A 62,476-nucleotide genomic window follows, 5' to 3' on the forward strand; every position below is an offset into this window, starting at 1 on the left:
TATAAATCATGGCTGGCCGGTTTTTACAAAGTGTCCGTGAATTGTTCACGTAGACTTCAAATTTTAAGAAACCCTATAAAAAGAAATCGTAAAGAGACAAGTCTGGTGATTGTGGTAGTCAATTTATATTGCCAAAACAAGGAACTGTTCTAGACTATGTAATCTAGAACAGCTCCTTTAAAGTGTCCATGGAATGTCTTGCGGTATGGAAATCATTATGTCAAAAAACACCTCACACTAAACGTAACTTTTTGGCTTGAAGGTGAAGTGGATTTTCGGCTGTCCAGAATCTAAAATTTTGTTTATTAACACGCATTCAAATGAAAGTGGACCTCATCACTCATGATTAAACTATTCATTAAGTTTGAATCATCATTTACATTCTGTAGAAACAGCCGGCAAAAAGTGTGTCCAAATCACGAAGTAATTGTCGAACCCTTTTCATTTTATGCAAATGGGACTTTAAATCGATATACAACTACGTTGAAACATTGCCTTGATTCTTTCAATGTTTTTTGGAGTACGCGTCGTACCCATCAGACATGGAGGTTTCACATCTCTTACAGACGCCATTGTTCTAAATTTGTAAATCCAATGTGTTATGGGCCCTCGTGGATAGCACAGTTAGTACAATCGCCTTCCTCTCCCACACTAGATGGAAAAGACTTGAGTTCGAATCCTCTCAATGACGCGAAGAATTTTAAGGGCCTTTTTCACAACGGGATAAGTTAGCCCGTCTCGGGCGATGATAGCTTAGTTTTTACTCCCGGAAACCTTTAAAGCTGGATCTATACTAGGTTTTGGTCCACAGTTCTTTCATCAATTTTCTATGAAGGTCGCAAGTTGGGCCAGTATCGGGTTAAATGGCAATTATTCTGTTAAATACCTGGTATTTAACCCAATAATTACCATTATTGGGTAAATTGAAGAGTGTAGAGCTTAATTTGGGATTGCACCTCGTAATGTACAGCATACAATTTTAAAAAGAACATGTTAAGTCCCACCAGAACAATACAAACGAACCAATATTTCTCTTCTCAAGAAACTGATCCCAACATTTAAGAATTCTTAATGTTGGGATTAGTTTGGAGAATAAAGTCTTCCATAATAATCACATGCGGTGTTCTGCTGTTCTCTTGGCATTAAGACGAGCCTATCAGCTGCTGACCAGATACACCCAGCATAATAATGGGTTGGAGCAAAGCAGGGAAACTCTAAAAAGTGTAGAATAAAGATGGAATTATCGATTTTAGATTTTTTTTATTATGCAGCATGATTTTCTCCTTGAATTTTATGTTTCGTTGCCTCTCAAGTAGGACAATATCAGATAATTTCGCATAATCATGCACTTCGGTGCACGTGATAGAGCCCAAGCAAGTCAATCGCTTCTATGCAAAATAAGATGGATTTAAATGCTTTAATCGCGTACAGCTAAGACGATCTCAAAGATAATCACAGAATTCCAAACCGAAGATGTGCATAACGTTAAGGTGAGCAGATTTAGAAGCTGTATACTCTTTTAGGGTTACACGAAAGGATAAATTTCGTTTTTCTTAACTACGCTACGCTTTCCCTTGCAATAAATTCCTCTCAGTTATTACTGGTATAAAAAACTGCAAAGTACAGAAGAGCATCGCCAATTTCTGGGTTAAGTCCATGAGGATATTCGTGATCGGCAAGATTAAACATCTATGGGTAGAAATACAGGTTATCTAGTTGTAGAATTCGCTTCTATATTCCTTAGGTTAGATTTGTTAAACATGAAGCGACAAAGGCTGTGAGGCGTCAGTAGATAAAGCGATGTTTTGAAACGCAACGGTGCAGCCTTTACAAAGAGACGAGTCTGAGATGGTATAATGTCAGAGGGGGGGGGGGGTAACATTATCTTTTGCATTTATTTGAAGGTGTGCATGCTTGTACTGCTCTTTGGAAATGACCCATTACCAATTCTCCTTGTTCTTAGGATAAAAATTCAAAATGTCATATTCATGGGCGATAAAAATTGTAATATTATCTGGTAAGAAAATCACTTAAAATACCAGCTGTAGACTTGATCGCTATGTTAATTTTGGTATTTCGAGCATGCGTGATGCAAATAATGAAACAATCATTGTTTTATAAAGCTTTCAAACCACGCAGTCTGTCGATTATTTAGTAAACTACACTGCTGGACAAAATTAACTGAACACAGTGTAACTCGTGAAGCTTACAATCAAACAGGACAAAATTTGGTATGGTGGTGGAACATAGAATAATGAAGAGACTTCGGACATTTATAGGGGTTGTATGAGAATTACCAAAGAGATCACATTACAGAAATCAATACAAGATGCTCGAAAATGTGGTCACATGACATCAGTAAGACGTGACGTATGATCCCTCCAATGACTAAACAGACCTGACAGTGGTGAGCCATGCTCGATACAAAGGTGTTTATAAGATTCAGTGACAACAAATCCCGTTCTTCTACCAGCGTAAACCTTAGCTAACCAAGTGACCAAGGAGTTGGCTGTCGGCATGAAATGCGACACCCAAGGGCGTCCCACGCATGTTCGATCGAATTTAAGTGTGCTGATCGTGCTGGCCAAGGCAGTCTTTGGATATCTTCAGTTTCAAGATATTCCTCCACCACCTCTGTGTGCAGTGGCGTTGTCGTACATGAAAAGAAAATCTGGGCCAACCGCACCCCTAAAAAGGCGTGCATGAGTTCGAGAGCCTGTTCTCGCTACCTCTGATCAGTTGCTGCTTTTTTTTTGTTAGTTGTTAGCACATCGGCTTCTGTGGCCATAATCACCTTCCAAAGTTTTTGCATTTACTCTGATCCAAGCCCGAGGTGGGATTCGAACCCGCGACCTTTGGGTTGCCAGGCAGGCACTTTACCCACCCGGGTAGCCCGGTCGGCTGATCAGTTGCAGTACCATCTCTATCAAAAACATGAAGAAGGGTGCGGCCGTTGATCACTATTCCCCCTCACATGAGAATAGCTTATCAACCGTAAGTGTCCCTTCTCTGATGTTGGAAGAATTGTACCGCATTCCTCATGGTTTGGGGTTAATGGGATCCAAACCACTGGCTTCCTTGAATAGAGCACTTGAATTGAACCTTCTTAACACAATCCGGTTGGAAATGTTTTCATCTGTGGCCGCACAACCCCAATAGAGAGCTTATGACAGGACATCGTAGGGTTCCGGTTGACGCAGTCCTAGGGCGACCTTGGTCAGTTTTACTTGTAATGATTCCTGTCTCGTGAAACTGTTTCAACCCGTGTTTTTATAGCATGAATAATTTTCATAATTGTCGGCTCTGTAAAGTGGCAGATCGATTTCTATTGGATAATCGTCATTTGCATCCCAGGATGCCTTTTATATCAAACATTCGCCTTCGGCGACCCTGTTCACAATGAAATATTCATGAAAAACATTTTCTTCTTTTAATTTGTCGAGCAGTGTATATCAAATCCTGGTATCTTAGCAATATTACTAGGGCACATCGAAATTGGTGAATAAAATCGTAATTATAAATGTGTTTGGAGATTAAACGAACCAGAAACAAATCGATTTTACTTTCAAAGTGTTGTCAGACATTAAACGAAAAGTCCCTTCCTTCTAAATATCCAGATGCATATCTTTAAAAAATTCACAGAAAACGCTACGTATTTTACTTATACATTTATAAGTAAAATAGCACGAAGCACGTAACGTACCAAACTTTCCTTTTATGTTAATAAAATGAAATGCTAAACTACTAACACTATCAAGAAGATAACGATAAAAGGTCAGATAATCCTCCGGTATGTATTAATTACTTTCTGGTGAATAAAGAGCGCATCACTCATTGCGCAGAAAATTTTCCACGTCACAGCAATTGGTCAGAGTATTCTTGGAAGCGATGACAGTGGACACACGAAATCCGGTATACAGACAAGACTGATGGGTACTCAATTTCCTTAGATTAACAGAAGGAAGCGGGGTTCGCGTTACACCCACTTCATTTCCTCGCTGACCGGAGACGGGGCGTTTAATATTGAAACCTCTTGCTGCACCTGGCATTGACTTTCAACAAGTACAGTACCGATCCATGTTGGCAGATTCAGTAGTAGAGGGAGAAACGGCTGAAATGAGGAGGGGAAGATGGATATCCCTTAATTCTTTCTCGGCATGAATACGCCTCACGGCAGTAACCTAAAAAATGACACAACAGTCACACTGCATTTTTCTTAATCTTAAAGGTACACACGAGTTTCTTAATGAATGTTGTTTCCAATCAAAATTTCCTTAAGATTGTAACGGAAGAGGCACCAGTGTGGTTATAATTGCTGTCTTTTGCACCCTTGTCAACTTTTTTGGAAGAGGTTTGTATGGGCTTTTCCCTCTCATAAATTCGTGCGTTTCATCCTGCAAACAAGCAAGCCGAATGTACACTGTCTGGCCCCGTTATTAGGACCATGGAGGTTTGCCCTATATACAATAAACTGTGCAGAAATATGTACGTATAAGAGGTCGCATAGTGTGTGACGTGTGCACTATAAATCTGTGTGACCCAACCGGTGCCCAAATAAACTTCGCCTTACAGAATTAGAGAAAAAAGTATCTCAGTTTTCCAAAGAAGTATGATTATCGGCACGCGTTTTACGTATTCTGCAACGAGAGGACGGCTACACTTGTCGAATGCTCAAAGACCAGCGTCATTCAGGTCTTCAATGAATGCAAACACACAGTGATTTCAAACCCAAACTGGAAAACACCACTGTGATGACACTAGGAGTGCAAAGGATGGACTGAAAACTACTGTATGTGAGTCATGGGATCCAATGAGTTCCAATTAACTTTGCTCGACAGATAGATTGCATTTCAGTAATTATAAGAAGCACTAAATCGATACTGTTCCATAGACTGAAAAGAAGGATGATATGCTTATAAATAAATTAGTTCGAGCACCGAACTTATTTGCAAAATCACCTGGTTAAATTGGCATGTAAGTCTTGAGTAACCAGATGATTATGAACGGGTCATTACTCCTATAAAAGAGAACAGTTTCAAAGACAATAGCTCAGTGGCATGAAACTGGTCCAGGGAATCACTGGTCACACTATATAGGAGAAAGAATTTCCATAAGCGGGTCAAGGTCATTCACTGGCTGTTCCGGGATGCTACATTTCCATTCCTTTTCATGAACAAATTGGTCAAAGAAACGTACTGCTCACGTAAGCAGGCGGTACCACGAATTATGTGGGTGAGGGGTAAACAGAATGAGACAGAGAGAGAGAGAGAGAGAGAGAAGAAAACAGCTAGCGAATCTCCTTCAACCGTCTCTAGTATCTCTGCACTATAATTCTGAGAGGTTATTTGTCAGACGCGTTTTTTTGATAGATCGTTGTTCGTCAGATTAATATCGCAAGCCATGAACTTGTTTAAACATGAGACAACCTTCCACTATCCTTCTCGTCCAAAAAAAAGGATTAATTCAGTTTACTGAAAACTTGTAGGATATGCTGAAATGCTCCTCCCCCCCTTAGAATTTCAAATATAATTCTTTCTGAGAGTAGGGAAGGAACACCGGATCATAAACCTTCCAAAACACTAAATACATTTCACACTTGTGTTTGGGTTCATTAATGATGAAAGACAAGCCATCTTAAATTTGCAAATCCAAGAGGTCATTATTAATATTTTATAAAGACGTCATTAACAGTTTGAAGAATTATCTATTATCATCTTAATAATACAGTAAGATGAATATGTTGTGAATTACAAGTAAAGGATGTCAAAGGAGATAAAATAATCCTCTTATTATTAGAAATATTTTTATAATCCACAGTGCAGAAGAAATGCGTAGTTTGAAAAGGCTATTTATACTTTGCGCAGAAAATTATGTGCATTAATAAGCTCGAAGACTTTGTTGAACGCTATAGACGGAAATGCTAGCTTGATAAACAGCAATCTGATATTCGTCACTTCCTGAACAGCTGAAATTTGTTTGGATTATGTTCCATTTCTCAAACTATTTAAAAAATACATCTCTTTAATATGGTCGCCATTTTGGCTATTAAAAATTTGTAGTTTTTTGGACACAGAGCGACACACACGGCAAGGCATAATTGCTCACAAATTATCTATTGATTACTGAAGCTCCAGCAGAGTCCATTGCTTAATACTAAATACTTTATCATTTAAGAATCCCCTCGAAACGATTGCACGATTTTTCCTCCCGGAAAATATGTTATGCTACGTAAACGTTCAAATGAAGGAAATCGATTTATTGAAAATTATAAATTAAAAAATATTATCAATGACATCTTACATATATTTTGTCCAATTTTTGTGGTTAAACTTTTGGGGCACCTTCATCGCTAAACAATTGTGCTTGTTCATTGAATTTATTATGATTTCCTATTATATTTTCACTCCTTTTAGGTCTTATCTGACTGTGAATTTTTGAATTAGATGTTAAAATTGAACTAATTAATACTGTTTAGATTTTACGATTTTTGAAATTTTAATTCTGCTTAAACTTTTTTTTTTTTTTGCAGTGGAAAAGTTGTTCCCTGTTCTCGGTTTATTATAGAGACGTCATCGGTGTACTGAAACAAATGTAAACCGATTTGATTTGAAGGGACAAAAAACAACAAATTGAATAAACGTTTATAGACCAATCTGGTGCATAATTAATAGCTAATACACTGCTCTACAAAATTAAAGCAACACGTATAAAACGTGGTGTAACTCGTGCAGTGTGCGATGAAGCGGGACAACCTTTCGCATGGTGGTGTACCATGCGAAAGGTTGTCCCGCATGGTACACCGCCATGCGAAATGAATAACGATGATATGACGAGACAGCGGGAAATGTTGGACATTTATAGGGGTTGTATAAGAATTACCAAAAAGGTCACATTATAGAAGTCGATACAAGGTGCTCGAAAATATGGTCACATGACATCAGTATGGCGTATGATCCCATCCAACGCGTACACAGGCCTGCCAGCAGTGAACCATGCTCGATATAAGGGTGTCTATAAGATTCTGTGGTAACAAATCCCGTTCCATCATCACCACAGACAGTTCACCAAGTGACCAAGGAGTTCGCTGTCCGCTTGCAAAGCCAGGCCCATGGGCATCCCACACATGTTCAATCTAATTTAAGTCTGTGATCGTGCTGGCCACGGCAGTTGCCAGCACGTCGTCACCGTCCTCCCCACACCGGGTGGAAAAGGCCCGGGTTCGAATCCCGTCGATGACGCGAGGAGGAGCATTTTTTACTTAGTGGCTGAGATAGTCAGTCTCAGGCGTAGGCAGCAAGGTTTTTCGTTCAGCAAAGCAGGCAAGTCGACCAGAGAACACTCAATTTACAAACAAAATACAAATGGGTAGATGAAATAACTTTGTGGGTGACCCTAATAAATAGTTTTTTTTTTTTTCTCATCCACCTATGATGACGTGTTGTATAATTTCATCTTCTGCTGCCGCCAAATCTAATAGTGCGCCCTCTGAAGAGAATGTTCTAATACTCTAGGCTGGTGAGAATTGCTGTCTTGCTACTAGCCAAGGTGTCAAATCCTAGGTCACCAAAGTCTTCAAACAAAATTTGAAAGATGTGAAGATTAAAGCTATGCGACTGACAAGTAACAAGTGTGTTGTCATCGAAACTCATTCTGCTGTAGCCATTACTAAATATTTATTCTGCTCTGTCTAACAAGTGTGATTCGGCAATCCTCGTCTACGATCTTGATAAAAATCTCACCGAAGAGAACTTTTTGGAGGATATTTTATAAGAATCTTCAAACTTCGTGTTTCACCATGGACAGTCTTTCTAAAGAATTAAATTTTCGCTTCACTATCAAATCAACCTCTAACAATAATGTCAGAATAATTAGTGTTTCACCTAGAATTTATAATTAAATCTTCAAACTGCCTTGCCTTTACCTAGGCTGGCCCCCAAATTCTGCTCTTTTTCAATGATTACAAAATGTTACCTATGTTTTGGCTATGCCTATACGGCAGCTAAGTGCCAACAAGGATCGCCTATACATGGCCCCTGTGCAAAACGAGGCCATGTCTATAGTGAGTGCCCCTCGAAGTCAGAGTCACCTTTTTCTGAAAACAGTCGATCCAGGAGGGAAAAAAAAGACTCCAAGCATTCTGTTCTAGATCAGAATTATCCTCAATTTATCAGAGCTAAAGAACTTGTACATATAAGAACCAATTAGGGATAACATATCTAATACTCAGACTACCCTTACAGGTTACTTTATTTGGGGATTTGCATATTCTGCAAATCCCCAAATTAAGTGTATAAATCACGTCGTGTTGTTGAAGTGGTGCTCAATCTTTAGACGCCTTCAATTTTGATGCCATTGCTCTCCAGGAACCATATTATCATTTTGGGAAAGTTTCCGGATACCCAATTTCCTTGTAGGTAGGTTGTGCAGCCTCACCATTGGGATCCTCGATGTGCCTTTATTATAATCAGTTCTCTTCTTAATGTAGTAAAAATCAATAGCCTGACGTCAGAGCAGTCGCTGTGTATTCATGTCTCTACAGCTCATTTTTCTTACTTTCTTGTAAATCTTTACTGTCCTACAATGGACATTGCTTACTATCTACATTACCTTGATAAAGTCATATCGCCGGTTCGCTCTGCATACCTCATTATTACACTAGTGTGCAGAATTTAAGGACCAGTCAGGTTTTCACCTGTAGCTTCTCATAGGAGTGGCTTGGATATGGAAAAAGCATACCAAAGGAACCTCGTGAGGTACAGAAATGATGAAGGAAACAACACCGACAAAACAACGGAAACAAACGGTACAGAGGGACTTTATTCAAAAATGGCAACATAGTACTGGCTGCCATGATACAGATACATCACTGCCAAAGATGGAACAAAGGGAAGAGATGGTCCTCAGTATGAGATATGGCCACCCCTAATATCGATGCAGGCCTTACACCGCCTGTCCATACTTAGAACAATGTTGTTGGTAAGTTTTTGCTGGAACATCGTCCATTCCTCTGTCAGCGCCATCTTCAGCTGGTGAACATTTTCTGGTGTGTGTGAGCGTGCCGCTAGGCATCTCCTCAGAGCGTCACATATGTGTTCGATGGGATTTAGATCAAAGGAAACGGGCAGGCCAATCCATACGAACAATGTCCTCACTTTCCAAAAGCGTTATCATCCATAAACACAAACTCGGGACCAATCGCACCTCGGAACAGACACACGTGGGGAAGGATTACCTCAGTACAGTAGCGTGCGCGGGTTACAGTACCGCCTTCCAGTATCTGGAGTTGTGTACGTCCATCCAAGATAACATCCCCCAGACGAGAACACCTCGACCGCCATATCAATCGCTTTCAGTGATGTTTGCGGGGTGATACCGTGTGCCAACCTCTCGCCAGATTAGCTGACGTGCAGAATCGCTGCTGAGACTGAATCTACTCTCATCCGTAAAGAGTACCTTAAGTAAAGATTTTGTGGTTGAAACCTTTAGAAATAGTGTTGGTCCTTAAGTTTTGCACACCCATATATGTCAGATGTCAACGCTAAGTCTAATCTTTATTTTAGCTCCTTCACTCATGAAAAAGACAGATTAATTGGAGAATTTCTCCTCACTTCAGTTAGTTGTTTGCGATCAAACTAACGTGCCATTCACCTACTGCTCAACCAACGGTAAAAGAAATATACACATTACAGTAACATTGCCTCCGCCATATCCGATTGGTCTGTCTTCCCAAAATGCTGTTCTAGTGATCACAGATCCATAATTTTATTAAATATTCATCTCCTGTATCAGCTCTTCTCCAAGACCTTCCCCACTTCTCTCTTCGCATTATTCATTAGGATAGATTTGACAATACCATTAAGTCCTCTTTTTCTGACTCTAGGCTTAGTAACCTTTTCTAAATTATCTGCTGAAGATTATGCAACTTACGTTACTGATGTTATGTTCAATGCCAGTTCTCGTTCAGCTAGACTTAAAGTTACACCAAAAAAAACCCAACACCTTGGAGGATGATCTCACCGTCTTACGTCGTCGAGTTTTCTGAGACATCACTGCTTTCAGCATCATCGAAGAAGCTGGCCACACGAGAATATGCAGTTACTCAGGGATGAATACCTGAGTATTCATCCCTGAGTAACTCCAGTAATATCCTGAGTAATATTGTGACTGATGGCCTTCACGTACTCAGGGAGAGAGTACGTGAAGGCCATCAGTCACAATAAAAAGACTACCCGGCGCTCATATTCCCTCTCCACTAGTAATTCTACTCCCAGAGGTTTAATTCATCAGCTCAGAAGAAGTAAAATTCATCTTCCTGAAATCTATCAGTCAATACAAAATAATAATGGAGCAACTGTCTTTAACTGTTAACTCCATCTCCATCACCCACGGATGACCCCAGCTGTGATCTTCCTGAGCACCAGCAGCTCAGGAATCAATGATTCGTATATCTCATCGGTCACCACTACAGTTTTCACACAACCCTAAATGGATACTGCAGTTTCCAAAATCAGGACTGAAAGTTCTCCTAGTTTAGATAGCTTAGAAGGCACTATTATTCAAAGAATGTACAACTATTTCCTTCCGTCTTAGTAGTTCTATTCAATTGTAAAACATCTTTATTGAAACTTGTCTCTAAACCACGCCACGTTTATTCTCTACCACAAAAGCTTATCGTTCAATTTGTTTACTGTCAAATCTAGGTAAAACTTTAGAACATCTTATTGCTGTTCGCCTGGACTCTCTTATTACAGACCTCTCATTAAAATCACCAGATCAGTTTGGATTCGATGCCGGTCGCGGTACTGAAGAACCTCTAGTCAAACTCCTTTCCCGTGTTCCCAGATGCACTTTCAATTACGTAATGGCTATATTTGATAATTTCGCTTGGGCATAATCCCTGTGGTGGGACAGCTTATTTACTCGCCTTAGGGTCTTAACTGTTCGTCACAACATTACAATCTTACTGTAGTTACTTTTGCCATCGCGCAGTTCAAATTATTTCTGGTACTCAAAAAAATTCGCCATCTGTTTCATGAGGATGCCCTCAAGTTCTGTTATTGACCAACTTGTCTGAGATTTTGTTCTGGAAGAGTGGCTGCTTCGCTCTGCTCCTAATACTTCAAGAGTCGCGTACATTGACAATCTTACACTTTGGTTTATAGGAACTCACGTTCTTCACTAGAAATATCTGATAACAAAATTGTGTTCTTAGGCTACCTCTAATAAATTATATCATTTCCTTAGAAAAACAAAGCTTCTATATCTTAACGGTACTCTGTCTACATCTAGACCTCCTGTTGAACGGTTTTATGAATGTTCCCTCAACATGGTTGAGTCTCATAATTTTTTTGGCTTTATATTAGACTGTAAACTTAGTTTCCAAAAACATATTTCTCATCTGCATGATAAAATTATAAAATACACATCTACGATTGCCTGCCTCTCTAACCAATCCTGGGGTCTTAATCATCGTACGCTCCACCTTATATAAAGTGGTGTTTCTCCCTCTCTGTACTGGTGCTGTGGTGCCCAGTTCTGGTAGGTTAAGAAGATTCATCTTCAGAAAAAAATTATCATGCATGATAAGAAAGAAGGCAGAAGCCTTTGAAAGCTTCAGTTATTTTAGCGCTTTTAATCTAGTATATTTTATTGCATTTTAATTCAGTATTTTATTATCATTTTATTTGTACATTCACTGTAAACTACATTTGTTTTATTCTATCTTAATTCAGTATTTTATTATCAGTAACATTTTATTTGTATAATCACATTTATTTTTTTGATCTACTGTAAATTTATTGTAAATTTTAAATATAAAGCTTTTTAAGATTTTGGTTTTCGTTTTTACTTCAATGGTTGGTGAGAAACGCTAAAAATCATAGTATTATCATGCATGCATGCACTTAGTGATGAACAGTTTTAACAGCTGTACTTCAAGTCATAAATGGCTGTCTTCCACTAGAATCAAAGTCGATGGAAAATTCCACTGGAATCTTCCATGGACTTTGCTCCATCTTTGCCACTCAAGAACAATTATGTTTCTTGGACACACTTACCTACACTGCAATCTGCTGCGGTACAACTCTATCTGCTGAATTTTTCTTTCTGGACCTTCCCTCCACAATCACTGCTGGCACAGGCTTGCTTGTGCAGGATTACTCGTCTTTTTCCTTTTCTAACCTTGTCTTTTCATTTTCGCTATCCTATTAGGTGGTCTGTGCAGTACCACAGTGGTATCCTCATCGTCCTCCCCACTCCGAGTGGAAAACGCCCGGATTCAAATCCCGTCAATGAAGTGAGTAACGTTCATGGGCTTTTTCCCATTCTGTGGCTGAGTTCAGTCGTAGATAGCAAGGTTTTTTTAATGGTCCCAAGCTGGCTTTGGTCATTTGGTACGAGATTATAAATGTGGGCTAAGGTACATACATAGTTGTATCCCACCTCCCTGCGGTGTAGACAACACTGGATAGGCTTTACGGATGATTGCCTTACTGGTGAAAAAGTGGCCAGAAACAACTGAAAAACAACATTGCACACTTCTGGACGTTTATGACATTCTGTATCATCACAGTGTTCCATAGTGGAGTTTAATTAAAGTTCTAGATCTGCCGTATATAAGATACATGTCTACACGTGCCTTCCATCATTAAAGTACCACTTCAAACACCTAACGAAATTCAAAATAGAAAATAAAACATTGACTTCCATCAGTGCGCTGGAGAAGTCTCGGAATTCTATTTTAATCAACCACGTGAAATTTTTAGAGTGCCCTCAACTGAAAATTTTGTTAGACTATTTCAGGAGAGATTATTTTCTACCTCTTCAGTTATTCCTGGTTTTTAAGTCCACACAACTTGCAATCACAAAATGACTAGAAAATAAGTACAGTTGGTTCCATGCATCTGTAGTTGGACAGTAAAAGGATGTTAACTGATTGCGGAACATGTTTGGATGGTTTGGAAGGGGAAGATATAGGAGTTAATTCAGAAGAGCAGTACCAATGGAAGTATCTATCCAAAATGCATGCAACAGAAATAGAACTATAAGACAGAGTGAAGAGACAAGTTATTAAACCTGACCTCCTTTGAAAGGAGCCTAAAAGCTTAGGATAGGTTATGGGGCCACAGCCCTAGATGTGATAACACTGTTCCATAGCAGGGCAGATTTGAGATTGGTATAGTGAGTAGCTCTTTAGAATAAAATAACTTTGAGGGCAAAATAAAAATACCTAGATTTTTAGATGCACAGAAAGCCAATATCTGTGATGTGCTTATGGCAAAATAGATTAGAAGTCACGGTAATCCCTAATATCCCTCATATGGAGTAATTCCACATTTATCTATTTGATCTTGTATACAAATCAAATCTGAGTTCTCTGAAAATAAGTTAGGAGCAAAAGAATTCCTTTTGCGAAATGACAGGATTGAGTTTTAGATGGATTGAAATTAACTAAGATAACTAGCCCCAACAGAAAAACACTTGAAGATAGCATTTAAGGAATTGGAGGTGGATATTCGAGAAGCTGAAGCCATTTGTGCAAGACAGGTGTCTCAAACTGGGATGTGGAATACAAGTATTACACTGATGAGCCAAAACATTATGACCACCTACCTAATATGATGGTCCTCCACGTGCAGCCAACAGCTCGTACCCAGCGAGGCATGGACGCTACAAGGTTTCTAAATGTCTTGTGGTATCTGGTACCAACATGTAACCAGCAGATCCTTTAACTCCTGTAAGGTCCGCAGATGAGAGGGCACAGATCGGAGTTGCTGTTCCAACACAAACCACAGATGCTTGATGGGATTGATGTTTGGGGAATTTGGAGGCCAGGGCAATACCTGGAAGTCCATGTTCTGCAAACCAGTCTCGAACAATCCAGGCAGTGTGCATTTTCCTGCTGAAAAACAGCACCACCAAAGGGGAAGACCGTTGCCATGAAAGGGTGTACCTGGTTAGCAATGATGTTTAGGTTAAAAAAAATTCAAATTATTATATTAGGGCCACCCGTAATCTCTTACATATACCCATATATGTATTATAAGTGTAAATTGAGTGTGTTCTCTGGTCGATTTTCATATTTTGCTGGATGAAAAAACCTGTTTCTGGGGGGAAAAAATCTTGCTATCTACACCTGAGACCAACTCAACCACAGTGAAAAAAGCCCACTAAAGTGCCTCACATCATTGACAGAGGTGGTAGACGTCAATGCCTGGAACATGGATGACTGGCCCCAGGGTATCCCAGCAGACCATCGCCACCACTGGCTTGTTTTCGTCCCATGGTGTATCCAGGCACCATCACTTCCCCAGGTAAACAACACACACATACTCGGCCATCCACATGGTGCAACAGGAAACATGACCAGATGACCTTCCAATCACTCAAGGTCCAGTTTTGATGCTCATATGCCCATTGTAGGCAGTCACCAGTGAACCAGGGGCACTCAGAGCAGCCTGCAGCAACACAGCCTCATTTTCAGCCAGGTTTGATGTACTTTGTGACACTACTCCCGTCACCAGCATTCCAATTACTCGTTAGTTGCACCACAGTTACCTTTCTGTTGCCACATACCATCCGGGAGAGCCTTCACTCAACTCGAGCCGTGGTCTTCCAACACCTCGCCAGGGGTTTGTGGGTTTTCCCTCCTCTAGACTAACTTGTCATACCATACCTGAGGGAATGCCTGTGACAAGCCCAAAGCCTTTTTCTGCCTGTCAGCTTTATTGAAAAAAAAAGTCTTTCACATGTCCCTACCAGGTCTGCAAGATCCTACTAGCTGTTTCCAATCAAAATTATATTCAGTGTAGCTTCCGTAACTGCCTGATTATAGATTCTTCTGCCAGCTCTTTCCACGTATCATCACTTGTAGCAGCCTTCTCATTTGAAATAGCTTTACCTTGCCAACAATGTCATGCAGATGCTCCTGGCCCCTTCCAGGATCCCCCACTGCTGATGGAGTTCCTCCATTACTTTGGATTTTCTTCTACTCACCTATCCCATGACTCCATTCTTGCACAATTTTCATAATAACCTGCAAGATTGTGTTGCTTCCAGGACTTCAAGTGCTCACTACTGTCATGCTTCCACAAGAGCATCTGCTACACGTTGAAACCTGTTTTGGCAATCTTACATGCATTTGCACATTTTCCTTTCCTCAACACCCTCCTTTAGGGACCCCTTAAGGTTTAATAGCTCTGCTTCACCTGGGTATACCCTTGGGCACTTCCAACAAATTCTTCTTATGGGCTTGTCTCTACTCCTTCCATGGCCAAAGTTGGGAAGCTCAGTATGATCTGAGGCTCTTCCATCTGGCTTTGCAAGATAGTATTTTTACAATACAAATTAATAAAATGACAAAAGAGCCTTGTACAATCTTTTTCAACAATTAGTTCTAGGCAGTTTATTTAAAGAAATCCAACATTCTCTTCAAATTGTTCCGAAGATGCCAATGCTGTACTCCTGTAGTCTCTTTCCAGTGCTGGCACTGGGAGCAAGCTGCTTTTGCTTTGCTGATTATTTTTTTATTATAAAAAGTCATCACAAAGGGAAATAGTCTGGGATCACTGATTACTGTCACCTGTAGCAATCGAAAATGCCCATTTTTCAGAGCCATCGCCGTCTCTTTTCTTTATAATTTCACTAACAAGGGCTGGTTTTGTTCTTTCCCAACAGTTTTTGCTGTTTCACTATTGGAAACATTCCTGAACATGCTGAAAGTTCAGAACAACTCAGAAAGATTACATTCTACAACAAAAGATGCAAATAAACATTCAAAATGTATGACATCAAAGGAATGGAACTGAAATGCTACATCTATTTCTGCATTTCTTTTTATGCACATGTCCTTATGCTTATTTGTTTGCAAATGTCTGATTACATCACCTACCCAGTATCTGAAATTAAAAAAAAATTTTTTTTTTTTTGCAAAAAATACAGAGAAAGTTTATCACCAACTATATTACAATAGTGAGATAGAGAAAGGGCCGAACTGAATAAAAAGGTGGATTCTCTGTTGTAAATCCAAAGCGTTGGCAGCAATGTGGCATACAAGTTACACATCCAAATTCATGTCACCACAAATACTGAATAGGTAACTGAGCACTACACATTATCTGCTCTAACAATTAACTTATATAAACTTCTCTTGCTTGATCAATCTCCTAGAACATAGAAGTATTCAAATGGGAAAAACAAGGCAGGAGATCTAGTTATTATTCTACCTCACTTTTTGTTTTTAAATATATTGTTGATGTTCTATATATATATATAAAAAAAGAAATTTTTATATAGAATAAAAATTTATTTATAAACAGGAAATGAATTTACTTGAGAAAAATGCTGTTTTATAAAAATACAAAGTACTATTTATTTTTCACATCAGGACTTATTTCCATAAAACACAAGTGCAGGCTTTTTAATAAAATTTTTAAATAATATTCTAAGAGAAAAATTAAGAAAATGTATATACAAAAAGTATATTTTATTTAAACTTTTAAAACTATACAAAAAAATTATTTTGAACAATTTTTTTTCTGAAATAAGTAATGGATACAAAGTGATTAACCAAATACACTAAATTTGTAAAGGCAACTTATTCAAAATTTGTCATACATACACATTAAGGCTGATTAAGACGTATCATGATAATCTGTGAAGGCACAGATATGGAACATAAATGCCCTTAAAGTTCAGCATATATACTTTTACTTTGCCATTCCTGTCAGTGTTAAAAGTAACTCTTGAACTCATTTTTGAAAATGCCAAAAGGTGTCACTCATTTTATGTTTCCACCTCTTCAAATATTTAGCTTTTTTTTTTTTCTTTTTTTTTTTTTAGTTTAAGGAAATGAAAAACATCACAGAAGTTAGCATGCCATCTCTGATGAAAATGGTATCTGCTCACTTGTGGAATTTTTTTTTTTTTTTAACTAAAAACTGCTACACAAGCTAGGAGAACAGATAAGTGCACCGTTGTGGTGAATTTCACTGAAGTGATTCTCAGCTTTGAACTATTTATGATGAAGCGTATCACCAACATTTCAACCCTTGTAAACAGAAATGCTGTTTGATAATCTGATCTGGTGGAGCATACTCGTGGTGCACAAAACCTTCATAATCAAACAATCGGCAACACTGATTTTTCCATACCTGTAAATGTTTTTTTTTTTTCCTGTCAAGATAGGGAAGATTTCCATTGTGACAACTACTGATCAATTTCAGATTTGAACTGTAGACTCATGTTTCATCACACATTTGATTTTTTTTTTTTTTTTTTTTACTTTAAATTTTCATTGGTGTGCACATTCAAGCAAGACTGCTCAGAGACAAAGGGTTTGCTTCTGTTTCTCTAACTGTATTTACAGAATGAACTTGCCTCATTCCCAAATCTTCAGTTAAAATTGTGTGACATGCGAAGAGAAATGGCTATCTCTTGCTGTTTGTTTGGTTTTTAGGAGCATTAGCAACTAAGGCCATATTGCTCTGGGAATATGCGGTGGTCATTCCCTGACCTTTCCGCATCCTCCGAATTTGGTGGTGACGGGCTCGAACCCTGGTCTAATCAAGAAGCGTGTGCTACGCACTGCTGCTCCTTCCTACCTGGCTACGGAGGCACCTGCTATCTCTTGCAATGGCTTTATATGGTCTCTTGATTCTTTAAGCCAGTAAATGATGTCCACATTTATGTATTTCAGGAATTCAGTCATATCTTGTGATTATTCCAAAACATGGGTATTGAATTTAAAACTGTTTATCTTCTTTTTAAATTTTCAGTCACATTCAGGTGGAAAAATAAGTGTTTAACATTATCTTTTTGGAGATTTAAAGGATGTGCTGGGACATTATCAGTTAACAGAGCTGGGAGTGGGGAAGCGATTTTGGTTTTTAAGGAATTGCTTCACTTTAGGAACAAATTGGCTTTGGAACTATTGTTTGGAATAAGTGAGAGCCCATTCAAGAGTTATTTTGATGACAGTAGTACACTGTAAGACAATTGATATTACTAAAATTTTTAAACCCTTGGCATTGCACATTTTCCTACAACCATTAATGGGAGCTTAAATGTTCCCAAAGTGTTGCCTGTAGCTAGAGCAATTAAGAATTATTTATTGTTTTTATATCCTAGAGCTACTGCTACTGCTTCAGCTTAAGCTGTGAAGGTTTCATCTGGTGCCATTTTATAACAGAGCCTGGTTTCATTGCAATTAAAAGTTTGATGAATGAAATCACCTTTAATTTTAAAAATTCTTCCATAAATTTTAGTATGGCAGAGACATTCCCTGAAAGTTTTTCCCCAGTAATTCCTTATTTGTCAAAATTCATGCCTCTTCTTCCATCTATTTAGTTAGCCCTCACTAGCAAAAAATATCTTGTCACTACAAACTCTGATTGAATTTTAAAGCTTTCTTTTAAAATTGGTGCAGATACAGGATAACCCTTTTCTCTTTATACAATTTTTTTATTTTTTTTCCCCTCCAAATTGCATTCTGGAACGGACAATTGAAACTTTGCTCAAAACACACCAATTTTCAATTTCAGAACAGTTGCACTCCCAATCTCCCACTATTACATGTGGGAGACAGGAGAGCAAATTTAACTCCTCAGCAATTAAGTACAAACTTTTAAATCTAATGAAATTTTGGTCAGTGATTCATCTTTTATTCAAACCTTTTCAGCACTTCAACTACATTTCTAAATATATTCATTTTCTTTTCCTTTTTGGTTCACTTGCCATTCTAATATTCACTGTTTAAACATCAAAGGCTAAACAAAATAGTACTTTGTCAAAACAAAACAGAAAAAGAACTAAAAATTCAAGACTGAAGAATTAAGAGTTCAATTGTAATATTAACATTGTTTTAACATGGTTTTACTATCTTTTATCTTACTATATTGTTTTAAAAGATCACTCTTAATTATAAAAAAAAATTTTAAAAAAAGATTCTCTATATGCAAATTATTTTCTACTGATACATACTCTAAAATAACATAATAACTAAGTTTCAATTTGTAAATTTTAGTTATAACTATTCTCCTTATTTTTGATAACTTCTTATATGACTTTTTTTTAACGCACACACATCTATCTATCTATTATTATTGTCCCTTTGAGAAATTTTATTATGATCTCAGTTACCCATTGGATAAATTGCAGTGTCAGATAAATAGGGATGCACTGTAATTACATAAGGCTAACTTTATACTTAATTGCTGAAGGTTTAAAATTTAGCTACAGTGGCAACTGCACAATTTGAAGAAATGCTCGAGTGTGAAGGAAATTTTTGCCAAAACGAACAATGCACCAGTTCACAATGCAAGAAAGAGGAATTGTAAAGCTTGATCGTTTAACACATCAGATCTAACACTCTTACAACTTTTTTCTCTTTGCTAACTTGGAAAACCTAGTACAACAAAATGAAAAACATTTTCTAGTACTATGATACTTCAGAATATTTCAAAAAAGGTAACAAAAATAATTTCAATACTCGCAATACTGTTTAGCTTCAAAAGGAGAGCACTTTTAAATGCAGGAATTTGTGGACCAATGGAAACTATAAAATATACATCAACCTCAGTGAAACTAAAGTTTCATACTATAAAAATATATGTGGCTTTTTTTTTTTTTTTTAACTTCTTTATTCTGATAATTAGTTTGTGATAACACATGCATAAATACCAGACAAAGTTAAGCAATAAAAACCACCATTTAGGACACTTAAAAAAAAAAAGAATAATTATTACAAACCCTAAGTGAAAAATAAATACAATATTATTATACTAACCTGCATTAATGTTTATTATCACGAGTTAAATGACACTGAACAGAGTATCTGAAGGTGCAAGGAGTTGAAAGTTCTGAGATGGAGGGATAAGCTTGGAACATTTTTACCAATCTGGCCAAGCTCTCCCATTTGACTAGTCAAAATTCTCTACCAGAATCTCATTTTCTATCAAATATTCCAGAAATTTATTCACAAAATTATCTTCCATTAATATCTAATCAGGACATTTATTGATGACATTGATATTGATGATGTTCAATCTCTCATTCAAATGCCATTCTTTCCTTCAACCTATATTTGGAGTCTCCCTCCCCACAATTTTCATAGGAGTAATGCACACACATTTGAGTGAACTACGGTTCGAGCCCACATTACTGCTAAATACAGTTAACAATCTTATTCTTTTTCATAATAATTAACTGTGAACTCTTAACATAATGAACAATGCTGGAGTATAAACAAAAATAAGTATTTCATCATTGTCTTAACAGCAAACATCCTAATATTTCTTTTAAATTGAAGAGATATGAAAAAAATCAGTTGTTCAATGTATAAAAACCTACAGCTATTGGAAAGGTCCCATATTTCGCTAATAACCACCCAATTAGCATAAAAAGCTGCATAGGGTAATCAATCTTTTTTGCAGGGTCCTCACAATCTGCAAGGGACAAGACTGGATACATTCCTGAACAATGACTGCCAAGGACTGTTTAAGAAAATCAGGCAACAATAAGAATGAAGGAATCCCTCAATAACAATAATAATTCTAGCAATTCCACTCCCCAAGCTGTTGCATCAGCTCATTATGTCATATCAATAATACTGCAGGCCCAAGTGGTACACATTTTAAATATAGCTAAATCCATTGGACATAAAAGCACTTTTACATTACTTCCAAAAAAGCTGGAGCAGATAATTATACACACTATGTCTACTCTTCTACTGACATGATCGCAGCTTCCATATATAACTTAGCATCAATGCAACAGAATTTAAGTAAACTATAATTTCAGAAGGCTTTTCCACAAGGAAAGTCAATATAACATTCAGTGGTAAACTGTCAGGTCTGTTGCTACCTTGGAGTAGGGGACGAGAAGGTTGGTTCAGTGTACTTGTTAAAGGGCAGGGAAAGGCCCATTTGAGTATCTGTTGTGGGGGGAGCAGAATTCTTGTAATTTTGCCCCTTATAACATGCTACACTTATAAATCCAAACCATTCAGACATATCTGTGAATTCAACCACAACCTTCTTGACTGTTTCTGCTAAAGAATTCAATGAGCAAAGAGATTATGACAAGATTTCATTATAACTGCCTTAAATAGTCATACAGATCAATAAAACTATTGTTTTATTGTGGTAGGGTTTCAGGAGCATCATTAACAGGCTATATTGCTCTGTATATATTGTCTGTAAATTGAGTGTTCTGTGGCAGATTTTCTGTTTGCTGGACAAAAAAAAAAAATTCCAGGAGAAAGACCTTGCTACCCCTTGCCTGAGACCAACTAACTCAGCCACATTGTGAAAAAGGACCATAAAAATCCTCACATCACATCATTGACGGGACTTGAACTCAAGTCTTTTCCACCCCATAGAAATATAAAAGTGACTGTGGATAATTTTACTAACATAAAATACCAACCATGACTTGCTATGAAATAACTAGCTGGCATAGTGTCCACATAGCATCTCCAGCCAGAGAGTCAAAATAATGTATCCATTACCTGAGGCCAGTGTACCAAATGCTCAGCATCCTTCTCCAGCAATACATCCATGGTTAAATGTACCTATAACAACAACACTGAACACAACAATGGCTGCCAGACTCCCAAAATTTTCAATCTATGACAAACACAGGGTTGCAACATTTCCCAAACTTGCACCCATTCTCGCAGGCTTAAAAGTTCCCTCTATCTTCACAGATGACAGTAGTAAACAATTACCAATGACTATTTCTGTTCTCTTTGTTTCTCTGTCTTGTTTGTATTTGTCCATATTTACTAATGAAATGAAAGTAAAGATATCTAAGTAAATCCTCTCAACTTATCTTTCACACTTATGTTTCTACTTAGCACAATTTAGTACTATCAGCTCTTAACACCACCAGATCGAGTCAGCCTCATTTTACCGCTCACTGTTTGAGTGGTAATCCTTTAAATTTCTCATTTAAATTCAGCATTAAGATGGAAGAACAGTATTAATGTCAAGCAGTAAGATTAGTTAATTATATATTATCCATGCAAATGCATATGTCTTATTGCTCTATTATTTGTAAAAAGTAATTCTGATGAACCAGCAATAAAATATTAATCTTCCTCTGACAGAATTTGTTTAAATATACTTCACACAGAATATAGCATAAAAATGTAACAATAAGAATGTCATTCTGCAAATCAGAAATCTAAAACATTAAAACTTTCATTACATACACTGAAAACCTCACAAGCTGTTTAAAACAGTTCTTAATTCAACTTTAACAAACTGCAGTCATTCTACGAATGGCTGACCGATACCTGATTATGGTATGAGTGAGACCTGACTATTACTAAAGGATTTATAACAGAAACAAAAGTTAAATTTTAACCTAAGTTTAAACATCAACTTGGTTTTTCCAGTTGGCTACATTCATCTTTCATTAACTCTTTCCATACTTCATAATGATGATTTAATGGCTGTAAGACATGAATCTTGTTTTGGCTACCTAAGGCTCCCCATGGGGTACTTGTTCCATAAAACACACATTTAATACGTGAGTGAACCAATGCCATTGCACACCTATGAAAAGGAACAAAGATAAGAGTTCTGCAACCATAAACAAGAAAAAGGAAAACAAAATCCGAATTTTATATATAAACCATGTCTGTATTGACATGTTTTACATATAGAATTAGGTTCGTTTTCTACAGATAAACTTTACATTAATATTTTAAAACCATTCCAGTTAATTGAATATTTCTTCATAAATTTTTTTGTTTGTTTGTTTTGTATTTTCTGTTTGGATGGCTCCTAGAACATAGGTTCATCTCTGCCTTTTTGTCCTGTCCTTGTTTACAGACTCTGTTAATATTAGGCCATATGCTACACGCATATGGCTTAACCTTAACCGTAAAAAAAAAAAAAAAATTTCATCCCACACAAGAAAATCCCATGTTGGATAAAGATGCAGGAAAAGAAAGTGAGGGGCAAAAAGTTTTTCATCCCACACAGGAGCTTTTCATGCCATGCGGGAGAATGACAGGAAAGGGAAAAAAAAAATAAAAGAAAAAACTATGTAAGCTTTAGCGTGTTTTCTGTGGTGTAGTGTTGGGTTTTGGCGACCTAGAAGCAGCAATCACCTAGAAGACCACTCCCAGATACTCGTCCCAAGCCGCAGGAAGGTAATACCTTCCCTACTACTTCGCTCTCCTCCCTGACGAAAGAATTTCTCAGGGAGAAATTAAATTCCAGGTAATGAGGAAGAGAGGAGGGGACTTCCCAGCCCAGAGAAGTCCCAATCCAGGGCTGACTGTGAGAGAAGAGGGGAAAACACTCCTTAGAACAAGAGAGGAAGAGTCCCTGGTTTGGGGAGTCCCGGGACAGAGCAGTAGATGAAAAAAAAAAAAAAATAATAATAATAATAATAAATTAAATTAAATTAAATAAAAAATGTGAGACTCCAGGAGAAGTGTCACAACAAGTGTAGAACATGAGGGAGAAAAAAAAGTGAGATCCCACATCTGACTGCAGAAAGGAAAAGAGCAACAGCCAGGGCGCCAACTAAAGAGGAAATGTGTGTGCATGTGTGTGTGAGAGAGAGAGAGAAATTAATAATTTAAATATTCAAGATGCTGTTAAAAATGCAAGTTGTTTTTGTAACACATTACTGCATCCTTCAATTCTGAAAAGAATTGGGAAGTGCCAACAGAATTCTTGTCAAACTTGAAGAATGCAGTATTCTGTTAAACCCTGTATTAATCATCTTCTGATTCCATATTTCAATTAAGTTTTGCAAATTACAGTGTCTGAAGACTAGGCACCTGCAAGGTGATCTGATTGAGGTGTATAAAGCTTTGAATGGTTTGAGCATGCTCAATGCTGATGGGATTCTTCCTCCTGCTCCGAATAATCGCCTGAGAGGGCATAAATTCAAATTGTAGGATAGATGTGCGGAAGTTTGCCTTTAGCCAGCGGGTGGTTGAGTGCTAGAACAAACTTCCATCTGTCGTTGTAGAAGTTGATAGCTTAAATAGATTCAAGGCAGAACTTGACAAACATTTGGAGAGAGTGGATGGGTGAAATAAGGGTTTTTTTTTTTTTTTTTTTTTTTTGGCTGATGTTATATAAGCTTGCTTTCCTGCATCATGTGCCTTTGCTAATGCTAAGTTGTAGTTAATTATTAACCTTGCTCTACCTATAAAAACATTAAATCAAATTTGTATGCATTGTACAAGTGAGTGCTCCAAGCAAAAAATGAAACTTCTAAGAGCCTATTAACTTATGTCAGGGAAATGGGAAATATTTTTTGTAATAAGGATAGGTGGACCAAAACCAGGGCATGTCTGCCAGGAGCAACAATTATTGATGTCACATGTTAAAATTGTCAGATTTTAAGGGGGATAAAGAGAATATTATTATTCATGTGCAGATTAATGATATTAAGAATACACATTCTGACAATCTGTTAGACAAATATCGGACCATGCAAAAGAAATGCCATGAGTTAGATCACAATGTCTATGTGTCTGCAATAAGACCAGACACGATAGGAGGGATCACATGCTGAAAGTCTTGTGGATTAACTCATTATTAATCCACAAGGAAAGCTTTTGGCTGGGAATTTTTTTTTATCAGCTTGGCCCACACTTGTAGGAAGAAGGAATCTTTTTTGTAGAGAAGGGATACATTTAAACAAAGGTGGTGCAAGAGTTTTTGCCAGTATTATTGAGGATACCTTAAAGGTTCAGGGAATCTGATAGTTTGGGAGCGAGGACAAGGGCTATATAGATATGCATTTATCTGATAATATTGGTCAACGTAACACTTGCATTTGGCACGATGTAGAAATTTGCAGATGATGTAAAGATTGGTAGAGTAGTTAACGATCACTGACAAACAGAGCTTCTTCAGAGTGACCTAGTTAGACTTCAAGGATGGTCAGAGAAATGTCAGCTAAGCTTTAAACCGGCAAAGTGTAAGAGATTATACCTGGGGAACAGTAACTCCAAAATAACTTATACACTTGGTGGGGTTGAACCAAAGCCAGTAGTGGAGGAAATGGACTTTGGTGTTATTATACAGTCACACATGAAGATCTCCAAGCATTGTAGACAGGTTGCAAGAAAGGCCCACGGTGTCGATGATTTATTGAACATTTGCTAGCAGAGATAAGGACATATAATCCCATTATATAAGGCTATTGTTAGACCCGCATGGAATACTGTGTTCAAGCATGGAGACCAGACCTAAAGAAAGACATTGGGCTTCTTGAAAGGGTCCAATGACAGGTGACTTGCCTGGTGAGATCGACAAAGAGGCAACCATATGAGGAAAGACCTCATATGTGTGGGTTGCAGAGCTTGGAGACTAGATTGAGATGTCTCGTCTAATGAATGAGGACGAAATTTTCAGTTATGATTATCGAAGTAGGGACCATAAATTCAAGTTACGGGGGAGATGTTTAGACTGGATTTCAAGAAGTTCTATTTTAGCCAGGGAGTTATAAATTACTGGAATAAGTTACCTACATGGGTGGTAGAGGCTGACAGTTTGGGGAAATTCAATGGTCAGCTGGATAGTTACCTACGGGACAAGAGAAACGCATAGGTTGTCTATTTCCTTTTATTTTATTTATTATTTTTTTTTTCTTATTATTATTATTTTTTGGCTGATTCAGAATAAGCCATAGGCTTCCATTGCTAATACTGTGTGATCATCAGCTTGCTTTAATTTTTTTTTTGAATTTTTGAAATTAATGTAGAAGACATTTAACTATTAAATGGTTGCTCATATTCATCACTGTCATTAAAGCTAAGTGGATTTCAACATAAGTACATTCTTAAGAATTAAAACCAAACCTAGTCAGTTTAAGGTATGCCTGAATACATAATCCTATGGGCCACTTGCTTTTTCTTCAGGACACATTAGGGGCAATACAAGCTAAATATACTGCACTTCTTGAACTATGAACATCCATACATGCTGTACAAACAAACATTTAAGACATAATTTCATAACCTTGCAATAATACACAACTGATTCCACCCCACTGCCAAGTAAAATCAAATAGACGAAAGTTGATATGTTGATGATGGATAGCTTTTTTCTGCTTTCATAAAGGTGACTATGGTTGTCTGAGACAGTTTTTAAATTCTATACAGTGGGACCAGCTGATGCTACCAACAGCAAATTCTAAGCGGGAAGCATTCAAAAAATTAATCTTGGAATGCTACTAGGCTTTTCATACCAACTAAGAAATATTGTTCAAGGTTTAGGCTTAAATGAATATCAGATGAACTAATAAGAGTCATGGCAGAGAAGAAAAATGTATGGGATGCATATAAATTATCAGTGACACAGAAGCCTATGGTAGATATAAACTAGTCTGTAATGAAGTCACAAAGGAGGTTAGGCAGGCAAAGGCAGATTAGAAGAAATCAGCCAAGGAAAAATAGCAAAGCAAGGAGTTCTTTACTTATGTAAACTCTAGAAGGGGATGAATCAGGCTGGTCCACTTGATATTGATGGTTCGGATGTTGATGACCCTGCTGAGATAGCTGAAAAACTGAATGACTATTTTGCATCTATGTTCACTCGAGGAGTTATTCAGGGAGGAAAATGCCTGAAGTTTATCAAACTCTGACAGGGAGCTAAATTATTTTGTAATAACTGAAATAAAGCTGGACAAGAAATTGTTGAAGTTAAACATAAGAAAGGTACATGGGGTGGATGTATATATCCAGTTATATTAAAGGAGGCAGCAAAGGAAGTAAGTAAACCCTTAGGCATAATTATGACAGCTTCCTTGGAACCAGTTGAGGTAAACATGGATTGGAGATGTACAAATGTGACCTGACCCCAATTCACAAAGGAGGATCAAAGGGTGATACAAGTAATTACAGACCTGTTAATTTAACTTCTGTTAAAGGGAAATTAATGGAGGCACAAATTAAAGAAGCACTTCAGGATCATCTGAATAAGACTGCAGTTATAGTTCGGACACAGCATGGGTTTGTTAAGGGGAAGTCTTGTCTGACCAATTAGGATACTATGATGTGGTCACAAAGGAACTGGATGCAAAGAATAATTTTGATATCATATACTTGGATTTTAAGAAGGCTTTTGATACTGTTGCACATGGAAGACCATTGTACAAATTGGAGAAGTGTGGCATTGGGGGCAAATTTCTGCTATGGATAAAGGAATGGTTGAGTGGGAGAAGACAAAGTGGTAATCAATGGACACTGCTCTCCGTGGACTAATGTTATTAGTGGAGTCCACCAGGGTTCAGCGTTGGGGTCATTGCTGTTTTCAGCATTTATTAAAGATATTGATCACAGTATATGAGGCTTAATGTCTAAGTTTGCAGATGATACGAAGGTTGGAAGGGTTGTTAATGACACTAATGATAGTACGTTACTGCAAAAGGATCTAGAAAAGTTGAGCCGATAGGTTGGGAGATGGCAACTGAAGTTTAACATTGACAAATGTAAAGTACTGCATATGGATAGCAGAGTAACATATCAAACTGTGTGGTACTACACTCAGGGTGGTAGAGAACGAAAAGGACCTGGGGGTTATTATGCAGTGAGATATGAAGTTTTCTGAGCAGTGCAGACAGTTTGCAAGGGTAGTTCATGGTGCTTTTGTCAATAATATACAGGAAATTTTTCTAGCAGGGAAAAGGAAGTGATTATTCCCTTGTATAAGACAATGGTCAGGCCACACCTTGAGTACTGTATAGAGGTCTGGAGGCCTCATTTTAGGAAGGATGTAGAGCTGTTGGAACAAGTACAGAGAAGGGCAACGAGATTGGTGAAGGGAACAAATCGTTGCTCTTACAAAGAAAGGCTTAAGTTCTGCAAATTGTAGCATCTGAAGACTAGGCACCGGTGAGGTAATCTGATTGAGGTATATAAGGGCTTGAATGGTTTGAGCAAGCTCAATGCTGATGGAATTCTTCCTCTTGCCCAGATTAATCACCAGAGGGGATATAAATTCAAACTGAGGAAAGACAATTGTAGAATAGATGTGCAGAAATTTGCCTTTAGCCAGTTATTTAGTTAAATTTCATTCCAAGGTAAAAAGAAATATTTCAGGAAAATAAAAGTTCCTGAAAGTCTAAGAATTTTGTTTTATGGTGAAGTTAAATACTGCTATCAATCAATTACAGATTATCTAAAGCAACGTTTCCCAAACTTTTTTAGTCATGGAACACTTTTCATCTCACAATATATTTATGGAACACTTACGAAACACAAGTTCAGCTGGATCCAAAGACCTGTTTGCTAATATTTGCTAATACACTGTGCATTAGGAGCATCTTTATTTCCAACACATGTGAAGCCGAAATTCAAATAACTGTCATCATACTTTCGTTTTGGTCTTTTATTAGATGGTTCCTGTTTTTCACTTCAGATTTTTGGGAACAAAAGGCTGCAACTATTCATCCTCACTTTGAAGTGTGACAATATTGTGTTCATTTTCATAGATCACATTTGCACTACTAGAAGTACTTGCTTCTTGTTTAAGTTCCTTTTTCCAACCACAAATTCATGGTCATTAATTTTAATACTAATATTTCGAAATACTGATAATTATCAAAAAAAATTATAAAGGAATGAGTTTAGTTATGATATTGGTTCGTTTCTCCCTCTCCTTCAACCCGGGTTCTCCAGGCTAAATCAGATACAAATGGCATTATTAGATCACTACATTGCTACTTTTTCGTAGATGTTATTACCTCTACACATACTTCTCTATAAAAAGCCCACCAAAATAAAGTGTTCCATGGTCTATTTGATTATTAGTCTATGCCAGTATATTAATAACCGAAAAAAAAAAAAAAAAAATGTTAAAAATTATAATGATACAAAAGTGGTGTATGCTACAAATATGCAAAATTTATTTATTTTATTATTATTTTTTAATTATTAATTACAATTTTTCACAGAACACTTGTTCACATCTCACAGAACACTAGTGTTCCGCAGAACACAGTTTGAGAAACACCAATCTAAAGGATTGGCCTGAGCCATTGAATAAGTACATAACATTTGAGCAGATGCTGCTAGAAAAGGTTCCACTGTGGGAGAAGATACAGAGTATTACTCTTTCTAGGAGTACAGGTATTGTCAAAAATGAAATCCAATGATCCTCTGTCTTAAAGAAAAATTTTTAAATCTTATTTAGTTGTTTGTTGTAGACATTAGAAATTAATTATTTTTTTTCATTAAATCACTATTTGTCTATTGTGTATAAATTTGAAGACAATCTTAAATTCTGTTCATTTTTTCTCAAATAATTATAATTTTTAAATATTCAAACTGATGCAATAAACACTGTTACATTATTACCCCCCAGGTTTCGGTGTTGGGCCTATTGTTGTTTTGTATATTTATCAATGATATTGATAAAGGTATGTCAAACTTAATGTCAAAGTTTGCATATGATACAAATGTCGGCAGAGTTGTAAATGACAGTATGCTGCTGCAACAGGATCTGGAAAAGTTGGGCAAATGGGCTGAGAAGTGGCAACTGAAGTTTAACATTGACAAATGCAAAGTACTGCGTATGGGTAGCAGTAACCCCAAAGAAATGTGCCAACTGGGTGGTGTTACACTCAGAATAGTGGAGAATGAAAGAGACCTAGGGGTAATTGTGCAGTGGGATATGAAGTTTTCTGAGAAGTGCAGACAGTATGCAAGTGTGGCTCATGGTGTCTTGTCAATGATATACAGGAATTTTTCTAGCAGGGAAAAGGAGGTGATTGTCCCTTTGTATAAGGCAATGGTCAGGCCACACATTGAGTACTGTGTAGGGGATTAGAGGCCTCATTTTAGGAAGGATTTAGAGTGTTTGAAAAAGTACAGAGATGGGCAACGAGACTGGTGAATGGAACAAAAGGTTTCTCTTATGAAGAAAGAGCTTACGTTCTGCAGATTGCAGTGTCTGGGAAGGAACCTGTGGGGTTTTTTTTTTTTTTTGGTAGTTGTTGGTGCATCGGCTTCTGTGGCCATAATGCACCTCCCAAGGTTGTTTTTGCAGTACTTTGATCCAAGCCCGAGGCGGGATTCGAACCAGCGACCTTTGGGTTGCCAGGCAGGCACTTTACCCGCCTGGCTAGCCCGGTCGGCACCTGTGGGGTGATCTGACTGAGGTGTATAAGGCCTTGAATGTTTGAGCAAGCTCAATGCTAATGAAATTCTCCCTCTTGCCCTGATTAATTGCCTGAGGGGGACATAAATTCAAATTGAGGAAATACAATTGTAGAATAGATGTGCAGAAATTTGCCTTTAGTCAGTGGGTGGTTGATTGCTGGAACAAACTTCCATCTGTCGTTGTAGAAGTTGGCAGCTTAAATAAATTCAAGGCAGAACTAGATAAACATCTGGAGCAAATGGATGGGTGAAATGGGAAAGGTTTTATTATTTTTTTTTTTTTTGCCTCATGCTGTATAAGCTTGCTTTCTTGCATCATATGCCTCTACTAATGCTATATTGATCTACCACCTTACACAGCCACACATTATGCAAATTACTCATGCCAAAAAAACACCGGTTGCAACCATATCACTTCATTCCCGTTATTTGGCTTGCTTAGCGGGATTGCCACATCTCCAGTACTCAGGGTGGCAAGTCATCATCATTTAGATAATTCTTTAGATGGCAGGCCAAAGTGGTGCATTAACTTAATGTGTCACACAGTGTCATCTGCAGAAGCAGTTTCAGGAGACAGGAATAATTGGAGATGGCCAAGGTCGCCCAAGGGCTACATCAATCAGAAAAGACTGCTGTCTGGCTCTAAGAGCAAGACTGAACCCTACAATGTCCTGTCACCAACTGTCTCTTGAGGTGGCTGCAGCCACAGGTGAAAACATTTCCAACCGGACTGTGTTAAGTAGGCTCAACTCAACCAGATCCTATGAAAGGAAGCCAGTGGTTTGTATCCCAATAACCTCAAGCCACTGCAGAGCTCATCGAAACTGGTGCCATGAACATGTGACTTGGAGCCCTGACAAAAATGGAGTACAGTTCTGTTCTCTGATGAGTCCTGTTTTAGCCTACAAACAGATTCTAGATGTTACTTCATCTGAAGACGAGGAATGAGGTACCATCCCTCCAACATCAAAGAAAGGGACACTTACAGTGGAGGCAGTGTTCTCGTGTGGGACGGAATAATGATCAACAGCGACACTCCTCTATGTTTTTGACCGGGGTACCATAAATGTGCAGAGTTACAGAGAACAGATCCTCAAACCCTATGCGCAACTTTTTAGGAGGTGCAGTCGGCCCAGGTTTTCTTTTCATGCATGACAATGCCACTGCACGTAGAGCTCAAGTGGTGGAAGATTATCTTGAAACTGAAGATATCCAACAACTGCTGTGGTCAGCACAATCACACCAGACTTAAATCCAATTGAAAATGTGTGGGACACCCTTGAGTATCGCACCACATGCCGACAGCCAACTCCTAAGTCACCCTTATATCAAGCAAGGTTCACCATTGTCAGGCCTGTTTAAGCCACTGGAGGGACCATACCCCACACTGATGTCATGTGACCATATTTTCAAGTACCATGTATTGACTTTGTGATGTGAATTTTTTGGTACTTCTTATACAGCCCCTATAAATATCCCTTATACCTGTGAAGTTTCTCACCGTCTCCTCATTTCATTGTTATTCTATGGTACACCACCATACTAAATTCTGTTTCCTCACAAGCTGCACAAGTTACACCGCATTTTTGACGTGTTCTGTTATACTTGTCTGAAGTTTCTCACTGTCTTCTCATTTCATCATTATTCTGCAGTACATCACCACCACCATACCAAATTTTGTCCTGCTTCCTCGCAAGCTACACAAATTAAACCACATTTTCGACGTGTTCTGTTAATTTTGTCAAGCAGTGTATATGAGATCCAGTCTAAACCACTTTTCCCATAATTTGAGTTTACGGCACCTAGTTCTGGAATCATTTATAAGAGAGAAAAATCACCCCCATTCATTTTACATTCTCCTCTGTTTTATACACTCCAATTAGGTCTCCTCTAAGGCACCTAGTTACCAAGCTCTGCTGCCCACACATCTGAGGTCTTTCCTCATGTAAGCATCCTTTTGCCAATCTCACCAGATGCACTGCCTATCTCTGGACCCTTTCAAAAAGTTCATTTAATTTGTAAATGAAATCTACTTGAATAAAGCATTGTAGAACTACACTTAAAATACCGAATTCAAATAGAATATTTTCAATATCTACAATATGGGAAATTGTAACTGAATGCATTAGGGAAGAAAAAAAACAAACATTTGAATGGGCAATCCTTAAAGACAAATAATGATGCTATTCACATGGTCAAAGGGTGGTTAAAGGACCAAGACAGCAGCCTATAGTGGTTCTAGAAAAGACACGGGGTAGAATTAAGTTTATAGCTCTTAGAGGTAACTATGTTCGTTCACTTCCAGACTGGCTTCATTCTCTCTACAGGATGCTAGAAACTTTACACATAAACCTCATATATAGGCTCTGAAACTTCACTACCATTTTCAATACTTACAATAAATAAAAGCAAAATAATCTATGCAAATTCCTATGATAATGAATAAAAATTAAAACTATTTTAAAATAAAGCACAGACTAAAAAAAAGGTAAAAACCTTACATTGTACATGGCTCCCTAGTGACATACAGATGATACCCTGTACATAAATATGGCATGTCATTTATGCTGAGATTCTGTTCATTTATTTTTTCATTTTTTGGCAACTTGTAAAATAAAGCTGGGCCTGAAGAAAATAATGTAATAATAACTTTTTAATAATCCTTTAAACAAAAGTTTTCATATTTCAAAATCTAAATAATATTTAGAGAACTAATTTACATTTTTGAAAATTGGCAATCTTAATAACAGCCACAACTAGTTTATCACAAGTGGGAAATTCTGTCAAGTGAATATTCTTCATTTCATAGTTTGGAAAAATAAAATATACAAAACTCACATAACTATTTGAACACAAATCCTTTTTTAAGAAAGCAGATGTTTGTTGAATTTTTCCATCATAGCAATTCTGAAAATACTACCACCAACTTTTATGGTAGGAGGCATTTAAATATTCTGCTCTTGGCCCCCTTCAAAGAAGCAATCATCTATCTATTTGAAGGGTGGGGACACAATACCTGGTTAGGTTTTTCCGGTGTGTCAGTGGCCATAATGCATCTAGACCAGGTCATAAAAAGTATAAAAAAAATAATGGTTTCAGTAACCTTTAAAAGAGGAACATAACAAACAAAAAAACAAAAAAAAAAAAAAAAAAAAAAAAAGATAAAAAGGCAGTACATGAACTAAAAATAAATGCTCTGTATTGGAGGAAATTAAATGTATCAAGCAGATCTCTGAAAATGCGGCTGCCCACAGAAGGTTTTCAACAAACATATTCAATAAGATGAACGTGGGCAAAGAGGCATTCTCACCTGCTACTACCACTTATATTCCCTACTATACAGGCTTAACAGAGCAGATCCCTACCTTTAAAATCAATGACCTCTATATTTCTGCTTAATGTACATTTGGAAAAAATCACTGGCCAAGTCAATATATATATTAATATATTATATTAATTATTAATATAATATTAAAATATACTTAATATAAAATAACCTTCAGGCTAGGAAGCAAAACCTCCCTTTGTCCACTGGCCCTCTCCATCTGCTGATTTGCCATTTGTGGACATCTTCAGGAATGTAACCCTTTTCAGCAGAGAGATTCTTGTGTATACTTAATACTCACACTTGTTAACATATTTAATTATGTTAAGTTTCAGTAATGGTGTGTTTTATTTAAAACAAAAAATGATAATGTGCCGTTTGAAATCAAATTTGTTTGGAGGAGGAGGAATAACTGAAAAATACAAATTAATTCACTTGTCAGTGTCCCATCATACCAAAAAAAAAAAAATCTTGTTTATACTCCAGCACAACCACCAGATCATTGGAGTTTACAATAAATTATCAATACAAACATTAATCATATTTAGCAGTCATGGGCTTGAACACAGGTCCGCTCAAAGGGTGCATGCTACTACTGTGCTCTCACTCCTGACCACTTGGCTACTGTGCTTTGAATGAGAAAAACCTTTGGGGAAAACAGCAGTAAAACTATTTCTTGCATTTATTTTTCTCCTATAGATAGTCTTAAAGTGAATGAAAAAAAAAAAAAAAACTTTGCAGATTCATCTATGCACTCATTATAGCATAAATGCACTTATTATATGTATTAGTCTAACTGGATTCCTGTGGATTTATTTCTATAGGTTTACTCATTGAGGATTAAAGACATCTCTCTCTCTCTCCAGATGGGATGAACTAAATGCAGCAAGCACTTAGTTCATCCCTTCATCATATCATAGAAATCATAGATGAATATCACATATGTTGCCATCTAAGTAAAAAATTACCAAAACAAAGAACATAAAATTTAAAGAAAGCAAAGTTTTATATAAGATGACATTTTTATCAAATAATATAATCCTAAAATTTTAAAATTACAGTCTTAAGAGAAAATATTACCTTATTTCTTTTATTTTTTATATTCAAACAACATAACATTATTTATAAATTAATTTGAAAATAAAAAAATTAAGAAAAAGGAAAGACTTTCATTGATATAAATACTTTTTTTTAAAATTATTTAAATGAAGAAATGTATTGGTCTTTTCATTTATTCTAGTCAAGAAAAGTTATAAAAATAAATAAGATTCCCTGCTATTATCTAATCACAATATTAATATTGTGATTAGATAATATTGACAGGAAACTGTGGCTTGCTATTGTGCTTAATATTAACAGAGTAGTTGTTACTTATTTTTATCCATCTTGGATGTACAAGTAACACCACATTTGGTAAAATGAATTATGCAGGCTGAATTATATTAAATATAATTTTCAGTTAGGAAAGAGTAATTCACGAAAGAGTAATTTTACCATTCAGTTTCCATTTTCCACCACCCTGACTCATTGCCACTAGATCAACAGCCACCATAACAGCATGCTGAAGAGGGTGCTTATTTCTGAAGTCATGAGCAACTGCAATAATTTCATTTAATTTTGGATCAACAATAACAGCCCCCACTGGAATCTATATAAAAATAATTTTAAATAAAAAAATATTAAAACACCAATTAGGGTATAATTTCAAAAGTGGAAAATGGAAGAGATTAATAGTTCCATGTAATTTATATCAATGATTTTTATTTTTAATTTTCAGCAGAATTATTTTTTTTTACAAATGAAAGGTGTAAAATAACAGCATTTTTAACTATTTAATTTATTAAAAAATAAATAAAAATACAAGTGTTATAATCCATTAGGAAAACATGAAATTCTGGTATATACTCCAAAGAGAATTAAAAAAAAAAAAAAAAAAACTTTACAGAAATTAAACAGAAAGTTGAGAACCTGCTAAGTGCCTTCCACCATTTTTGTTACAATTTGGGTCACTATTGGATGACATATGAATTAAAGAATGACTTGCTCCAAGTGATTCAATTTTACCTCAGTTTAAAATAAATTTTCTGTTTATACTCCGGCACGACAACCAAGTCAGTAGAGTTTACAATAAATCGTCAATACAAATATTTATCGTATTTTAGTAGTCACGGGCTTGAACCCCGGTCCACTCAAGGAACGCGTGCTATGCACTCTCGCTCCTGACCACTGGGCTACGTCAGGCCTTAACTAGAAACCAGTCAGACATACAATCCTCAAAGGTTTCAAATATCAAACTAGGAATTGGATTCTGCTTTATAATTCTGTGTTTGGGCCAAAGTTCACATAATACATAATAAAATATTATATTTAAAAATAAATCAAAACGAAAATAAAACAGACATATAACAAAACATTAATACAAGTTTGCATCTTTCTATATTTATATAGAAAAATACTTATTTGTATTAATGTATAAGGCATTAATGTGGGTTACTATGAATGAAATTCATAAATTAAATATTTTAATCCACACCAGGGCAATAAGAGTGGCACAAATATATGTCCACTGTGTTTCCAGATCATTAAATATCAAGCATATACTGATTGACATTAGCCTTAGAAAATGTGTCAACTAACACGTTATAAATAATTAAGATAGGTCATAATTACTACTGTTCACTAAAACATGAACTTATGAGTATTAGTTCAAGTTAGACCGCAGATTATTTGGAAAAGGGGAGTGTGCCAGCATTCAAAGCATCTCTCTCTCTCTCCCCCCCATATGAAATATTTGATTCAATAATTCCATGCTAGCCCACCCTATGTTCTATAAAACTATAAAAATTTAATGTTCTATAAAACTACTCACAACAGAGGCCAGATTCGTGTTATCTACATCATATTTTTGATTTGTACATCATATATTTGATGTCAAAGTGCACTATAAGGACATTAATAATTCCTTCAAATGAGAAAATAAAAAGAGACAATATGTTAATATAGAAACACACTACTCTAATCAGCACAAACATAAAGGACAGAATAATTAAACAAAATTCCATCATTCATGCCCACCAAAAGTTTTCTACATCAATATCCTCCTGATAGCATCCATAGATCACTGTAGGCCCAATACACACTTCAGCAACCAAGTCAATGAGGACAGCAAACAGATTACTCATATCAAGCTTATAGACTGGAAGAAGCACCATTCTTGCCAGCACTGGAATTCTGCTCCCCAATATGAAACTGCCATAGTCTGACACAAAACTTATATATAATCAATCAAAAACAAATTGCTCAAATACCCCACTTGGCAGTAACTCATGTTATGCATCAGAGATTTTAGAATGCATACCGTTCTAAAACGATATGAATTTTATTTTATTAAACTTTGTCAGAGTTTGACAAAGCTGTTTGTAAACTCTGGTGTAAAACTGTATACAAAATCTACAGGAACTTTATTAGGAAATCCTTCACTGACTTCAAGTTTCTATATACAATTTAATCTGGAAACATACATTTGCTTTAACTAACTTGCTTTCTATTCGTCTTGGACTAGGCTCAAGCCAACTTTTCACACAACTAAGACAAACCATGATACAGGAAAGCACTGCTGCCTACCTGCATAAGTAAAATGGAAGGATGAACAAACTATCATTCAATTTTCTCCAACAAAGCCCTTGGGTAAAAGAGAAACACATGCCTTGATAGGCTGCAACTCAGGCTGTGTCAAAGTGTTTCTTATATGTGGTGCACTTTACTGCATTTAAAATACAGTTAAGGAAAACATTCACAATATACTGTAACCCACATAGCCATATCAGTTACAGTCAATCAGGAAAGCAAACAGTCTGCCAAGCTTATGAAATAGTGCAAGCATTCCTTCTTGAACATTTCAACATGCCTGAATGTATTACATATCTATCAGCAAGGTGTAAATAAGCATGGTGCAAGGCTGCAGCTTGTTTTAATTTATTATATATATATATCCATTCCATATTTTTCAGGTAATGAAATGAACAGATTGATTTAGCTGCCAAAAAACTCAATCTAGCATGGAGCAAGACAGTCTTCTGAGATATCTCATGTAGGATTCATCTAAATATAGCTAGCAACTCAACTAGTATGGTCTTCTGTTCTTATGTACTTAAATTATCAACTTAAACCGCTACTAAATTTTTAATCACTGCTATAGCCACCCACTAAATTAAAGCATTAAGGAGCATTGACATGTCTAGATGCAGTTGAGGGGCCATTTAGGGGGTGCCAGTCAGCAGTGTCATTTAAGGAAGCATCTTGCTAGGAGTACCATTCAGGCTAGTCCAGATCCTTGTGTAAGAAAATTGGAAAACTTTGTTTCAGCTGAACTTTGTGTAATAAACAAATTTATTGTATGGAGAAAAGTATGCATTTAAATAACTCTGTAGCATAATTTCTAACCTTTTTTATTTCATAATGTAACTTCCCTATCCACCTTTTTGAACAACCCAAAATCATGTGACTCTTCCAAAACCCCTTAGTGGTAAAAACGAGCTTAATTCATTATATGTTTAATTTAGTATATTCATGGACCCCCCCCCAACCATCTAACAAGGGTTTTTTTTTTTTTTTTTTTTTTTGGTTAGTTGTTGCCGCATTGGCTTCTGTGGCCATAATGCACCTCCCAAGATTTTTGCACTACTCTGATCCAAGCCCGAGGCAGGATTTGAACCCCCGACCCTTGGGTTGCCAGGAAGGCACTTTACCCACCCAGCTAGCCTGGTCGGCAACAAGGGTATAACTGCCTGACGTAGCCAAGTGGTCAGGAGAAAGAGTGCATAGCATGCGTTCCTTGAGTGGACCGGGGTTCAAGCTTGTGACTACTAAATACGATAAATATTTGTATTGACAATTTATTGTAAACTCTACTGACTTGGTTGTCGTGCCGGAGTATAAACAGAAAAAAAAATTTAAGTTGAAAATAGTTCAGTTACTTGTCACTGGTCCATTAGACATTGATAAACAACATTATTCAAAGATAAACTGAAAATTGCTGTATAGTTGTCTAAATGTTTTTATTCTCACATAATTTGTTTCCGATACTCCATGAAAAAAATGAAGATAAACATTCTAAAAGTTGTCTGCTCATATAAAAATAAGGTTTATGACATATTCTTACCCTGACAGCACTCACACTGCACTTGACAATTACTCAACTCTAATTCTTAAAAAAGGATTTTTTTTAACCACCAAGCTTAATTCAAGCTACTTCATCTGTTACTAATGGGATTTCCTCAATTAATACATTTATTTTTTAATGAAAAAAATTTAAAAGCTAAATACTGTATTTTTGAACCTGTTATTTTCAATGAAACAACTTTTGCTATTTCCTCCAAAAATAAAAATGTTATAAATAAAATATAAACATGAAGCCATTGGCCTGCTCCATTTTCAAAATTTATAAAAGCATAAAAAGAAAAAATATTTCAAAATTGCACATGCAGACATATTTCTGCTTATTATGTATATAAATATTTAATAATGTATAAACTATTCACTTCCATTTTCATGTTTATAAAAATCATTAAGCACAATATAGGTAGTTCTCAACTTTACGAGTTAATTCATTGCTGGCGTGCGTTTGTAAAGTGGGAATTAAATGCCATAGACAATGTTAAAAATAGGGATTACGTTCTCAACAATAAAATTAGTTATCTAATTAGTTTAAACAATGATTGATTTATCCAAAGAAATTAAATCGCAGCCTGTAAAATCAAGCAAATTATAATAATAAAGAGAGAATATATATAATAATAAAGAGAGAAAAAATATAATAAAAATTAATATTATATTAAATAATATAATAATATTATTATAATAATAAATAATAATAATAATAATAATAAAGAGAATTATTTATGATTTACAAATTTTAAAGAATATTTATTCTTCATCATCGACTAAATGCACGCTCGTTGATCACTTATTATTGGCTCGATGCTCGTTGGTTTGTTGCACAAGGAGTCTTCTTCAAAAATGCTTCACAAGAGGCATTTGTTTCTAAGATAATCTTCTATTTTCTTTATAAATTTCAATAGATGCATAAGCATTTTTAAAGGAATGCACAAATTGCAACTAACACGATTTGCGCGGAGTAACAAGTTTATGAAGCTTAAAAAAAAAGGAATGAGGAGAAGATTCTGAAAATTTATTTGTTTTTTATATGATTGAAGATTTCAGTAAAGGGTAAACACATTTCACCATAACACAAAAAGCCACACAATTCCAGCTATCGGAATTTTTTGCAAATGAAATAACATGGAGTTTACTACCCATTTATAATTGCTTGCAGTAACAGAAAAGCCCAAAAAAACCAGGAAGTGCAAATTGTTTTTAGTGTTTTATGGTCGTGACCTCTAGAAATATGCTGTAGAAAAATATCACAAAGGCATTCAAAATTGGTTCTTATAACAGAACATATGATAACAATGAAAGAGTAGTGCATTTTAGTGATTTGAATTGGTAACTATTACAATTTGCACTATAAAAACAACCTTTTAGGGAGTTATATAGCAAAAATTTCTACTGCCAAGGTCATTAAATGAATTACCAAAAAAATATATTTTGGGTTCACATTACGATATTTTCACACTACGATGGTGTCTCTGGAACAGATTAATATCGCAAAGCTGGGTACATTGTATTGTATAGTTACGCGCGTGGTTTTAAATGCAGTATTTATGAATGTTTAACATTCATTTTTTTACAATTAATGTTCATATTTTTGATTTCGTTGATACTTTGAAGAAGAAAAAAAAAAAAACTCATAAACCCGGGAACTCGTAAAGTGAGAACTGCCTGTATTTCAAACTTATGCATTCATACAAATCTGGCCACAAGCATAACATCTGATGCACCATATGGAAAATGTAAATGTGTACCACAGAAGATGTTGTTACACATTAAAACACTTTGTGCTGCAATGTCCAAACTCTTCTCAAATACTGGCACACCCTATTAATATGGAATAAGATTGGCTGGCATGGCTCCCCCACACTCTGGCGCCTCCATAGCTAGGTGGGAAGGAGCAGCAGTGCTTAGCACACGCTTCTTGATTAGACCGGTGTTCGGGCCAGTCACCACCAAATACGGAGGATGTGGAAAGGTCAGGGAATGACCACCGCAGCATATCCCAGAGCAATATGGCCTTAGTTGCTAATGCTCCTAAAAACCAACAACAAGCCCACACTCTGAAGAAATACCAGGTAGAAGCTTCCATTAATCCCTTCCCTCCTCTCTCTCAAATAAAATATCTTCTCTCAGGCTCTTTCCTTATCCCTGATTGTAAAAGTACTCAATACAGACATATTCTTATCTTTAGAAGATTACCAACACTGCAAGATAGCTGCTGATTCCATTCTATCTTCTAAATTCTAGCAATGCCATGTGGGTTTTTAATATGAAAATAATATTGTAATGATAAGTAAGATTTGTTTTTTTTCATCAGCTGTAAATCCTTCTGGCCCCAGCTATACAGAATAAGTTATCACAAGTTAATGGCTACATAATTCTCCACCCTGACAAGTGCAGCATGAGCACTAGAGCTACCAGGTTAAACACACAACTATAGACATATTTATATATTTTAAAATAAGAAAACCCTAGAATATGGAGAAAAATGCTAACTCAACAGTCAGAGGTCATTATATTTAAACTTTATGATAACTGAAAGGTAAAATGTTTTATTTAACCTTTAAAAGTTTATTCAAATAACAACAATTTTCAAACACTGGAGTACTTTTTTCCATATAATCATTGTCAGCAAAGTTGTGAACAAAAAAACATATATTTTCAATTTTAAAATTGTTTTTGCAAGAACTCATGATCAACAGAAAAATATAAAACTCAGAAATGGAATTACAATATCTACTACGACAAATAGTAAACTGGCACAGTCATGACAATTCTATATCCATTTCAGTAAGATACTTATATCTTATAATTATACTGAAATGGATATTTACATCTAATATTCAAAAAACTGTCTCCTCTTTACTGTTATAGGCAAAAAGAAGAAAAGAGAAACAGACTACTAAATGCAGATAGCAGTCTTCAGTGTAATTTGTAGCATTAACAGCCCATCAATTATTTGAAATGAAAACGAAACCAAGATCTCACAGATCAATCTCTTGAAACCTGCTGGAATATTGTAATATCCATTTACAAAAAAAATAAATAAATAATAATAATTATTATTATAATATTTACCACACTGTGTTTGGCTGCTTCTATGGCCACTGTCATATAATGCTGCATTTGCTGTTTCTCTTTCACAGTAAAGAGTTCATCCTTCAATATCTTTGCAATACTGCAAAAAAAAAAAAAAAATTTTAATAAATTAATTAAAAAAAAAAAAAAATACAGTAAACCCCCGCTATTCGCGGTATCTGTATTCGCAGTCGTTGATTTAAACCTAAAATAATGTAATTTTAAAGTGCCGTGAACATTTTTAGCCATAAAAAAACATGGGCGTGGCTAAAATCATTCTGCCTGGTCCACAGAGTAGTACTCTGTGGAGCAGTCAAAACAGCGCTCAATGGGTGGGGGGGGGAGAGGGGTGTTTCTGCTGGATATCTCTTCTGCAGATACTTCAATGGGCACTGTTCTCCTGATTTGGCTTCTATTATTCCCACTCTCTCTTTCAAAACAGTCCGAACAAGTGCCGCCACCAGCCAACATCCATTTACTGTCCAACTTCAAACTCACAGAACCAACTTTTCTTCTTCTTCGTTTATTCATTCAACTGCCGTTTTCTGGAACAACCTTCCTTCATACGTATTTCCTGAAAATTACAGTCTACAGAAGTCCAACTCCAATGTCAACAAATATCTTCTTTTGTCTTCTCAACCTCCAACCCAAGCACAGTACTAAGTACTATAGGTTCTAATACCTCTGGTGTTTGGGGTTTACATAAAAAAAAAAAAAAAAGAGACGCTTGAGAGAGGTTTTGGGGGCACCACCCCAGATGTGGGAACAATATTCCATGGTAGGGTGGATTTACAATTACAGTCAAAACAGCGCTCAATGGGTGGGGGGGGAGAGGGGTGTTTCTGCTGGATATCTCTTCTGCAGATACTTCAATGGGCACTGTCCTCCTGATTTGGCTTCTATTATTCCCACTCTCTCTTTCAAAACAGTCCGAACAAGTGCCGCCACCAGCCAACATCCATTTACTGTCCAACTTCAAACTCACAGAACCAACTTTTCTTCTTCTTCGTTTATTCATTCAACTGCCGTTTTCTGGAACAACCTTCCTTCATACGTATGTCCTGAAAATTACAGTCTACAGAAGTCCAACTCCAATGTCAACAAATATCTTCTTTTGTCTTCTCAACCTCCAACCCAAGCACAGTACTAAGTACTATAGGTTCTAATACCTCTGGTGTTTGGGGTTTACATAAAAAAAAAAAAAAAAAGAGACGCTTGAGAGAGGTTTTGGGGGCACCACCCCAGATGTGGGAACAATATTCCATGGTAGGGTGGATTTACAATTTATACAGAGTAGCAGCTGTTTGGAAGAAAAGTAACACCAAGAGTAAAAGAGAAAACCAAGTTTTTTAGATGCAGAGGAAGCAATATTTGTAATGTGCTTGTGCCAAGAGAGATTAGAGCTCAGGATAATCGCCAAAAGAGATATATCATTTTGCCTAGAAAACGGAGTGTCACTAAAGATAAGCATAGGAGGAGAAGAATCCTTTTTGGGAGATATAAGACAAGACTGAGTTTTAGAAGGGTTGAAATCAACTAAGTTGTCTTTGCCCCACTGGAGAATTACCTGAAGATTGCCTTTTAAGGAATTGGAAGCAGATTTTCGAGAAGTTGAAGCTGATTGAGCAGAGCGAGGTTTCTCAAAATGAAAAGTGGAATGCAATGTGCTATCATCGGCAAAACTATCGATAGCACTTCCAGTCAATGGAAGAAGGTCATTAATATACAAGAGGAAAAAATTGGGGGAAAGAACTGAACCTTGGGAACACTGGTATTAGTGGAGAAGTTAGAAGACAGAGAACCATCTACCATCACATTCAGTGAGCGATCAGAGAGAAAACTGGATAACCAATTACTAAAAACAGTTGGCAAACCATAAGATGGAAGCTTGTTTAGAAGACCTTTATGCCAAACACGATCGAAAACCTTTGAGATGTGAAGAGCAACTACTTGTGTTTCACCGAACCTTTCCATTGAATTAGTCCATAAATGGGTAAAATAAGCCAGAATATCACCAGCGGATCGACACTGATGGAATCCATACAGCGATCGTTGATCAGACGGAAGATTTCTAGGTGGTTTAAGAGTTGGTGGTTAATTGATTTCACCATTACTTTAGAAAGAGTAGAAGTAATTGCAATGGGACGATAATTGGATGAGAGGGATTTGTCACCCTTTTTAAGAACTGGCTGGATATGAGCAAATTTCCAAGCAGAAGGAAAAACACCTTTGGAATAAGAAAGTAATAAAAGGCGGCAAAGAATAGGAGTAAGTCCAGGAGCACAGGCTTTGAGAACAAGTGGAGAAATACCATCGGGACCTGGAGCTTTCTTAGCATCAAAATTCGTCAAAATCCTTCTGACATCCTTTTGACGGAAGACCACAAGAGGCATTGAATGGTGCGTATTGGGAATGGTGGGAGGTGTTTTACCAAGATCATTAATACATGAGTTGGAAGAAAAATGGGATGCTAGCAGGTCAGCTTTATCCTTGGCTGAAGTGACAACAGAACCATCTAGTTTGGACAGAGGTGAGAGCAGAGATGGGCAAAAGTTGCAGCCAATAGCTTTGGCAAGAGACCAGAATGCTCGGCTACCATTAGGGCAAGAAGCAAGTTTTCTACTCTTAGCCTGTTCAAACTAGTTTAGACTGATTAATAACTGCTTTACAATTGTTGCGAGCTTTGGTGTAGGCAGAAAATGAAACTGAAGAATTAGAAACAAGCCAATTACGATATGCAACGTTCTTCTCTTGAACAGCCTTAGCACATTTATTGTAAAACCAAGGTTTAGATAAAGGACGAGATTTTAAAGTGGAGTGTGGGATAAAGGATTCCATTCCTGCAGAAATAATTTCACTGACACGATCTGAGCAAATGTTCACAACAGAAGTTTTGAAACAGTAATCCGACCAAGGAAAAGAAATCTCGCAGGTCATCCCATTTTGCATTCTTGTAATGTCAAGCAACACGAGGTTGGGAATAGCCATGAGATAAAGGTGCCATTGGAGAAGAGACAATCACCAAGTTGTGATCTGAAGTGCCTAAAGGACCTCTCACTTCAACCGTGTACTTAGAAGGGTTGTTTGTGAGAAAAAGATGAAGCGTGTTGGCTGTATGATTAGGATTGTCCAGTATTCTTGTAGGTAAATGAACAATCTGTGCAAGGTCATTAGTAATTGCAAAAGCCTCAGCATCTCGACCAGCTGGATCAGTGTGACTAGAAAACGGAAGCCAGCTGGAGTTGTGAACATTAAAATCACCAAGGAAAATTATCTCACTGTTAGGAAAGTTGGACTGGAGAAAGTCAAGTGGCAAAGAGAGGAAGTCAAAGAGCTCCAAGTGATTAATGGAGTTGGGAGAACGGTAGACAACAGATGAATTTTACACAATGAGGTAGAGAGATTTTAAGCCAGAGAAGATCGAAGAGAGAAGATTCCAAATTGCCAAGCCTCTGACAGGGAATATCAGAACGGACATATGCACAAGTACCACCTTTGAGGCAAAAGGAATCATACAGTGAATAATTTGGGCATCTGAGATGAGTAGTAGTTGAATCAACCGATAACTGAGATTCTGTCAGAAAAAGTACATGGGGTTTGGCAGACTGCAATGGAAATGGACATCATTGAGCTTAGAATTGAGACGACATATATTTGTGAAATGAATTAGGAAGTGTCTGGGAGGTTTAGATCTTTTCGCAGATAAGCTTGCTCTATTAGTTTTACAATTCATGGTGTATTCAATAGTATGAAAAAGTGCGTGGGATATGCTGTATGAAGTAATGAAATTTTTGGATACGGCGTACACATGGTAAGAATATAACCAGATATTTGACATAACATGGCCTCGACAATGCCGCCCACATACACACTACTCGGACTCCCTCCAGTCACTATCTGGCAGAGTTGAGGCAGCAAGATTATACACTAGCTGCTCCAGAAGCCTCCTAGAGAGTTACCAATAGGTTCGGTCCGGTGTACTAACTAGCAGCCGGCCTGCAAACACCGTTTTAGAGCTGTACCCTCGAAATGTAAGGAATATTGGATTTCGCCACGATGTTCATCATAACCTCAAAAGTCAATCATACTGCACGATGGAAGAGATGGGGAAGGGTTGACCGGAACTTAGCTCTAGAGACTAAACATGGGTTCCACCACTTCAAACGTCCAAAAAGCAAAGTGGTGGTATTGCACCAGTTGATGAGAGTCATCTACCACCTAGTACTGCCTGGTAACATAGAGGGGTGGCATTCCTCCATGTGGTGTGGGTGCCACATCTCGACCCCTGCTTACGTTGGTTCACACCTGGGTGTGACCCACCATGTACTTATGCATGGAGGTTATACCCAGGATTACTAACAGTCCCTCCATTGTGAAGGTGGAAGCAGAGGATTTGGCTGTCACAGACCGTCCGGATTTTGCCGAAATTGGGTCCACTTGAGTTGAGTGTCACCCAAATATCAGGTCCATCAGTGTTTTAGACTCCCAGGTAGCAAGTACAGCTTGTCTGGCATATCTGAGAGAATTTCTGTGACAACCTCAAGGTGTATAAAATGTTAATATTCTATCATGCCTATCAAATTAAAAAATTTAATTTCTTAACAGCAAATTTTAGCAAATACAGAAGAATGCCAATTTGGGACTTAAGTTATCTGTACAGCTGGATTAGCCATGATCCCAGACATCATGTTTTTTAACAATTATTAAAAAAAAAACATAATTAATGGATCATATTACAGATTTTCTAACAAAATGTCTTTTTTGAAAAATGTTTTGTTATTTTTTATATGTTTCGGAATGTGACTATGTTCATTTGTTTACACTGTGTAGTATTATTTTCTTTTTACATGAATTATCAAGGATCTAGCTTCTACAAATTACCACAGATAACCAGTGCTCTACTTTACTTTTAGAGAAAAATGCCAAAAGCAATTGGGGCAAAAAGAGAAAAAAAAAAACTTACTATTTATCTTCATGAAACTGAACTGGCCATAGGTGAAGAGACATTTCATACTGCTTACGAGTTAGAGGTGACTTCCTCGGGACAAGACACAAAGTAGCAAATTCAGATAAACCTTTAATATTTGCAATGGGTCTGTCAAGAACTTTCTGAATGGGTAACTTAACCTGTTCCCAATCCTCCAAAGAACTTACTTCAGATTCATCAGTTTTAATCCTTCGAAGAATTATTTCTAGCTTTCCTAAGTGACAGAAATAACAAAATATAATAACATGGCCCTCATTTCAATTAAAACTTTCACCATATATATGATGAACTGATAAACAAGAAGTTCTAATTAAAAATAGTAAAAATAATGGAAATTACAGTGGAGTCTTGATTTAACACTTGTCTGGGTGTTAAGATTTTTGTAGCTTAAATTGAGGAAAACTTTAAATGGGGATTACATACATAAAAAACATACAATGGCTGTCTACGTGCTTACATTAAGAAAAAATACGTTATCACTAAAATATGAATGTTCACTGCACAGATCAAAATAACATAAATGTAATCATAAATGAACTGAATAGAATTTAAGATACAATAACATTATACTGAAGATTACTGATATATCTTATTAGAGTGTCAAATCATATATCTTAAGTTACGTCTTAGAGTGCATACAATAATATCAGATGCATCAAACACACATTTCTTATGAGGTGAAATCAGTAAAGAGAACACAATTTCCACCACATTTGATGGATTTATGATAAACTTGTCAATCAAAGCAAAAGACAACAGGTTTTACAATATCAAACAAAACTTAAGCCTGATGCTCAACACTGTGAATTTAAGTTTCCAATCTAAATAAATCATCAAAAATTGACTTGTTTCTTCAAGACATACTAAACACCACAAAAGTGAACAACAAACATTCTTTTTGGAGTTTTGTATAAACACCCTGTCAGAGCAAAGGATGACAGCTAATTGAATTTTAGGATTCTAGCTTGGGAAGGCAACAACTGCCTTTCACAATGAATCTGTAAATTGTCTTTCAAGAAGGATTCTGTTGAATAAGATTAGGAGGTGACCCATGGATTACACTGAAAGGTACTTTACACTTCATAAGTGGCTATCATTCCCCACACAGGAAGAGCTAAGAGCCACACTATTTCTACTCAAAAGAGTGTGAAATATATAGGGTGTCTCAAAAATACATGGCATAACTTCAAGAATGAGTTCCTCAAATGTAGATATAAATATATTTTATATCAACATAGTTCCGTAAATGCTTGATTCCCGAGTTATTAATCAGAATGTACGCCTGTACCCTGTTGTTGTTTGGTTTTTAGGAGCATTAGCAACTAAGGCCATATTGCTCCGGGGATATGCGGTGGTCATTCCCTGACCTTTCCGCATCCTCCGTATTTGGTGGTCACAGGCTCGAACCCCAGTCTAATCAAGAAGCGTGTGCTATGCACTGCTGCTCCTGCCCACCTGGCTACGGAGGGGCCTTGCCTGTACGCCTACCCTATGAGTTTGTTTGAAAGTACATGGGGCCCAAATAACTTATCACCAAGAACACCTGCCCAGATGTTGAGGCTGAACCGCTGTTGGTGATGTGATGGAAGAATTGCATGTGGGTTTTCCTCAGCCCATACATGCTGATTGTGAAAGTTTTGGATTCCATCTCATGTGAACTGTGCTTCATCTGTGAATATCACTGAGGCAGGAAAGTGAGGAGTTGTACCACACTGCTGCAAGAACCACTGGCAGAACATTACTCGCGCAGGGTAATCTGCTGGTGAAAAGGCCTGTACCCATTGCAGATGGTAAGGATACAGTTGGTGTTCTCCAACACTCTCCAAATAGTTGAACATTGAACAACCAGCTGCATTGCTATTCTGCGTGTGCTGATTCCAAGAGTGGCATGCACAACATCCAAAATCTCCTCCTCTACTTCAGGAGTTGTAGATCTTGGTCGTCCTCTGTCAGCAGCATGAGGTGTAAAGGTCCCATGTTCACAAAGGTGACGGGCGATGGATACCTTCAAACACTTTCCTGTTTGGACATCTTTGTTCTGAAAACCTTTCGTGGTACAAACGACGGGTCTCCAGAGCATTGCCGTCCGCCAAACCGTACATAAAGTGCATAACCGCTTGCTCCTGATTTGAGTACATGGTTGGAATGGAAAACCACCAGATTCTGTCAGTATCTTGTGATGAAGGAAATCACCTGTGGGAGATAAGCCATTTCGGTTAATAACTCGGGAACCAAGGATTTCCGGAACTATGTTGATAGAAAATATTTTTATTGTCTATATATGAGGAATGAGGAACTCATTCCTGAAGTTATGCCGTGTATTTTTGAGACACCCTGTATATAAAATAAATAAATAAATAAATTTTCTGTTTATACTCCGGCACGACAACCAAGTCAGTAGAGTTTACAATAAATCGTCAATACAAATATTTATCGTATTTAGTAGTCACGGGCTTGAACCCCGGTCACTCAAGGAACGCGTGCTATGCACTCTCGCTCCTGACCACTGGGCTACGTCAGGCCAGTATAACAAACAAACACTTCACATACACAAAGACCTAAGAACAGCACTATTTCATTAGCAAGTGCCATCATGAAAGAAATAGTGCTGCTCTTAGCTCTTCCTGTGAGGAATGATAGCCACTTATGAAGTGGTAAAGTACCATTCAGTGTGATCCATGGGTCATCTCATAATCTTATTCAACAGAATCCTGCTTGAAAAATACTTGAAAATACTTCATATTCAAATACTCTAAATATGTAATCATCTTCAGTTATTTCCTTTTATACTTTAGGGGCAGAAACCCTGAAGATGATATTTGGAGTATTTGAATTTGAAGTATTTGCAACTGCAGTGAGATCCCTAATTATACATCTATTATGCTCAAGAATTATTGTAGGGTACAATAAATATTTTCCCAGCATTTATGAGATAGAAGACTGGGTTGCAAAGTGAAATGGATCCAAGATTGCTTTAGATTCTGTTGCTAAATATACAGTCACTTCTCGACTTGTGATGGAGTTACGTTCTAATGACCATGCCAAAAGTCGATTCGGTCGTAAGTCAGACATAAGCCCATTTTTTCTTACGTACATAACACATGTATCATTTCTTCTTTTATTTAATTGTTTATTTATTTATACTATTTTTATTTTAGTTTTATGTTTAGTTCTTACAAATATCTAAAATCTGTTTCTTTAGAGCACATATAATTTCCAAACACCCATCGTCTAGGAGTGTCAGTGTTGTCATAATTTGATTAGATCAGACATTTCACATTATATGCATTAAATAAGTTGACAGAAGTCTTCTTGATAAGAATTAATACACCTGGAATTCATATTTTGTCTCAGTCTGTTGCTGGGTTTCAAAGTGGAAGGATGTGTCTCCAATTTTTTTTTTTTTTGTCCTTGTTGACATGATTTACGTATATAGATAGATGGGTTTTCGAATATGGATATACAGAATTAAGTGTTATAAAAAAAATGAGCCTAACTCGAAATTGATGATTTTGGATAATTTCATGGGCCACCTATGCGAATGCTCCTTTTAATACCACCACACAGGTAGCTGAGGTAGTTGTACATCAGCATCACAGCTGTGTTAAAAATTAAAAAACTTTTTTTTTTTTTCTGGAAACGACCATTGTAAGTTGAGGAGAGACTAATGTGCTTTGTCTCATTCACATTTATTCCTGAGTTCCACCAAGGTTTAGAAAATGATGGGAACCACACAGATGTTTTTGGAATTGCGAATGCTGTTGTAGATGCATTGGAAAACATTACATTCTGTAATGTATGCCAATGCATCACTGACAGGCTCCTGCGATGTAAGACTATACCAGCTGGTCAAAGACATTCCACTGCCTTATCAAACTTCAATCGTGATATCCTTGATGACTGACAAAGTCTTCTCTCAGTCAAAGGTAAGGGTGTCCAATAATTGTGGACCCATATGCTCAATGGTTTGTTTACAGTTTTTCTGTTGCAGTCGTGACTGATGGCACTAAATAAAAATGAATGTGGAAGCAATCCTGCTGTGTAGAGGCTGCAGTCAGCAAGAAGTTGCAAATATATGCCCATTATTCAGAATGGCTCCATAACATCTAATGATAATTCTATGTTCTAGTACAAGGCAAATGATATTTCTTGTTTAAAGAATACAATTAAAACCTTGCAAATCCTTATAGCATTCAAAAATCACCATAATCTAGAAATTACAAATCCCACACTGCATCAGGTGCTACATATGACTATTAAAAAACTTAAATGCAGTTTCCCAAAGCACCACATTTTCTGATGCCAACCAAACTAATATATGTACAGCTATTGTAAGTAATTTAAAACTACACAGGATGTACCCAGGCATCACATTTTGAACCAAAGTTCAAATAAAGTACAGTTTGAATAACAGTAATCATTCTTATTAAGAACTCATCAGATACACATCACAGGGTTTTATTAGCAATAAAATGTCTAATCATATTGTAGCAGAAGTTTCAGGGACACCAAGTTAAAATTTCTTGCAATTATATTTAACTTAAACTTGATTACAATAGTTTTATTTATTTTTTTTAATTTATCAAACTTTATAATTTTGAGCACAAAAAGCTTTCCAAAGTGAATAATATACTATAACAGAGGTAGTGGTAATGTTGCTTTGAAGCTCTGCCAGAATATTGCATAACCCTTCTACTAATTGATATAATATGCATTTTATAGAGATGTACAATATTACATTTTAAAAACCTGGAATTTTTTTAAATTCCAGCAGTCCCAATGTTGCCAGATTTATGAGGTTTACTGAATCTTGAAATGTTGCACCAGGAGTAGGTTAAAACAACTATATTCTTGACCTAAACATCTACTTAAGAGTTATTTCTATGCACACATATAAATGTATAAACTTATTCCACTTGAAGTTGGCTGATGCTATATAAGCTTGCTTTCTTGCATCATGTGCCTTTACTAATGCTAATGCCACATTTAAAAAAAATTTGTTTGTTGTTTCACTTGAAGTTAACAACTGTTTTAAAAATAAGTTTTCATAATTTCCAAAATAATTTGGGAATAAAAGCACTGAATATATTTTAAAACTGTACCTTTTGGAGCTGTATTTCTGACTCTCTTAAGATGATTCATATCAATTAATGGATAAACATCAGATAGTTCCCTAAACCAAAAATAAGTGAGAAGCCATATGTGAATATCATATGAGGAAAAACTAGCTTAAAACATCCTTAGAAATATCAAAAAACTAAGATTGCAGTGTACAAATGCTAGAGAAATTTAAGTTCCCAGATATTATATTTTATATATTTAAGAGGCTTTATTTTTAATGATGTTATCATGAAATTAGTCATCGTTGGTATTAGCCATATGATGCTTTAGACATTTTCTGTGCCAGAATTTTAAGATTAATAAAATAAATAAATAAATAAAATAAGAATAAAAAATAAAACCTTGCTTATGTATTCCACTCAACATGTAGGTGTTGTTCCAACTAACCTCTGAATTTTCCAAAACTCTCAGTTTGAACTACCCATTAAAGTAGCTTATTCTAGTGATTTACAACTCAACTAAAAGAAAACTTCCTACAATCCAGTCTACACTGCTTCCCCTATAATTTGACTTTAGGTCTCCTAGTCCTGGCATCAATTATAACTGAAAATTTCACCTCTCGGAGCTCCATAGACCTCAACAAGATTCCCCCCCCCAACCAAAGTGGCTAGTTACCAAGCTCTGTATGTAACCCACCAATTTGCTAATTTTACCATGTGCATTGCCCATCATTGGATCTTCTCAAGAAGCTTGATATCTTTCATTAGGTTTGATCTCCATACTTGGATACAGTAGTCCAAGTGTGATCCCACCATTGCCTTAATGTTGTGAGATTACAACCTCCCTACCACTACTAGCATATATTCTATAAATCATTAATAGGGTAGAATGGGTCCCCCTTGCTGCCTGTCTACAGTGCATGGAGAACTTCATCTCTGTCAGGCTAGCAGCAACCCAAATTTCTTTCCTCCTCTGTCTTTAACTTAACTTCTCCTAATGTATGTCATTTTGTGATTGTTATTTCCCAAGTGCAAAAACTTGCATTTTGCAGCATTCAAACATAGCTGTCACTTTTCTGACCATTCCTAAAACCTCTACAAGTCATTCGGGGGAATTGTTGGCACTGGTCATTGACCACTCTCTCGATCACGATATCTGCAAATTTTGACATCACATCCTGAGTCTGTCAATATAATTTAAGAACATCAGAAACAACAGTGGTCCCGGCACCAATCTTTGAGGGCTCTCCACTTCCAGCTCATTAATCACAACCCTCTGCCTCCTGTAGTTCTGCCATCCTGCAATCCTTCTAAGGTTCTCAATAGAACACAATAACATGCTTTGCAAAGGTCCAATTAAATAATGTCAAAATTATCTTGTACATACAACTCATGAGTAACTCTTTCACAACAGCTAATCACCTTAGATAAAAAAGATTTTCCCTTTACAAAACTATGCTGTGTTTCCTTCAGAATACTATTTCTATCATGATGTCCCTTCACTGCATTTTTAATCATTGCTTTCATGATTTTCCCTACCACTAAAGTTACAGACTGATGGGTCTGTAATTGCTCACTTCACTCTTAGTGACACCTTTGGATTCGCATAATGCTGGCACGTCTCAAACCATCCCTGAATCAAATATGCCTTCATAATTAATCTTACTGATTCAATGTCATCTCCCTCAAAATTACAGGTTCAAAACATTTTTGAATAAACAACCTCCTGTAATTTCAATATCATGAATTACACATTGCTGAGCTTTCACAGTTTCTCTTCTCCACGAAGGGTTTTTTTAGTAAAAATTGATATGAAGATACAAACCATATAGAATTCCCTGAAATTCTACAATAATTCCCTTTATGTCAAAGAGAAATTATGGGAGTGAAGTTGAAAATATGTAATTAATGATAATGACATTTCGCATGAATATTTAATGAAAAAAACTTTTGAGCCTACAGGCTAGCAAAACTCCTGAGGTTGATGGCATACCCTATAATCTTAAGGGAGGCAGCAAGTGAGTGCATTGAACCATTGAGGCTAATTATGAGAGAGCATCACTGTACTCGGGAGAGATTTCACTGGATTGGAAAAGTGCCAATGTATCTCCAATACATAAGGCCGGTTTTCTAAGAGTGAAGTGGGAAATTACCGACTGGTCAGAATAACTTCAGTACTAAGGAAAATCATGAAGGAAATGATAGAGGTTGGAATTCAGCATCATTTAGATAGAAATAGAATTCTGAAGGAATCTCAGCATGGTTTTGTAAAGGGAAAATCGTGTTTAACAAATCTGTTTAGCTATTTTGACAGGGTCACTCATGTGCTGGATTTAAGGAATAATTTCGACATGGTTTATTTGGATTTCAGCAAAGCATTTGATTCAGTCCCACATGAGTGGTTCCTTTATAAGTTGGAACAGGTTGGAATCGCAGGGAAAATCCTTCAATGGACAGCAGGATGGCTTCAGGACAGGATGCAGAGGGTTATGATAAATAGTTATTTCCAGATTGGGTTGATATAAGACGTGGGATTCCCCAAGGATCAGTATTAGAACCACTATTGTTTTTGATTTTCATAAATGACATTGATGAAGGGATAGAGGCAGTGATGTCTAAATTTGCAGATGATGAAAAGATCAGTAGAGTAGTTAATGATCACTGACAAGCAGAGCTTCTTCAGAGTGACCTATACAGACTTCAGGGATGGTCAGAAAAGTGGCAGCTATGCTTTAATCCAGCAAACTGAGGCTTGAAGTGGTGAAACCCATGTTTAGTCTCTAGAGCAAAGTTTTCCGGCATCCCCCCTCCCCCCATACTTCTCCTTCAACCCATGCACGGTACTGAGTACTATAGGTTTTGATACCTTTCGTGTTTGGGGTTTTCATAAAAAAAAAAAAAAAAAGTGTAAGGTATTACACCTGGGAAACAGTAACCCCAAAATAACTTATAACACTTGGTGGAGTTGACCTAAAGCCAGTAGTGGAGGAAAGGGACTTTGGTGTTACGATACACAGTCAGACATGAAGTTCTCCGAGCATTGCAGACAGGTTGCAAGGAAAGCCTATGGTGTCCTATCAATGATTTATTGAACATTTGCTAGTAGAGATAAGGACATCATAATCCCATAATATATGGCTATTGTTAGACCACACTTGGAATACTGTGTTCAAGTACAGAGATCGCACCTATAGAAAGACATAGGGCTTCTTGAAAGGGTCCAAATACAGGTAACTCGCCTGGTGAGATCGGCAAAAAGGGCGTCCTTATGAAGAAAGACTTCGAATATGTGGGTTGCAGAGTTTGGAAACTAGACGCCTTAGAGGAGATTTGATTGAGGTGTTTAAGGCTCTGAGGCATCAGTAAAATGAAAGAGGACGAAATTTTCATAGTTATAAATGATTCTAGAACTAGGGGCCATAAATTCAAGTTATGGGGAAGATGTTTAGATGGGATTATAGGAAGTTTTATTTTAACCAGCGAGTTATAAATTACTGGAATAAGTAACCTACGTGGGTGGTAGAGGCTGACTATTTAAGGAAATTCAAAGGTCAGGTGGATAGTTACCTATGGGAGGAGGGAAACACAGATTGCCTATTTCCTTTTATTAATTTTTTTTTTTAATTTTCTTCTTATTATTATTTTATTCTTTTTTTTTTTTTTTTTAGCTGGTGCAGCATAAGCCATAGGTTTCTTGCACCACATGGCCATTGCTAATACTAAATACTAGTTCAAGAAAAGGCAATTATTTTGAAGGTTTAAGGAAAAATTTGCTGAAGGGATCAAATTCTAAACCTTTCCATGCTGATCAAGGCTGGGTTGATAGATTCTGTAAACACTGTTACCTTTATAACATTGCTATCCAAGGGGGAAGCAGCCAGTGCTAATATGAAGGGGATTGAAAAATTTTAAAATACAGCATATAAAGTCTCATCATTTTAAGGTAGATGTCCTGCATTTTCTTGAATATTTATTTATGCTTTATAAATATATATTCATGAACTGATTATATACTTATGTTCGAGCAAATGCAAGCATTATTAAAATAGATATTGTATATTTCAGCGTATAAGTCAACCTTTAAAGCACGAAAAAAAAAAAAAAAAAACCCTAAACTTTTGAGGTTAACTTATACGATGAGTATAAAATCCTAAGCTTGGATTAAAGGCATGCGCTTAGGGTAAGAAAGATATGAATCAATACCAATATATTATTATTACTACTACTACTACTACACACACCAATCGATACCAATATATTACTACTACATATAAATATATATATATATATTTTTTTTTTTATACAAATATACATTGTTGATTACTTTTAAAAACCCAAGAATTTCTTTTTCTTCTTCACAAAATGAAAAAGTTAATGAAATTTATTGGACGTGTGTTTTCAGGTTTACTTTCCAAGAACTCGAAAAGTAAACTTTTGGTAAACTGACAAAAGCAAACTATTGTCAATTTCTTAGAGCAAGCACACTTCCATATGGAGGCACTGCTTACAGAGAAACCAATGTGTATTGCAGCACCAAAGAGGCAAAAGGTATGGCTCCGTTACATAAGTAAAGCTTCCCATGTATATGGAAATGTTACACAATTAAAGCCACACACACACACACACAGAGCTTCAATAACGGCAATGTCACATTATGACCTATACCTATAGGTTTTGGTTTTATAAACACACATTCATGTAGGTACTGATGGGCATTAACATAAAATGAAACTACCAACTACGAATAGTTTCAACTTTCTTCAAGAATGTACTCTGCAGTGTAATAAAATATCACAATGTAAACTTAAAAAAAAAAAAGAGCAAAAATAATTGAATTAAAAAGTAGACATTGGTTCTTAATGCAGACTTAATTGTAACTACTACTATGCAAATTATAAAGAGTCTTTTGATGACTGTAAATAAAGGGGATTGACTCACACATACCTAATTATAGCAAATATATGACTAGACATGAATTTAGGGTATAAAACAGCAACCAACATACATGCCAGATTATATGATAATTTATGTACTTAAATTTTATATTTAAATGTTTCTGCAACATTCATATTGTTATGTAGAAAAATGCCTCCTTATAATTAGTGAGAAACACTATTCATGCCAACAAGTTAAAATTATAATTATTTATGTTATCTCCTAAGGACAAATTCCCCCTATTTAATAGATTGACTTTTGACCCCAACTGAAAGTGCTAAACAGGGGGGGGGGGGGGTCAGTATATTTATTTATAATACAGAGAAAGAGATTAATAGCATTTTCTTTTGTTTTTCTACTTGTGATTCTACTGTTTCAACACTTTGCAAATAAATGTCAGGCTCCCAATTCTTTATTTTCCAACGTAGCAGTGCAGAAATTTGTCTAAGACTGTCATGCTTTCTTAGAATCAAAATTTGCTAAATTCTCATGAAAGCAGTCTAAATGATCTTTTTAAATGAATACTACTTACTAATCCCTGAATCCTAGTAAAACTTTTACACTGATAATCTTTATTATACTAACATTTTTATGTAATGCACTGTTATAAATAGAAATTTAATTAAAACATTCACCAAAATAAAAACAAAAAGTTGAAATTACCTACTTAACCAATTGAGATGTCTCTCTTTTGTCTGTTATCTCAGCAATATATACAAATTCTGCAAAAATAAAAGTAACTAAATATTTTCAAAGAACTGATTTCAAAAACTAATTAAACTAATACAAACTATTCAAAATCCAACTGAAATGCAAATAAAATCAAAACTTCTCAGCACTTTAATTAAATTGTTAATATTAATTAAATAATATTAACTTTAAATTTTGACACGTTTCTTAATTTGTCTTATTATGTATTAATCATATCAACACTGATTATAATCAGCCACCCAAAATGTTTGTGATATACTGATAAACTAATACAAGCTAGCTACAAAAGTTATGTGGCATCTTTCAATGGTTGCCATACTGAGATTGTTTAACTACACTACACAAAACATCATGCTTCATCTTCTGCATACCAAACACATTTCAAGTTCAATACTAATTTTACAAACACTTAGGCTTTTACATACACTTAGGTATTTTTCAAATACCTAAGTGTATGTAAAACTGTGAAGGTCACTTTGAAAGTAATGCCCCACATTTTTTTTTTTTTTTTTCTTATAAGATGTATTTATTCTACAGTATTGTTACTTATACATCAGGTATGTGCACAGTTATCAAGAAAAGAACAATTTTGAATGCGATACAATTTAATGTATTGGGCTGGAATTGGTGATTTTGATGTCATGAAAAACAAAGACAGAAAACATGGGTGTTTATTTTATTGATTAGTGATAAACCCTAGCAAGAAATATCTGTTAGGAAGTTGGAGTATACTACTATGCAAGCAATTTTTCTGCATTTGTGAAGATTTTATCAAAGTGGTAATTCTGTTAGAGTGCAGCATAAGTTTAAAGTGAGTGCTGGTTGCAGAAAATGTTGAAAAAGATCAGCAATTTCAAGGTTAGCAAAAGGTTTGAATAATATGGTTCTACAACAGAGATTAAATGTAATGTTGGCAAATATAAGCCAGTGAGGATGCCAGAAAATATTGCACATATGCAAGAAGCAATTATTCATAATCCCAAGGAAATCTGTGAAGCAAATGTCAAGCTTAAAACAAACTTTTAAGCATTGTTCAATGTGGCTTAAAACTGTTTCCTTCAGACCAACGTTGGCAGAGAAAGGCATTTCATCTTTTATTGTTAATTTCATCAATGTTTGGAAAAACAATACAGCAGTTATTCATTACATATCGTTAACAAAGACAGCACACTTTCACCTTAGAAGCAATGTTGAGAAACAAAATATGCACGTATGAGGAGGAGGAGTATCTTCACTCAGTCACGGAGATACCTTTTTATCCTGAAAAATGCACAGTGTTACCATTTTCATCAGCCGTAATCATTGGACCAATATTCAAATACAGAACACTACGTGAAACTCCATTAAAGCCACTTCATTCAACTCTTCAATGTATGATGGCAAACAAGGAATAAATATTTTTCTAATAACAGGACAGGACCACATATGAAAAATGTGGGCCTTCAATTCTTAAGGAACATTTTAATGATGGGCCATTTCTAATCAATTTCATGGATGACATGGGACTGGATTGTTTTTGCCCATACTCGTGGATGTGAAGTCCTTGACAGCTGCAGTGAAGTGCACCTCTCAAGAAACTGTTGCAATAGTAAACTTCAATGCCTGTGAATGGTGTTGGGTACACAGGGATCACATATTAAATATGTTTTAGTTTGAATAATAAACTCAAATGTCTTACACATTTAATGGCACCAAACTCAATAATACCAACACAATACGTCAAAGAATACAGGCATTCAAAAATGATGCATCCTGTCTTGGTGACCTGCACATCCTTCATGTCTCTAAAAATACTAATGGCATTTCCTGCAGGTGCTATTGCTGTAGTAATCATCAACATGGTTCAGCCCATGAATGCCCATCAGAAGTAGCATGTTCTTATTGAATCCTTGGCATGTGAAAATTATACCAGTGGAAACATCCATAAGAAACTAGAGTTATGGATATAATTTCAATGACAGCATAGATGGTTGCTGGAGCAAGTGAATAATTATTATGTTTTTAGTACTGGCAAACGATGTAAGGCGGCAAAGCTTATACAGTATCAGCCAAAAAAAAAAAAAAAACTCATCTGTCCCTCCAAACTCTAATAATATGTTCAAATCTGATCCTTCCTTAAGTTTATTTGAACCACAGCACCAGATGATAGTTTATTCCAACAATCAATTACTCTGGCTGAAAGCAAATTTTCATAATTCTCTCCTCTCCTGTAGCCTTCCTTTATCAATTTATGATCCCATGTGCATTGGCTGATAAAGAGTTATAACATCATCAATAAGTTTACTCAATCCATTTAAAGCCTTAAATACTTCATCAGGTCTCCTTGCAAGTACACCAGTTGCTCTTCTCTGCAACCATTCGAAGATATCCATATTTTTCTTAAAATTAGGCTTCCAGACCTACATAGTAGTACTCAAGATGCAGCCTAACCATTGCCTTTATACAATGGGGTAATTACCTCTGTCTCTGCTGGAAAAGTTCCTGTATATCAGAGGGAACTTCAGAAGCTGTTCTAGCAGTCCATCTGCATTGCTCAGAGAACTTTTAATGTCTACAAAAGACAGCTAAGGTAATTTTCGTAAGTACAGTCAGCTCTTATGCAGTCAATATTCACTTGTTCTAGAAACCAACCAGCTAGGCTGCAGTTGACTGCAACAACCTAATTCTGTATTCACTTAAGGAGTTTTGCAAACAGTCTCTCCTTCCAGAATTCCATAAAAGCATGCAATTTCTAATGAACATTTTTTTTTTTCTTTTGCAATTAAGAAGCAGATATTTCCATGTCACAAACTAGATTACATGTTTTAATGTGGAGGGGAAAGAAATGGGGAAAAACACAATATGAAACTTTTATAAATGCCATTACTATGGCACTCTTAAAACTCAAGTATAAAAAACACACAGATGAATAAATGCAATAACAATCCATCAATCTACCCATGCAATCAGAATACTTACTACATAAAAGTAAAAAAATTACCTGCATCTTTAGTTGCACTGCACACAACTTCTTGTGTGCCATAATAATACATTTCAATTGGACTTAACAGATTTAAATAATATACTTACCTTTTTGTACATCTTCATAATATTCATCTGGAAGAACAGGAACTAGAGTCCATGAAAAGTGTATAATCTGAAGGATATTATTTTCTGTATGTCTTTTTTTCCTCATTTCATTTGTGTGTTGCTTTGAAGCACTACCTATATTAAAAAAAAAAAAAAAAAAAAGTTAAATTCAGTGATTAAAAACATGTTTTAATGTGGCTGGTATGGAAATTTAATGAACAGTTGTACATATTTGTTTTCACAAAATTTGTGTTTAAGCATTGTAATTATTGCAACTGCATGGATATTTTACATATTTGTAAATTATCCATGTGTGTGTGTGTGTGAGTGAATATGTGAGGTATGCACTGCACGCTGGTGGTAAAGACGACAACAGCAGCAGCAATTGAGAGGACATTGCAGACAAATTTTATCTGACCCACACTTCGGTTCATTCAATAAACAATATTTCTTAAATATTTTTCAATACTTTTTATAGTAATTGCACAGAAATTGTGTGTGAGTGAATGTGTGAGGTGTGCACTGCACACTGGTGGTCAAGGCGACAACAGCAGCAATTGAGAGGACATTGCACACAAATTTTATCTGACCCACACTTCTGTTCATTCAATAAACAATATTTCTGACTAAAAAATGAATAGCAAGTGCTTAAAAAATGGTACTCACCTTGTATAAATCTGCAATAAATTTATTGGTAGATGGTGGTTAAATTTAGGTTGGAATGAGGTGAAATATTTTAAACAGATTTTAAAATGGGTGCAAGGAAGTAGAAGTGCAGATCTCCAATCCTTGGTTGTCGTAAAGAGGTTAAAGGACACAAGTGAAAAAAAGAACGGTAATGCCAATAGTCGTTACAAGGGACTTTCATTGAATAGAACGTCATCAGTTGGCAAATGGGAGAGAAGTGAGCGCGTGTTGTATTTAAAGTTTATCTATACTCTCGTGATGCTCTTATTGACACATGGGAACTTTAGCTGCGAGAGGTTCCAAGCCGGTGAGAGGTTGAAGGGAAGTTTAGTATTAATAATATTGAGATCGGAATGGTGTCGGTACCATTCAATGGTGAGGGCTTCATACTGAAGAATCCTGTAGCTCGATCTAAGTTTAATAATGGTGATGGCAGAGTCGACAAGGGGGGTGTGGTTGTGGGTTTGAGCGTGGATTGTTAACTCAGTACAGGATTGACCTGTCCTGAAACTGTTGTTAGTGTGGGCAGTAGTGTGCGTGGGTGTTGGAAGTTGTGGAGGAACCGAATTTGGTGGTAGTGCTGCCGATGTAACAAGTGTCACAGTTTGGTTGGCATTTTATGAGATATATTTTATTATTGAGATCATTGGTGGAATATTTGTGTGTATCTTTATAAGAATTAAATAGAGAACCTAGTTTATTGTAAGCAGAGAAAGTGAGGGAGATATCGGTATCTTTGAATATACGTCAGAATTGTGCTGCAAGTTCACTATGATAAGGGAGAACTATGCGAGTGTTTGTCTTGTTACTGTGTCTGGTGGGATTATTAATACTGTTTTTAACGGTGGATATTGTATGTTGGATGAGTTGAGGGGGGCAGCTCCTGGCTATGAATTTATCAGTAAGGTATTGAAGTTCATTATGTAGATTGTTTTGTGAGGAGCTGAATTTGATAGCATTGTAGATTTGGTTGTGTAAGACGGTTTTTTTTGGTACTAAGGGGATGATGTGAAGTGAAATGTAGATATTTACCAGTGTGCGTGTTTTTCCTAAAAATCTTTGTATTTAAATTTGTGCCTGTTGTATAAATAGTGAGATTAAGAAAATTGATCTGGTTGTTCATTCCGATTTCAAGGATAAGGTTTAGCCTGTCATGTATTGAATTGAATTTTAAAAAGAGATTGTCTATGGTTGATCTGTTGCCTATTATTAGGATATCGTTGGCGTAGCGAATGTATAATTTAATTTCAGAAGGGAAAGGTTGTAAAATTTGATTTTCAATAGTAGCAAGATAAATTTCAGAAAGGGGGGCAAAA

The 62,476-nt window shown here is 36.3% G+C and overlaps 1 protein-coding gene across 2 annotated transcripts; it reads right to left on the bottom strand.

Annotated features, from left to right (window-relative positions):
* Positions 1-22,371: 22,371 nt before the first annotated feature.
* LOC150088611 (tRNA-specific adenosine-34 deaminase regulatory subunit adat3) lies at positions 22,372-60,590 on the bottom strand. Of its 2 annotated transcripts, XM_090370819.1 has the most exons (8): positions 60,474-60,590; positions 57,357-57,415; positions 51,801-51,871; positions 46,675-46,912; positions 41,712-41,811; positions 34,956-35,109; positions 32,638-32,761; positions 22,372-22,556 (listed from the first exon to the last, which is right to left on the bottom strand). In XM_090370819.1, the coding sequence occupies exons 3-8, from the start codon at positions 51,838-51,840 to the stop codon at positions 22,379-22,381; spliced, it is 834 nt and encodes a 277-aa protein (XP_090226945.1). In that variant the 5' UTR covers positions 51,841-51,871; positions 57,357-57,415; positions 60,474-60,590; the 3' UTR covers positions 22,372-22,378. The 2 variants fall into 2 exon arrangements, with proteins under 2 accessions (XP_090226945.1, XP_090226946.1); XM_090370820.1 differs by lacking the exon at positions 51,801-51,871.
* Between the last annotated feature and the right edge of the window lie 1,886 nt (positions 60,591-62,476).

This window comes from Mastigoproctus giganteus, chromosome 3 (genome assembly GCF_048544385.1).
Source record: "Mastigoproctus giganteus isolate SK-2022 chromosome 3, ASM4854438v1, whole genome shotgun sequence".
NCBI classification, from domain to species: Eukaryota; Metazoa; Arthropoda; class Arachnida; order Uropygi; family Thelyphonidae; genus Mastigoproctus; species Mastigoproctus giganteus.

Excerpts from the sequence above, each read along its gene's own strand:
- LOC150088611 (XM_090370819.1), bottom strand. The coding sequence starts at position 51,840 with ATGAATCATCTTAAGAGAGTCAGAAATACAGCTCCAAAAG. Across the intron at positions 32,762-34,955 it reads TGGAAAATGGAAACTGAATG|GCCCAGCTTTATTTTACAAG; the intron begins GTAAAATTACTC and ends TATTTTCTTCAG. Across the intron at positions 22,557-32,637 it reads ACTAGGGAGCCATGTACAAT|GTGTGCAATGGCATTGGTTC; the intron begins GTAAGGTTTTTA and ends TCCTTTTCATAG.